General features: G+C 36.8%; 6 protein-coding genes, 1 non-coding gene and 3 pseudogenes across 13 annotated transcripts in view; 5 read left to right on the forward strand and 5 right to left on the reverse strand.

Moving 5' to 3' along the window:
* The first annotated feature begins 4,659 nt into the window (after positions 1-4,659).
* Positions 4,660-7,642, forward strand: LOC126787132 (putative FBD-associated F-box protein At5g56440; annotated as a pseudogene).
* A 343-nt stretch (positions 7,643-7,985) lies between these two features.
* Positions 7,986-11,881, reverse strand: LOC126786330 (syntaxin-61). 4 transcript variants are annotated; one of them, XM_050512119.1, is made up of 8 exons: positions 11,831-11,881; positions 10,642-10,731; positions 10,370-10,483; positions 9,822-9,935; positions 9,377-9,561; positions 8,848-8,938; positions 8,531-8,596; positions 7,986-8,369 (listed from the first exon to the last, which is right to left on the reverse strand). In XM_050512119.1, the coding sequence occupies exons 2-8, from the start codon at positions 10,696-10,698 to the stop codon at positions 8,259-8,261; spliced, it is 738 nt and encodes a 245-aa protein (XP_050368076.1). In that variant the 5' UTR covers positions 10,699-10,731; positions 11,831-11,881; the 3' UTR covers positions 7,986-8,258. The 4 variants fall into 4 exon arrangements, with proteins under 4 accessions (XP_050368076.1, XP_050368077.1, XP_050368078.1 ...); XM_050512120.1 differs by having other exon boundaries at positions 11,843-11,861; XM_050512121.1 differs by having other exon boundaries at positions 10,642-10,726; positions 11,831-11,852.
* Positions 11,882-12,445: 564 nt separating this feature from the next.
* Positions 12,446-13,369, reverse strand: LOC126787133 (aconitate hydratase, cytoplasmic-like; annotated as a pseudogene).
* A 4,583-nt stretch (positions 13,370-17,952) lies between these two features.
* LOC126787134 (pentatricopeptide repeat-containing protein At4g04370-like) lies at positions 17,953-23,443 on the reverse strand (annotated as a pseudogene).
* A 174-nt stretch (positions 23,444-23,617) lies between these two features.
* On the reverse strand, positions 23,618-28,415 carry LOC126786334 (uncharacterized). The gene is made up of 9 exons (XM_050512130.1): positions 28,196-28,415; positions 25,912-25,968; positions 25,591-25,643; positions 25,264-25,315; positions 24,894-24,959; positions 24,752-24,808; positions 24,404-24,446; positions 24,087-24,116; positions 23,618-23,942 (listed from the first exon to the last, which is right to left on the reverse strand). The coding sequence occupies exons 1-9, from the start codon at positions 28,305-28,307 to the stop codon at positions 23,879-23,881; spliced, it is 534 nt and encodes a 177-aa protein (XP_050368087.1). The 5' UTR covers positions 28,308-28,415; the 3' UTR covers positions 23,618-23,878.
* A 9,337-nt stretch (positions 28,416-37,752) lies between these two features.
* LOC126787135 (ATP synthase gamma chain, chloroplastic-like) lies at positions 37,753-38,903 on the forward strand. The gene has a single exon (XM_050513062.1). The coding sequence runs from the start codon at positions 37,753-37,755 to the stop codon at positions 38,731-38,733; it is 981 nt and encodes a 326-aa protein (XP_050369019.1). The 3' UTR covers positions 38,734-38,903.
* Positions 38,904-41,416: 2,513 nt separating this feature from the next.
* On the forward strand, positions 41,417-42,644 carry LOC126786332 (uncharacterized). Of its 4 annotated transcripts, none has more exons than XM_050512127.1 (3): positions 41,417-41,509; positions 41,649-41,709; positions 41,873-42,644. In XM_050512127.1, the coding sequence occupies exon 3, from the start codon at positions 41,893-41,895 to the stop codon at positions 42,481-42,483; it is 591 nt and encodes a 196-aa protein (XP_050368084.1). In that variant the 5' UTR covers positions 41,417-41,509; positions 41,649-41,709; positions 41,873-41,892; the 3' UTR covers positions 42,484-42,644. The 4 variants fall into 4 exon arrangements, with proteins under 4 accessions (XP_050368084.1, XP_050368085.1, XP_050368082.1 ...); XM_050512128.1 differs by having other exon boundaries at positions 41,431-41,509; positions 41,879-42,644; XM_050512125.1 differs by lacking the exon at positions 41,417-41,509 and having other exon boundaries at positions 41,516-41,709.
* Positions 42,645-45,305: 2,661 nt separating this feature from the next.
* Positions 45,306-45,395, reverse strand: TRNAM-CAU (transfer RNA methionine (anticodon CAU)). Its single transcript is given in 2 exon segments — positions 45,306-45,341; positions 45,358-45,395. It is a non-coding gene; the product is annotated as a tRNA-Met (tRNA).
* Positions 45,396-64,665: 19,270 nt separating this feature from the next.
* LOC126786329 (probable beta-1,3-galactosyltransferase 2) lies at positions 64,666-69,410 on the forward strand. The gene is made up of 11 exons (XM_050512118.1): positions 64,666-65,062; positions 65,854-65,947; positions 66,045-66,109; positions 66,188-66,399; positions 66,477-66,540; positions 66,766-66,838; positions 66,962-67,082; positions 67,426-67,513; positions 67,597-67,722; positions 67,810-67,919; positions 68,873-69,410. Exons 1-11 carry the CDS (start codon positions 64,941-64,943, stop codon positions 69,019-69,021), a joined length of 1,224 nt encoding a protein of 407 aa, XP_050368075.1. The 5' UTR covers positions 64,666-64,940; the 3' UTR covers positions 69,022-69,410.
* Positions 69,411-70,372: 962 nt separating this feature from the next.
* The window catches only part of LOC126786333 (CASP-like protein 2D1), a 1,169-nt gene continuing 379 nt past the window's right edge, over positions 70,373-71,162 (forward strand). Inside the window, exons 1-2 of the mRNA XM_050512129.1 lie at positions 70,373-70,548; positions 70,649-70,760. Coding sequence (XP_050368086.1) covers positions 70,373-70,548; positions 70,649-70,760 — 288 coding nt within the window. The remainder of the gene's footprint in view (positions 70,549-70,648; positions 70,761-71,162) is intronic.

Genomic DNA, 71,162 nt, shown 5'->3' on the forward strand with positions numbered 1-71,162 from the left:
GACCTTGATGCATACTCCACATCCAAGAAACACATGCCATTTTTGGCACCTGTATCTATTTCTTGAGGGAATTTTGGAGATGGAAAAGTAACATTCTTCCATTCTCAAGTAAGCAAACATTTTTGAGCCTCAGGCTAAGGCTCCGTCAGATCCGATATGCAAGATTTTGTTGCTACGGACTTTTGATTAATCAATCTATTTTGACTATGTTTTATGCTTACTATTTTTCAAGTGTGACGTTGGCATTGCCATGTTTCTTGTTCGACTTTAGCTTAAGTCGTCTATTGGAATTGGAAGTTTGGTTGTGTTGTATTAAATATTGGCATATTCTATAAAATTTCTCATATTTCTTGTTTACAAGATTGACTTGTGAGAATTTCATTTGCCTTGGCTTAGCATGCATGGTCAACGTTTGCAACTCACGTGGTCTTTAAATTAGCCGCTTTTGGGTTACATGGGACCCCAATAGCACTACATTGTGATTTTGGACTTTGAAATTTGGAAAACGGACCTCGGAACGTCAAAATTGACGTCGTTTTTTTCGGTTACTGTTCCGGCGTTTCCGAAACGTTTTTTGGCGTTTTACCGGTGTATTCGCCGCCTTCCGGCCATTTGCCGGCGTTTCCGGTACCGCCATCCGGTTACGGACGGCGTTCTCTGTCGGACCTGAAGTGACGGCCTCCATACCGGCCAGGTCCGGGCACCGCCGGCCGGATTTCCGGTAATCGGTGCCGCCGGCTTCCGACGAGTTTTTCCGAAATTTTTTTTCGTCATTTCTCGTCATTTTTCCGGCATATCTCAGCAGTTCTTGCTGCCATGTTTTCCTAGTCCAAAATTCACCCGGTTTTGAGTTAATTTGACATGGTTTTCGGGTTAATTTTCTGGTTTTCTCCAAGTCGTTTCATAGCTCAAATGATTTTATTATTATTGGTGACCACCCGCACCAATTGGATGGTTTTTACAACCCAAATTGTTTGGTATTCAACTGCTCCAATACCATGTTTTTCCAACTCTTGAGTTGAAGAATGTAGTTCTATTGCCATGTGATACATTCGATGGGATTGCCATTTGTTTCAATCCCCTCTCTTACAATATCCTACGGCGTATTGTGTAGAGAAGTTCACCGCGTCGTTGACTCTCTTAATCTTCATTTTGAGAATGTCCCGCCGTGAAATCGAGTGTCTTGCTAATTGCGTAACCACCCACACTGTCCTAAGGCGCAGGTAGTTGTTTTACGGATCTCGTGCAGAGATTGTGTTCTATATCTTTGTGCCTTGCTAAGTTTAAAGGCCATACATTCCAATGATGGATTTTCATCTTGATATTTGTGTTAAGAATGGAGAGGAATAAATCTGTCAGATTTCATTGACAGTATCTTTTTCAAGCTTCGACAGTAGCTTTGTTAGCCTGCAGACATTGTTTTGCTTGCCTGCAGCAGTAGCTTTATGTAACTCAAGATTCTTTGAATCTTGGGTTCGGTTTTACTGTCTTTTGGTTTTGACATGATCGTTTTTTGGTCATTTTGAACAAGATATGATGATTCGAGTTCTTTGAAATTCACATTATCATCTATTTTTCATGTTCACGAAGCGATTGGAGGACCACCTCACCCATGCTCCACACGGTGAGGCCGAGCCTGCCTATTTCGGCGGCTCCATGGCATTAAGTTCGTCGGTGGCGGCATCCCCTCCTTGACAGGAGCTTGTGATGCCTCTATTGTAGTTATCTCAATGGGTCTACTTGAAACGATTAAGTATTCTGGTTGGTTATGATTTATGAATCACCAACACTTGTCCGCTATTTCCAATCTACAACCGTTGATCTCTATCCTGCGATATTAGCAGACGGTCACTTTGATGAGACATACTTCCCGTCGTTAGGGGGAGATATGGAATGCTCCCATTCTGGTTTTAACGCCAGGAATTGACGTGGTGTGGCACTATGTCTCATTAAGATCCCGCACTACTCAAAGTGAGTAAATGTGCAACGCATTATCGACCTCCAGAAAGTCAAAAATTCGATGCTCAATGACTTTACCGATATTGCGAAAGTGACGAGATCGCACATAAATGCTGTGATGTGCCGGTAAGGTTGGGACTCTCAGAATATGGGAGAATTTCATATGACCTGGTCCTAGTACCGTTGGCACCATCCCTGACAGTGGGAAGGAAGCCGGCGATGGCACCATCATACGCCGTGGTGTTGTCGGCGCCCGTGGTATTGTACCACAAAACAAGGGCGGCAAACGCAAAGATGGACTAGTAAGGGTCATAGCTTCAGTCTTGGCTCCTGCCTAGATGAAGGGGAGACCATTATTCTCTGGAATCAAAACCAGAAAGAAGTGAGATGCGTAGGCACAAGTATTTTGCCCATCATCAAGAGATATTCTCTAAACATGTGTATCAACTAAGTTTCTGTGGGACGCTACAGACTCCTTTTGTTGATGTTAGAGAAGAATAGAAATCCCACAAATTGATCATATACAGCGCGCGCGCGTGTTTAATGGATTGATCTCCCATGATTGATGATGTATTCGCTTATGCTCTTATTCCATTGTAAAGTATCAACGATGAGCAACTTGACCGAAGTGGAAAGAATCAATACATGCTGAACTAGACTTGTTATGTTGGTCATTGTTCGTAAGTGTAATGAGAAAGCTGAAGTCATGCAATATATGCAGGACTTATGGCGCAAAGATTGTCTCATTATCCTAGTATTGACTACGATGAGTTATATTCTCTCGTTATGGACATAATTGCTTTCCGCTACTTGATCAGTAGTAGTGTCCATGAAAACTGATTTCCAGCATATGATAGTGGTCATAGAATATCTGTAAAGGGATCTTGACGCATATATGAGAGTGCCCGAGGGACTTTAAATGCCTCTAGACCACAGAGAGATTATGTAATCAGATTGCGACGTTCGAGAGAACGTAGTACAATCTGTTGCAAGAACTCATACCCATATGAAGCTAATTCTTGATTCTCTATTCCGTCTAAGTATAGATGATGAAGAGATTCAATGAGCTATACATTCATACATGTTAGTGTTGTTGGGACACTATTGCTTTCATTATGACGTGATTAACTATGCGCCTATGCATTGTCATTGGACTTGCATTGCTTCTTTGACATGGGTTTAGTTCTACACTTAGTGAACCAACACAAATCCTATCCACACCAACGCCGCCAGCAGGTCCAGCAGTATCAACGTACGCCTTTGTGTAGCAGTCGACACTGGTAGCATAGGGATGCGTACGGTTCCGTCTTGGACCAAAATCAGTCATTCATTTATCTATTCCCCCATTCTTTTTGCAAAAGACACATTGAATGTGACAAATCAGAATCTGTCCAGTTTCGTAGGTCAACTTCAACGAGACCTATAAGACAGCTCGCCCGATGAAATATGGTGAAATTGGTACCGTCGGAAAGGCTTATGTGTATCATTTCCAGGGACACCAACCATTTATTCATAGCTATCATATTGAGTGAGTTATGGCCGTTTTAGCAAAGTAGGACAGTTCTGTCCGGAAATTTGCAAGTCAGTCAACTTCGACAGAGCATTGTGAACTGCTCCGATCGGATGAGGTTGTGAACCTTATGTCACTGGAAAGCCACGGGTGTCTATTTTTCAGAACATTTTACGGTTCGTTGATACCTATTTTGACGAAGAAGTTATGGCCGTTTAAGTGAGTGAAGGTCATTCTATCCGAGAATCTGATTTTCATTGCAAACTCTTGTTTTGAGTTGTTATGCAATCTTGTTTCTTAAGATCTAAGTTTGGCTAAGTATAGAATGGATGATCTAAGGATGTGTGGCTACATTAATGGTTAATCATTAGCCCAAGACTACGTTTGAGAAGCATGTAATGAACGTTGTGTACGTTGTTCTTTGTACTCCATGATTATGGCACTAATCAGGGGGAGTTGTTTCGTAGACTTCAGGGGGAGTCTAGCTCACATGATGCTATCAAATGTAGACGGTGCGTGTGCTCTTTTTCCCTTCGATCAAGCTTTTGTTTTTACCCAAGAGGTTTTTATTTTGCCTGACAAGGTTTTTACCGAGGCAACGATGTGTGCACCATGAAACCTAGGCATGCGACACAAGGGAGAGTGTTCCGGGATAATTACTATTATACCCTTGTGTGTGTCTTAGCCTAATAGGTTTCCTGTTAGGAGATAGATTAGCATCTCCTTAATAGATTAGGACTCCGAATCCTACATGATTGTGGTTTTGTAATGCCTATATATAGGCCCCCATATCATTCAATAATACACAATTATTTCATCCTGAAAAAATATTCTAATTTAAGGGTTTGAAATAATAAAAGAATTATTAGAAAACATTCTAAAAAAAGTCACAAATAAATTCTCTAACCCTAGTACAAATAGGTAATCAACCTAAATCCTTTCCTAATACATCCTTCTATAGAAAAGGAAAAACAATACATATGGAATACATTTTAAAATAAATATATTTGAAACTATTTTTCCACAAATACTTTATTCTCCCCATATATAATCCCATATATATTTCCATATATGTTCGATTTGACCAACTCACAAAATCTTGCCACAAGATGTGTTTCCTAGTCCGATTAGGAAATCTCCTCCATGCTCCCCCTTTGTTTGATCTTTATTCCTTTTGTCTTCATCACCTTATGGAGGCCAATAAGTGTACCTTCATAAGTGAACTACCGGATGAAGTTCTTTGCCACATACTTTCCTTTCTCCCCTTAAAACTTGTTGTGAGGACAACAATTCTCTCAAAGAGATGGAACAACAAATGGACTGATGTTCCCAATCTTGACCGCATAGAGGAAGCATTCCACATCGATATGATGATGAGTTTATGAGGTTTGTAAATTGGCTACTTGACGTTTGCGGTTCAATGAACATCCGAAGATTCAGATTCGAATGTTCCCGTTACTGGTATCAGACATGGAAGCATTTGGTGCTGAGCGTAAGGGGCGTGTTGAATATCTCGCTCTCATCCAGCAGTGAATTAGCACTTCCATAGGGCGTAATTTTGTTGAAACTTGACCTAATATCAAGTCATATTCAGAAGAAAATGAAGTTGTGTTACCTGATAGCCTTTTCGTGTGTGAAACACTGTAGGCACTGAAAGGGGCTAAGTTTTGTTATCAGAGATCTTCCAGAGTCAGGGAACTTCTTCCCAAGCCTCATGTTTCGGTTGACTATCTCAGGGCCGGCCCTGAGATTTCCGGGGCTCAAAGCAACGAGAAAACTTAGGGCCCCTTGTCAAAAAAAATTTGAAACAATATATGTGAGATGGTCTGGTAATGAGTGTAAAGCATGTTCCTTTTGGTGTTGTATATTGAATTTGAGATCTGAAACTGTTATGATTGAATTTGTGTCTCTTAAGAAAATGCAATGAATGTTTTTAATTTTGATCGGTGGATTAGAGGCTTGAGTAGAGGAATATATTTTCTCTCCCCTAACAACTAAATAAAACCAAGCTAAAGATGCATATAATAGCACAGCTAGACCAAGTTCTTTTCTCTATCTCTACTGTAATATGCATCTTCATAATTCATATGTGTTCTCTGTATATTTGTACCATATAAGAACAAACATCCTAGGCCATAAAGAGAGTTTCGGGCTTCAGTAACAACTAACAACTAATGTGAACAGTAAGATAGAAAGGTATCAAGTTCTTTCTTTACTCTAAATGTAAGTCTGACTCCTTATTCACTGCTAGGTCTTCAGTTGGTCTCTCTATGATTTCATTACTTTTTAAGCTATTGAAGACTGTTAAGAAATTAGGGTATTGTGACATTACTTTCTCCTTATTTACCTAATTCAATTGAATTTTATTACTATTTCAATCCAAAAAGTAAAGAAGGAACGAAAGGTTAAAACAACAAAACTCATATGACAGCACAGACAAATCATACTTCTAACGAATTAATAGAGGCAAATGAAAGTAAGAGGAAAGATCACCAAAAGGAACAAATAGTGCATTCTCCAAATCCAATCCAAACCAAACGCAGATAACTCCGACCAACTATTAAACCATGAACCATAGCAGCCAACTTCTGCGTTAAAAACAAAGAAACCAGTCAGAACACAAAACAGATTATCAACTGGAAACCCAAAACACAATCGGGGAATAACCCGATATCTGTTACCTTCAAAAGCCGCCCTTCTCGCTGTTTTCGTTTTCGCAAACAGAAAAACTCTTCAGCAGAGCACAGCGAGTAACCGACCCATTACACTGATAGAAAAGTAGGGGTTGGGAAAGGAATCAAAAGCTGGTGAACAGTAACTCAAAAAAAAAATATATGAAATATGATTAATTTTTTGGGGACCCTTGAAATTGAGGGCCCAAAACTGATGCTTTAGTGGCTTTAGCCCAAGGCCGGCCCTGGACTATCTCGACAATGGCTCTATCAAAAAGCTTTTTCGCCATTTTCCATTACTAGAGGATTTGAGTATAAGTGGATTCCTTGGGGAGACAAAAGGTTTGAATGTCAACATCTCTGCACCTACATTGAATACCTTAAGAATATACTTGCAGGTTGACGAGGGTGATCATCAACACTTCTACATTGAAGCTCCAGATCTTGAAAACGTTGACCTCAAATTTACAGACGTTACTTTGGAGACTGCAAACTCTCTATTCAAAGCCGAAGCCAATGTCAGTGGAGGTTATGCAATTTCGCTTCCTGAAGGGATATCCAATGTCAAGTATCTGTGTCTCAGGGATATTAGTCTTGAGGTACGTCCTAGTGTCCCAGACAATGTAGTAAAAAGAATTACATCCAAAGCCAAATAATGTGGAAGAATTGATCCCCTTAACTTGATGTTCAAACAACAATAGTAAGATGTATCCCACCCACTCTGTTACCCCTCTTTTTTTTCTTTTCTTTTATCCGTGCATGCTAGGTACGTAACATAAATTTAGTACTTGCATAGTCAAGGGACTTGTATCGTGTTTTGGTTTAGGTAACTTACTATTGGAAATAGAATGATTACCTTCAAAATGATTCTCTGATGAATCGATCCATCTTTCTTGAAGGGTTGTTCTTTGGCTACCTTTGATAACTTGAAGCATTTGAAGCTGTGTCTTTGTGATTGCAATTATGGGAGATTGCTAAATGATCGAGTCGCTGAAGTGGTTTCCTAATCTGGAGCATCTTGACATCGAATATGTAAGTAATGTTGTTAACTCGTTATACTAGTCCAGGATCAGACAATTGTGAATCTCTTAATGTAACTCTCATTCCAGTTTTACTTTGACACACTTGGCAGTGGTCCGTAAGCTATGAAGAACTTTGTTCACCGGAGATTGTGCCGTTCTGTTTGTTGTCACATCTCAAGACCATCTCTATCAAGGGATTTGAGGGATATCAAGTTGAGTTGGAAGCGGCCGAGTACTTGTCAATGAATGCTCGAGTTCTGGAAAAGATGACAATTGTAAATTATTACCCGCCCAACAGAAAGGAGATGTTATACGAGGAATTCTTGAGTTTTGAAAGAGGTTCAGCGAATTGTCAGGCTGACATTATCGAAAGGAAATATGGCTCTTTCGAAGTTCAATTTCAGGACATGGGAGCAGTCTCTGGCTGTTTTGCTACTACAATGTTGCAACTTGCAACTCGGGAACGAGTTTTGCTGTAATGATGAAACCATGCTAAATTTCAGCTTTTCTGTTTGTTTTTGTTTCATCTCCTGTGTTTGACAAACTCTAGCAATCCATGAACTGAGCTAAGCAACGAAGGTATATTTTGCAAAATAAGAGCAAAAATTACTGGTTGATTTCGTTCTTTAATCCTTGTACCAAATTTTGTTCAAGTCAGGAAATGTGAGAGTATTTGGGGATTCAATTGGGTTGGAGATTTACCCTGCCTATGAGCCTAGGCGCCTAGCTATGAAAAATGCTCCAACGTTTATCTCTGAAGCCCCAAAGTTTATACTGCCAACGTTTGTTTGCACTTTTAATTAGAGGTACTTGACATGCAAATAATAAATGAAGCCCCATTTGAAAAATATAAACTTCCGTACTCGTTTATCTCTGAAGCCCCATTTGATCAACATCAAATCCCGCCTAAGAAACTTTCTAAAAACCTTAACAAGAGAAAAGGACAGATTAATTGATTCACAATTTCCATAAATGCTTTTATGAACAAACCTTGACATTGTCATGATATATCTGTACTCAACGAGTTCCATATTTCTGTCCAAAAGGCACATCTTCCCCTTGTATGATCATGGCAGACCTCTTTCGCATTTCGGACTAGGTGAGGAAGACCAAAACAAAGAGAATGATGAACAAAACTACCAAAAAGAGTATCATCATCATCTGGCCTTTTATACCAGCCTTCTTCATCACTGTTGCCACCTTTTTCTGCAAAATGGAAAGAAATATTCTGAGAAGAGTAATCCTTATATTAATTAGCAAGCTGACAGCAAAAACAATGAAAAACTGGAAGACTTGAATTTCAACATTTCAACAAATCGTACAATAGAACACGTCTACGCAGTTGGAAAATAATCTTTTAACCTCACCTGAACAAAATCAAGCCGGTTTGATGTACTGTCCATTTCCATACCCAACTCCTCTACAATCTTGTCCTGAAATATTATAACATTTTATACTGTTACCAAGATGAAAGAATAACAGATACCTTTGTGCAGAAACAGATAATTTAACAGAAATACAGTTCAAGAGATATACATTTATGTATTTGAACTTTGGCCTTGTTCCATTTCTTTGGTTAGTATAATCTCTTACTAACCAAAGGAACTCTACCTTTCTCATCTCTTATTCATATTTCAATTCTACTACTGACATAACCAAGAACAATGGCTTACAAAATTCATACCTGTGCCAGGAGCTCTTCATGTATGGTGAGTCCAACACCTCCAATTCTCTCCACACTAGCACTGAGTTCGTCCAACTCCTCATCCTGTTGCCTACAAACACAAATTAACAGGAAAGAAATTAAAACAAACGGAATTCTAGAGCTAATATGCTGACGAAAAAATTACTGAATAAATTAATAATATATAACCCCTTAATAAGAATGTATAATGCATGACCATACGATTAATAAATCAAGAGAGAGGGGCAATTCAGTTAATAAATTAGTAGCTACAGGTCATATAGCTCAACAGAGAGTGCATAGCTCCACATTGAAAGATCACAAAATGAATTTTGTGTTTTTCTATCAATACAAGTGTTTCCTTTTTCCAACAAAGGCAATCACAGTACATATAGAACTCCCAAAGATTGTAACTCAGCAGAAATCCCAAAGATTTGATGAGGATTGATAAATACTTAGTCTTATCTATGTGACAATTGGATTTGGACGTGGGTGTATTCAGACAGATCAAAAGAAATAAAAATCTTACTTTATGAGAAGCAACTGTCTATCTGATTCTGATGTTATGAAATCATCGTTATGGTGGGCAGCATATTGGTTGGATCTTTCTGTCTCCTGAGAATCTGCCAGCCTCATTAGTTCTCGCCTCATTCCAGCTGCACTAGTTCCAGTAGACTCCTTTCCAGCTTTCACTGCTCTTTTTACTGAACTTACCTACAGAGCAATCAGACTAATTGAGGAGGTGCACAAAAGACATCCAATGCCAAAAGAAAATGTGCTTTATAATATACATATATAGGTAATTATACAACATCACTGAAGAGGCTTGTTCTGTAAGAAATATCCAAAAGCCATAACCACTCAGCAGAGCAACTCCACAGAGAAAAAATATAATTACAAGTACAACATTTGGAATCTAAGCCGTCATTAAAAGTTTTAAAAGAGCACAATTTCAACACACGATGCAAATATACCTGTGCACGAGCATTGCTTGTCCATCTCCTTCGTTTTTCAAGTTCAGCTTCGTCAATACCAAAACGTTTAGTATCTACAGCTGCTACAGATATTGCTTTGTCCAACTCTTCTACCTTCCTATCAAGAAAGCATGCTTTCAGTTGTAGCAAACATAAGCTCAATTTTAAGAGCATAAGCTAGATGCAAACCTGTAATCAAGTTCTAATATATAAGGACAGCAATATTCAAGTAAATGGGAATACTGTTAGCCGGGATTGACAAAGCTATGAATAGATATCAATATTAATGAAAGGGGGCATTGTTGAGCAACTGATATTTAATAAGATTTTTTCTTATAATTTTACACAAAGAAGACGAAATCCTTTTCCTAGTTTGCTTTGAAATGGGGAAACAATGTTGTAAGCATAATTTTTGATGGACCTAAGCAGGGATGTTTTACTCAAAATCCAGCCTGATACACCCTCTCTTGCATTACTGATCCATCACTATACTAGCAGGACACCGGTAAATAGATAAAAAATGAATAAAGAATTATAATACTGCGCACCTGCCACTCAATTTGTGGAAGCATAGCAAGCAGCTCCTTCGTGAGTTGTATTTGATTTTCACCATTAGATGAAATACGTTCCCATTGGTGAAAAGAATACTGCAACTGGTCGATCTATGGAATAAAATATAATAATTAAGAGCAGTCTTTTCTATTCCAGACATTATGTCATACAAAAAAAAATCCAACACTACTAACTTGTCAACAAATGACTAAACGGTGCAGATTTTTAAAAACTTGGGGGCAAATGTGGACAAAATTTGAAAACTTACAGATTTTTGAATCTCCTCTTTCACAACATAGAAGGGATCTTCATTCGAGGGCATCATCCTGTAACTTATGAGTTATGACAATAGTCTATCCTGCAAGCATCCAAAGAAGATATTTCCATTAGCATCTACAAATGCAAGGTCAGAAAGAGAATGCACACACATATAATAAACAAAACTGAACCATCGACAGGCTCAATGGCTCACTAAGAACATCATCTGAGACTTTTTCTAATCTAGTGTGAGAGTGAAAAGTATTTTGATGTGTCTTAACTTAACACTTACGAAAATCATAAAATGAATTCCAAATAATGAATGAATGACACCCATTCAAGTGCAAGAACATATAAACACTATTCTCTAGGGACAAAGAGGAGTGTTTATCAAGTCAAACGAGAAGGAAAAAAACAATTAGTAATGTCACGAGAAGTGTCATTTAGTACCCAACAATCACACTAATATGATCAAAAGAAATATATTTAAAAACTAGTGCTTAATGTAATTTAATCCAATACCAGCCCGATTCACACCAGGCACATAATACATCCATCTACGATTATCACAAGAAAATCTCACGAATTTACAGAAGAACATATATGCAAGGTATCACAAACTAACTGCACAATACTACAGGTTAACTTCATCACCTAACGAAAACACTGCATTCTGCAGTAGAAGTTTAAACTACCGGAATAGTCTCGACGAATTTATGAACAATAAAAGAAGCACAAAATGGGCAATGAATTCTCATGATAAATGAATGACTTAGCATTTCATCAATAAGCCATGTATCTCTATCTCTACAAACAATTAGATCACCTAGCTAAAATAAATCAAAAACCAAATCGAGTTCCGGCGCAGTAACGATTTCAACTGAATGCAAACTTATTTAGCTTGACTAGACTAATTACTACTCCAATTACCAGCTTAATCTCACTAGCTTGATTACATTGAGAACTCAACAGATGATAAAATTAAGTGGATCCGTAACTAACCACATCGAAATTCCGATTGGATTTAACCAAATAAGCAGATTTATTTACACGCTAATCACCGTATTAATCAAATCGGAATTTTAGTCTCTCATACCGAATTTGTGTTTGTTGGGAGGAATTGCGATACAGCGAATTCAAATTTGAACGAGAAATGAAAGAGTTAAAAGGAAAGCGAGAAGAATGAGATTGGGAGAGACCTGAGAGGGAACCTGATCTTGGAGATCCTCGTCTGCTCTGAACAAACTGGCAACTAATTGGAAACGAGAAGCGTGAGACTAAGTTGAGAGAGCCATGTGGGCTTTTGATATCACTGGCCCAACCCAGGCCCAGATTCTTTTTTCTCCTCTCGTTCCGGTTATATAACACTCTTGCCGAGTTGATTACTTGATTAGTTGCGCTAGATATAATAAATCCTACGGTAATTATTAACATACATCATGGGTAACTAACTGGTAGCAAATCCACCAAACCATTTCCTTTTCCAATTCCACAAAATATTATCATTTGCTACAAGTTATTCTACATTAACATTAAGCTATACTTGATTACATGTCGAAGTCTTCCATGCCTGAGATGTAAGATATGATATTTCAAGATACATGAAATACATTATATTTTATAATATATACATACAATTATAGATAGTACACAATCCCATATTGTAACTGAAAAACAAAGAGATCTACAGAGAGCTGGACACAAATCCAGTTAAACAAGGCGAAGAACGTCCAAGGTAATATCAATTAGGCTGGCCGCTGAAGATAGGCTTGCTCCCAAGATATGAAAGACTAGTGATCCATCAGAGCTCAAACCTACTGTTTAGCAAGGTTTCGTATTACATATGGAAGAATGCCACCATGGTCAAAGTATGTCAACTCCACCTGCAGATCCAGTGACATCCAGTTTAAATGTTGTACATTTGATATAAACAATAATAATCACTTTCTTCTAGTACTGTATCAGGTTATGTCAGTAAGTTAGAAGCTCTGAGTAGGTGAATGAACATTATCTAAATACATGAACTAATTAGGCAAGATGATACGAAACGGAGTGTGCATGTGAAGGACTTGCCGGTGTCAGTTGTGACGTTAACATCCCGGCCAGGCCTTATCTCACTGACCTTACTGGGATGGTCTATCGTGTAGCGCTCGTGACCAGTCAATCCGAGTGTTTCAGCATCCTCCGGGGTTGAAACATAAAGGAATGATTCCCATCCCTACCAGGTTGCTACGATGAATTCTTTCACAGCTTTTGGTTATAACTGTTCTCACTCCCTGATGCAGAACAAGGCTTTATAAGGGACAGGATATTGACAGAGATGGTCTATCTAAGCAATTAATCATGAAAAAAAAAGTTACCAGTAGCATTCGACCCTTGGCAGCCCAGTCCCAAGCGCTGCCACAACCATAGTCTGCTCCAGCTAGGACAACAGTATCCTGATCAGCAGCCTTGTACCTCTGTACATGAATGACCCTCGTGAATAAGCAATAAACAACCGAAGAGAATGCTGCACGAAACACTGGATGTGAACTCACCATTGCTGCTTCATAGACATGAAGTTTCTCACCATTGTTTTCGGACCTACTTCACCATTCAACAGTGTATTAAAAATTCGGATATTTGGCAAAGGTGCCTCATACCATTACTTCATCATTTCCCCGACGGCATCCATAAGAATTGAAATCTCTGTGATCCACCCCAATCTCACAAATTATTTCCCTTTGTAATGGTCTCATATGTGCTCTTAAACATACCAGGTAAGACAAGAGATTGAAATACCTACAAATCCACATTACAATAAACATTTGAAGGCATCCTTTTCATTGGACAATTAGCACAAAAGTATATATTGGTATGTGAAATATCTCATTTTCATAGAAGTGCGCCTGTCTTTAATTATACCTCTAGCTACCGAAGTATATATCTTTGAAAGAGGAATGGAGTCGTAGATCTTCTCGTAACTGATATCATACCTGTGCAATTTCTTCGTTACTAGGCCAGATATCCTTTTAAGTACACATTTTTTCCATCCTTCCCTGTTCCTATTGCCTCTTTTTCAAAATCAATGTCAACCGGTAGGATCCAAAACTTTTTGGATTCTACAGGTTGACATTTTTGTTGGGCGGTATTGGATGCATTTTTGTGCTTACATGAGTTAAAACACAAAATTGATCTAGAGTCCTAGTTTGAGTATGAATCCTTGTAGGACTAGGAAACCTAGTTGGATTAGGAGTCTTCATCTTTCTACGTTTTGGTCGCATTGACGATATTTTGAGAGTCCTTCTTGTATTAGGAATCATTTTTAGACTAGAAAACGTTCATTTGGGAAAATCTTACTTGAACTTAAACTTTTATTCCGTAACTTTCATAATCTTACTCTCCTATTTTAGTAACTTATTTGATATTTTTATATGAATTATCTTATCTTTTATTATTTTCAGATTGTACAATGAAGGAAAAAATAGAGAAAAAGTCAAGAAAATGAGGAAAATAAAGAAAGAATGAGACACCTACAAAGGAGAAAAAGAAGGAATTTATCAAAAGAGATTGCACTCACCAATGACAAAAATAAGTGAAAGAAAAAGAGAGAATGAAAAATGAAGAGAATAAAAATAGATAATGAAAATAAGAAAGAATGAGACACCTACAAAGGAGAAAAAAAAAGGAATTTATCAAAGGAGATTGCACTCACCAATGACAAAAATAAGTGAAAAAAATTGAGGAGAAAAAGTCCAAGCTATAATATTCAAAGAGCCAAAACTCTTCTATAAATAACACATCATTCACAAAGAAAAATCATCAATTCTCCTTTGCATTGAAGAGCCAAACCTTTGCCAAAATACTACCTCAAACATCATTCACCAAAGCAGCAAGCCATTCTCCCCCATATACAACTTCCATCTCCACCGAAATCACCATTGAAGACACACATCCAAGGTTCCTACAACGTGTGATTCTCGCAACTCTTCTTCATGAGTTTGTTCGTTTTTGATTTTCTACAATACTTTGTCTATGAAGATTGTAGTATGATGTTTCTGTGAGATTATTGTTTTGTATTAAGAATCAAAATTTTCAGATTGTTTTATTAGATTATGCCCTAAGTCAATCTAAATGTTAATTGAAATCTTGCATGATTAGATGATCCCCTAAGACTCTAATTGTATTGGTGTCTAAAAAGTATGTAATTGGTCAAATTAGAATGCATGATATGTTCGAACTTGTAATTATGTGGTGTAATGGTAAATTTGGTTTAAGTTTGTTAAAGAGAAGTCGATCATGTAGATAGTAATTTAGGTTTTATTTTAGTAGTTAATATTCAATCTCAAACCCCCCCAATTATTTGTTAACATTAAAAGTTTAAAGTTTCCTTCAATTCCCCGGACTGAACGATCCCTGCTTATTTTATATTAACGATGATGTTTTACAGGATTTATTATAAACGTTTTAATTAACGACATATCAATTTCTTGTTTTAATTAACGACCTATCAATAAGATCAGTGAGATAGACCTATCAATTGAATGAGATAAATGTTTTACAGGATTTATTATAAACGTTTTAATTAACAACCTATAACTAAAAAAAAAGAATCGAGTCGTAGATCTTCTCCTTGTGCAATTTCTTCGTTACTAGGCCAGATGTCCTTTAAGTACACATTTTTTCCATCCTTCCCTGTTCCTATTGCCTCTTTATCAAAATCAATGTCAACAATGCATTTCTTCTCCCAGGGGCAGTACGTGGGGATGAGTAGAGCAGTGCCCGCTGGGAAACCTTTCATACATTATTAGATGACAGGAAAACAAATTGAGGCTCGGCCCCTGCAGGTTTTACACACCAAGTCAACATCAACTCCAAACCATTTATCTCATTCAAATCAGAAATATCTATATTATTTCTCATGGTTGTGGTTGTTAAGGTCAGTGAGATAGACCTTCCAGGTCAGTGAGATAAGGCCTGGCCGGGATGTTAAGGTATCTATATCACTTTCCTATGTAAAAGTAAGGTCAGTGTGATAAGGCCTACACGATAGACCTTCCTACACGACAGACCTTCCTACACGACTGACCTTCCGATGTGAGTTGTGACCTTAACATCCCGGCCAGGCCTTATCTACATTGAGGCTGTAGATACCTTAAAATATCTATATCACTTTCCTATGTAAAAGTATCTATATTACCACAAAATGCATACCATGCAGGCATGCGCATATGCAATAACCAAGGGAGGCGAAGCAAGATAGTTAGCTCTTGTTAGTGGGTGAATACGACCTTCAAAGTTCCGGTTCCCAGAAAGAACAGCTGCAGCAATGATGTCTACACAAGGGCAACCAATAAAAGATAAATTTCGAAAGCACTATGGTGAGTAGTTCGGGAATGTTTTAGAGGTTCAGACTGGTTGTATATTACATATTCCATCATTTGCAATGTCTTCGGATCGATCTAATAATTGTTATTATATTTTTCTCTACAAATTGTGATAGATTCTGAAGGTGATTCAGGGAGATAAGACGAACGGAGGCGGAAAGAAAGAACAAGAACTACTGTAGCTCAAAGCCTCAAAGTTGAGGGATAGATAAAGCATTTCTATCCCTGGCAAAAGAGCTTAATTTCTTTACGTTACGAAACTTCTATTACATTTATAAAATTATAGTAAATCATTAGAGCACATGCTAAGTTGTTTAGAATATTTGGAGGGTCAGGAGTTATACATTGGATTACAATGCAATGAATGCATTGCTAAATCATTCTCTTTTTTCTCTCAACTCTTTCCCTTCCTGCTATGGTTTTGACATAATGCGTATTTCAACAGGAAATCAACCATGTATAAATTCAACTGATGTTCGCATTTCTTTAAAACCATCACCATGATCTAATTCTTAGCGGTCACTAACTGGTAGCTCATCGGGATTACGATCTGGATATATAAGATAGCCCACTAGAGATTTAAAAATATACAACAGATTTTGATACTGAATGTGGTCGTGCTGCTGATCAACTTCTACAAAGTTGACGAGTCGTCACTTGTCAGAGAGACATAATGTGGTGTGTTCAACCTGTGATTTTAATGGCATTCTTCCTGTGGCATTTAGGCATGTTGAATTAGTACAGTAGCCAGGTCTCCAAGTGGAATACTTAACTTTAAGCTTGCTGCATGTTTTTTTTTTTGAGAATGGTAAACTTGCTGCATCTATACACTATAAAACGGTAAAGTTATGGTCATCTTCTCCTCTTGGCCATTTGTTGTACAAATTACATGTACATTGAGTAGCATCACTTTTGGAAGGATTGAAGATGGTGTACTGGTTTATCTATATGTACATATATAATGGATTGAAGATCACTTTTGGTGTATTTACATGTACATATATGATGGTTTCAAATCTTTAAATAAGTTGATTTTCAAACTTTCGTTGTAGAATGCTACCTAACTGAATAACTTGCAACTTGTGCCTGAACTTTCACACACTAGCATAATTTATTGGCCAGTTTTGCTCAAATTTGACGAGGTTGTGAGTTTTATCATCTATAGTTATCAAAATTTTTGTTTCCAAAATTTCTTTGTCCGTTGGGTTAATGAGGCACTTTTAATTAATTTAATGACTATTTTCTAGGGGTGGGCACGGCACGGGACGGGATGGGACAGGACGGGGCTCATCCCACGTCCTGTCCCACTATTTTGAATCGGGACGGGACAAGAGTTTTTAAGAATGCATCCCATTCGGGATTAATCCTGGTTGAGACGGGACGGGATCGGGATGAGACGGGACAAATCCCACCTTCCTATTAAGTTAAATAAAAGCCTATATTTTTAGTTTTTCATAACAAAGTAACATTTAATAATGAAATTTTAACAAAAAATGCATATTATGTTCAAAATATTATAATTTACCATTATTATTTGAGTTGATATAATTTTGGAGTTATTAATAACATAAATTAGTTTCATTTTGATACAAATATATAAGAATTTTTAAGTTTTCATTAAAGGTGGGACGAGACGGGATGAAGCGGGATATAAATTATTCGTCCTACGTCCCATCCCACTATTATGAAGCGGGACGGGATCGGGACGGGACGAACGTTTTTAGACCTCCGTCCCGTCCCGTCCCTTTGAATTTCGGGACGGGATCGGGATTTCCGTTTTTTATGCCCACCCCTACTATTTTCTGATTTCAATTTATTATTATTATTATTATTATTTCTTCAAGTAGAGCAAACTTTAAGAAATTTACAGAAAATGGTCATTTCTAAGTATTAACTGTTGAGTCCCAAGTACTTATTCACCACCATCCCAACTGCGGAGGCTTGATTTCCTCATTTCATTGCTCAAAATTTTCAATAGTGACAGTATATATATCATCAATTTGAGGATTTGAATTGTGATCTGTATAGAATGTAGTGATAGTCCTTTTAATTCGATAAAACTCCTACCAGGGATTTTTTTTTTTAAAGCCAAGTGGCTTCATTTGGTTACATGCTTCACCAACGCCATCCCATCTGTTCATTGAAGCAAAGGTATGTGCCAATTGCACGTAATTTCCAGCTTCCACAGGTCTCAGCCTCAAAATTTCTCCTTCAATAACGACCCCGAGAACCACATTGCCCTTGGTTCGACATGCATCAAGAAGTATGCCCAATACATCAACTGCCGGCTCGGCAAACACCTTTCCAGCTCGACTGAGGAGATCGACAATGCAAGCTCGATGCTCAAGGCTTGGTGCAATACCAAACTGGTAAATGCTCAAACCCTTGTCGACAAGACCATTATGACTACAAGCTGAACGAATCGAGAGGAAAATGACATGATTTAGTTTGATTCCAGTTTGCAGCTCTGCATACAATTCCAATGCCGTATCTGCTTTTCCATGACAACCAAACCAGAGATAATAGTGCTCCACGACACCAAATCCGGGTTAGACATCTCAAAAAAGCAGTTGTGAGATTTATTCATGTCACCACATTTTGAGTACATGTCAACTAGAGCCGTGTCTACCAAGATGCACGGTCTGAGGCAACTTCTAATAGCAATGCCGTGGATCCACTTTCCTTGATTGAGAGCCCCATTACAATTAAGCACAAGCTTGGAGAAGGGAGACCACAGTTAATGAATCAGGTTTCTGAAGACCTGTCCTCATCTCGGAGAAAAGAGCAACAGTGTAATAACCCGAATTTTTAGAAACTAAATGTCGAGTATTTTCAAAGTGTTAAACTTGTGAAATTAATTCAAGACGACAATTGGAGGTTTGCGACATTTCGAAACGAAAACGGAAACGTTCTCGGATCGTTTAATTAGAAAACGTAACGTTACCGCAACGTATAGATCGACTTTTATTCCATCGCTCGGTTGCAAAAACTTCCTTCACGAAAGTCGTAGAGCTCATCGATACTAATTCGTGGACACGTCATGCGTTTGAATCGGAAGTCGGACGCGAAAGTTATTAACGTCGAAAGTTCGTTTCCGATTTTGGAAATAGTATAAAAGGAATGAGAGGAGATTAAAATCAGAAAATCAGATTTTTTCTAAAAATCAGCTCGGGGTACTGTTCACCCGACCTAAAAACCTTCTCCGGCCGATTTCTCCACCATCCGACATCGCCTCGTGTCGTGCCACCTATCAAACTGACGGGCTCGACGAGCTCCATCTTTTGGGCTACGCCTTGCACTCCGGCGACAACCACACGCGGTGTAGCAACCGCCGGAAGTTACTGTTGTGGCGGCGCCGCCTCCTCCGGCCACCATGGCTCGAGATTCTTGGGGGGTTTTGCTTGTCTCAGTCCCAGCAACATTCCCACAAAAGGAATCGAGCCAAATCGAAGTGTAAGTACCCGAATCAAAATTTCAATTTCTAGGGTTTGTGAATAGTGCCGATTTCATGTTCTTCATTGTTTGGACTGTTTAGACTCGGATTTAGATCTTGGTGTCAACTAGGAAGTTGTTGGAAATGTTGTTTAGGTTGTGGTGGTGAAATTTGGTGATGATTGGTGGCGGTCGGTGAACAGTAACGCCGAATGAATAGTAACTGTGAATAGTAACTCCGCATGAATAGTGATCTGTAACATTAACTGTGAATAGTGATCTGTAACAGCAAATGTGAACAGTGTCATGGTAAAACAGTAGCTTTGAACAGTGTTTTGGTAAAACAGTAACTGTGAACAGTGGTTTAGTAAAACAGTGATTAGTAAACATGAACAGTGTTCCTTGAACAATATTTTATGAACAACATTTAGCTGTGCTGAACTCGTCACCTGATATTTTAAGTATCATTTTCTAAGCATTTATCGTGCTATTAGGTGACTGACGAAACGAGTGAGGAAATTACTTTCAGGGTCGTGGAAGTTGCACGCAGGAAAGAAGGTGAGTAAAATCTCACTTATTTACGAATCTACCCTTGCGGTGATTCCAAGATTTTTGCAAGAGTTTTTAATATTGAATTACGACACGTATACAATATAGTGGATTACGTATATATCGTATAAATGGTAATAAGTACATATATATATAGTTTGCTATATTATATATTGTTATGAATTCATTGGAATTGGTCATTTCGAATGACGAGAATTAAATGTTGAGCATGTGATGTGATTTTTGTACAATATGAGGTGTGATTATTGTACGTGGTTTTAACATGAGTTTGTTAAAATGTTTTGTCTTCGGACGAGTTTTTGTCTTCGGACGTGTTTATGAAATATGACATGTATACGATATAATGGATTATATATATATTATATAAATGGTAAATATGTACATATATATATAGTTTGCTATATAATATACTGTTATGATTTTATCGTGATTTATGTCATTTCGATGACGAGATTTAAATATCGAGCATGTGATTTTGATTTGTACAATATGATGTGAGATTATTGTACGTGATTTTAACATTGAGTTTGTTAAAATATTGATTTGTCTTCGGACATGATTTTTGGTACAATATGATGTGAGATTATTGTACGTGATTTTAACATTGAGATTGTTAAAATGTTGATTTGTCTTCGGACATGATTTTTGGTACAATATGATGTGAGATTATTGTACATGATTTTTAACATTGAGATTGTTAAAATGTTGATTTGTCTTCGGACGTGATTGGTACAATATGATGTGAGATTATTGTACGTGTTTGGCAAGTCGGAACCTAGCCTTTGGCCGGGCGAAAGTTACGATACAGTTAGAGCTCTAGTCTGTCTGCCTTAGTACTGCATGTGAGGTAACGGGTGGTTATCTGCTCATGGGTACTCAGATTGTTTTGGATGTTGGGTAGCGGGTGGCTATCCAACGTCGGCGGTGTATTACGAGAGGGGTAACAGAGGTGTACCAGCGTTCTTGGTACCCGTAATATAAATGCATTTGGGTAACCAGAATGGTTACTTAATTTCTCATGAGCGTTTTATTTCATATTTCTTTGGGACAACCAGATGGGCCGTCCATTGACTCATGAGTGCATTTATATTTGTTTGATTTGTGGATTTTCGTATATATATTAATATGCGAGTTATATTTTCATTTTACTCATACGAGCTGTAAAGCTTACCGGGTTTGTGTTTACAATCCCGGTGCATCAATTCGATGGTGTAGTAGATAACTCCGCAGGTGTGGATTAGCGGGAATTGACGGACCGCTCAGAGGACTTGAAGTTATTCATCTCCAGCTTGTGTGAGGATTTTGTGTGACTATCTTGTGAGTTTGTTGTGAGGATTACGCAATTCCATTTGTTATAATATTGAATTATAATTTGGGTTGTAATAATCGGTTTAACTGAGTTGTATTTTGAACTCAGAGATGATCCGCTGTGGCATTTTAAATGATTTCGATTCGTTGAAATTATTTGGTGTTTAACGACTTTGAAATTTTGAATTTTTAAGCTTGAAATTTTAGGGTCGTTACAAACAGTTTCGCATAGCTGACCATTTTGAGCATATCCAGCAACTATAGCATTCCAAGAAACCATCTATCTTTTGCTCCTACTTTGGAAAATACTACGACTTTGATCCAAAGATCGCAATTTGGATGTTCTAAATTCCAACATCTGACAAAAAACCATTAGAGCCCTGTCTACAGAATCATTTTGTGCAAGCCCTGAGATCATAGCCGTCCACAGAACCACATCCTTTTGAATTGTCCTTGCAAATATCCTGAACGCAACATATTCCTGCACTTCCAGAGTTCAAGTACATAACAATAAGTGATGTTTCAGCATGGGAATCCAATTTAAATCCTGTTCTTAAAATCTGTCCATGCACAGACTTCCCCAATCTGACATCACTCTGTGTCGCAGCCACAGACACCGTAGAGTTATACTCGACCCTCCTTACTAGTGTAATATATGAAGCTATCAGAAGAGGTCCGATCTTTGGCAATTTCTCATGGCAAATTGGTATATATTTTATGCCTAGCTACTGGCCGAATATTACCTCACTAATGCGAAAATGAATTCAGAATGTGCTTATTGGGCGACTCTGGTCCTTGGCATTTACAGATTTATATATAGCCGCTTTGAGCTTGTTCCACATTTTCAGCAGGTCTCCATTTAAAATTTTGTTTTCTTAGGTCGACAGCAGAAGTTTCTTGAATTTCATCTTCATCTTTGATACCAAGGTGGCAAGGTTGGGTTCAATCTACAATTGCAACTACCAACAACAATAACATATCGTATCTCCGATCCTAGAAATGAAGGCCTCAAGTTTGGTGACAAAATATTCATCAAATAGCTCTCTCAAAAATGTCATGAAAAAGATAAGCCACTTCTTGCATGCATGCGTTCTCATTTTATGAATACAGAACGAAGAAATGTGTTTATCATCAACTTATCATCTCATTTAGCTAGATATATGATTGAAATTCACCTACTTCTGATTCTTCTGATTCTTTGTAAAGGATGGATACAAATACAGGAACAAACATATAGAAATTTCAATTTAAATCTGTGATAAGATTTTGGAGGAAATTTAAATTATATTTAACAGCTCTAGTTATAGAGCCTACCCACTTATGTGTGATGCATTATCCATGCAGATTCCCAGCGAAACATACAATTAGGGTGTTGTAACCAGTAGCAACACCAAAATTTGTGTATGAATCCTCTAGCTATTGGAACCAGCTATGGTTTGGAATTAAATAATTGGGTCCTAGATAGTATTTGGTTGATCTGGTAGGAAGCTAGACGTTGAAGGATTGATTCTCTAGATGATGATGGGAGTGTACCTCCCATGCTTAGCAAATGTTCATTAGTTTCGTCTTATCAAATAACCATTTCCTCTTCGATTCGTTGTAAAACTAATGAATATAACTGCATCAATTCAAAACCCAGTGATTGACAAGTAACTGATGCATAAATATTTTCTTTTTGTTTGAGCATACACGGGTTAAGTCTCTTTTCTGAACAATTACAACAAAACTGCATCAATTCAAAACAAGTGATTGACAGATAACCGATGCATAATTTCTTTTTGTTTGACCATAGACGAGTTAAGTTTCTTTTCTGAACAATCTTACGATCATTTTTGTCATATATATAACCCACTATCATATCATCTATGTCTTCGCTGTGTGCCGTCAGTTCTGTATTACTCTCCAACATTGACACATTTTTTTTTGGTTTCCCAGGAAATGTCTCACCCTTTGTGAGATGACTATATATTCGAGCAGCGTCGGACCGCCGGGTTATAGCGGGAAACTCTCCCAACACTGATTCCTCCGGACCGCCGGGTTATAGCGGGAAACTCTCCCAGCACTGATTCCTCCATTCACAATGCTCAAACTCGAGACCTTGCTTAATGGGAACAAGCTCCTTTCCACTTGAACCATGGTAACATTGACACACATTGTCAAAACCTTAGATTGACAAAAATGCGAGAAAAGTTTATCTACACAGTTTATCCATACCGTCTAAAACTAGGATATGACACTAAGAACAACAATGTAAAACTAAACAATGTTCACAGTTTCTCGCATGTCAGTCATCATGATGACTTGGAAATATAATGGTGTAATATAACTACTACTACAAAAAAAACTCGATCAATACATGGTGCCGTCAGGCATGTATTTTGCTTGGCTTGGTAGTGAAACAGAAACAAAATGAAGGTATTATAGTGCGCCACAACTCTGTTGCAAGTGTCATTAACAACTCGCCCTCTGTTGTCTGCTTTGGCAGAAAAAAATTTCAGTGCTATATGCTCGGACAGGAGGGTTAAGAAATAAAATCACCCTTTAATATGTGTGCGCATTAACAATTTGACTTCATGTTGGTGGCTGCCATGTCCCAGGCTTGAATGTTTGACCAGATCCTGTTGGCTCTGTAAAACTGCAAAGTTCAAGAAAGCAGAATCATTAACATAATATTATCAAGACACAATCTTAGAGAATTCTGGGTTGCTTTCTTATAAGATTTCAGGGCAAGAGGAATTTTCAGATGTGTATTTTATTCAAGATTTTGAGAAGAACATACTGTTGTTCTGCCTCTTTCTCTTTGGAGGTCCTACAGACACAATAATACAGAAAAGAGACAATTAGAACTCTCTATCCAGAGCTGGTAAGTATTTAACCAAATGATACGAGAGTGAAATAACAAACTGGTGTGACTATAAGATTAAGAAGAACCTTGGTCAAACATATATATGAAAAACAGAATGTACTCCCTATATATCTACCAGTCCTGGCAGTCCATGCGAAAAAACTTGCATACTATACTCTCTAACAGCATAAGCACATTATTTTTAATTCTTATAATTCACAATGTATCTATATAAATCTTAGCAGACCTACCTCACTCCATCCATCTCATTGGTTTCTTCCTTGTGTTTGTCACCTTTAAAGATAGACAACAAATATGCAAGTTAAGAACTAAAATAACTTGGCAAAATCTATGACAAGATCTATGAAAGAACAATAGATTATACGTTCAAGAGGATAATGCGGAAGTTCTGCAATCTGAACAATGAGCTCAAAAGTAAAATTCTGTTTCTAATTATGCATAACTTACACCAACACAACAGTCATTAACATGTGACATGAAAACTAACAGTCATCACATTATTAACGATACAATATAACAAAGAGCCTCAAAACAAAAACCTCATCCTGACCATGATTTGTCTCGAGGAAACTACATACCTTCTGAGGATCCAGGAAATTGGCGAATGAAACTTTTCAAGTCTGGACCTCCTTTACCTATACACATGGAGGATAAGTTAACATTAATTTTTGCAAGTGCATGATATTAAATAGACCATAAACATTCTTGTACAAAACTTACCGGAGTTCACGACTTTGCGTGTGGTGCCTTCTCTTGCTTTTCTTTCCTCTTCTTCTTTCTTCAGAACTTTTGCAAAATTAGAAAAGCAAGTGTTTAAGAACTTTTTCTTAAAGACACACCCGAGTCAGCTCATATATATATAATTATATATCTTCTGTTATTTCTATCTTTAAGATTTATGACAGACATCCTATGGTTGTATACAATTTCTAACTATTCCATGCTCATATTGTATTCACAAATTTTGTATCAATTTTCAACAATAATTTTGTATCAATTCAGTACAGCTACAACTCTATTGTTCAAGAGAGGCATAAAGTAGTAGCAGAAACAAACAAAATAGTATAATATTGATAATGAAGATACATACGAGCAACATTTTGCCGGACACGTTCACGCTTTGCTTCCAATTCTATCATTTCCTGAAAGAAAAGAAAAATTTGTCAAATGACTTTTCTTACGCAAGAATTACATACCAAAATGAGGAATATAAAAAAGGGCGCCAAGTATTACTAAAAGTTTAAGAAGACGAGCCCATAGTAATTTGATAAATTAATGGTAATAGAAAAATAGTCCCATTTTTACATAAAAAATCTAAATAAAGTCTTTATTTTTTCTTTTCAAATCAAGAGTGATGAGAAGAGGAATCAGCAAAGCAAAAAATAAAAGAGAAACAGCTGTATAGATCTAGATGTACCTCTGCCGTCGGAGCCTTTTTACGCTGCCCATTGAGCCAACATATCCATTCAACTAAAATCATCAAAATAGCAGTCAACAAGGGAGTACAGAAAACAGTAAAGCCACAGTAAGAACTTATGCATGCTTGTCAAAATAAGTGTGCAACTCATATGTCTATATAGACAAAAATAAATAGGAGCCGATCAACATGCCATATTTCAACAGCCAAAAGAGAGTACTTGCTGATTCAGCAATAAAAATTAATTAATAAAAAAAATTAAACCAACTGAATCAATCATGCAAGATTGACAGAAAGTTGTATTCGGAAAAAACCTATTACCTGGAACAGAGGTTGGGTCCTCCTCCCCCTTGAATACCACCCATCTTTTCTCTTTTACTAATGCATCAAGAAGAGGAGAAGAAAAAAAGACAGCAGAAGCAAAATTAGATGACCTCTCAATATAGTGGCCACATTAAAATCATTGCACACAAATTCAAATACAGATTTCTTATACGATAGTCGATAGATAGTATATGCGATTACAACACTGGAGACCTAACTCAACAGATAATCATTATCATGGGAGAGCCAAGGTCCCTAATAAAGTTACAGTATTTGCATGGAGATGCTCATAATATTCTATCAACCCGTACTGCCTTAGTCACTAAGGGATATGCAGGTAAATTGAGCTGTTGTGTGTGCACTCACATCCTGAAACTTTGGAGGATGTCATGACTCATGAGATTGTCAGGTTGCTAAAGATATTTTCAGCTTTCCTTCCTTCTCATTTTCAAGGTCTGATCTTACTTGGAAAGATTGGTGCTTGATAGGGCTGTGAATTTGTCTCAACCACTTTTGACAAAATGCTTGTTCTTACGCGTAGCATTTGGACCAACGCAACAGCCTTTGGTGTAACAAGTCCCAACCACGTCGAAGTATTGTGGCTTTGTCTATGGGTAGGTTTGACGAGCCTAGCAAAAAGATAAGACCGGATGTCAATACTGTCAAATGAATGCTGACAGAGCTTTCTCACCGCAGCATCCAATTGGAGGTACAGGTGGTGTCTTACAATCATCAAAATATTCCTTTATTGCTACTCTCTCTCTCTCTTCTGGACAGAACTTTGTTACATCAGCTTTCCATGTTGCTTAATGGCAGTTCTGGCCATTTCTTCTGTCAGCTCATACCTCTCTCCTTTAAATGCGCTCGTGGTGGCCATTCAAGACTTAGTAGCTTCTTTTCCTAGTGTTAAAGTTTGTTGTGTTCATAGGCAAGCTAATTATGTTGCTCACAGATTAGTGGCTCTAAGTTTTGAGAAATTAAAAGCACAAGTCATAGAAGAAGAAACTTAAAGCACTCTTTCCGTGAAAGATCCAGGGCAAGCTGGATAAAAGCTCTGCCATCTGAGGATCATCTGTTGCTATACTCTACAAAACCGAGGTAGATTTTATTTCAGTCAAAACCATCTAGAGAGTCTAAAAGTGGGAGAATTTCAAGGGAAAGGTCTTGCTACTGACATAGAAGAAGAATATTGGCTCAATGCATTGTGTGTACCCCCAAAATAGAAGGTGGTTTGGGACTTGGAAGATTTGAATAAGGCCCAAATTTGAAGTAACATTAGAAAGTCGGAAATAGTTTTCTGGGTTAGTTCATGTGCTGCAAGCAACAAGACTTGAAATGGTGATCAGGATGAAAGATGATAATTCATTGAAACATCCTACCATAAATGAAAGGAAAACTTATATTTAGCTTGAGGGCTAGACAACAGGCATTAAATGGGAACTTTCTTTAATTCTTTTGGTAGAAGAATTCAGTTATCACTAAACTAGCTCTATAAATGCTAAACTTGGTTCAGTAAATGCAGTAATGTAATTGTTCCTGGAATCCGGCGGTATCTGAACCTTCAAGTGACTATTCAAGTTCACCGTGCTCTAATTCATCTCAATCATTCTGTTTAATCCACGTTTCCTAGATTGCTTCTAAAATGAAAGCTAATAGAGCTACTAAAACTAGGGGTTGCATCATAGGAATGTTGTCTGCAGGACATTGTGGGGAACTCTTAAATTTACTCCAAAAGACCAACACAGGTTAGTTAAAGTGGTGAGGCCAATAGATTTCTCCCACACGGTCCAGGGTTTGAAACTTTGAACCCCCTCATGCTACCGATTTCTGCCTCCTAAAGATTATTTAGTTCCACACGAGGCATAGTTTCAAGACAGGTTCGGGCGGGGTCTGCAGAGCTAAAACAAATCTGGGAATACTTCCTGTATGAAGGCGGTATGAACAGGTGAATCACTGGATTTTCAACTGCTATCACTAAATTAGGTTAGAATCTACCATTGATAAACAATTAAAGATCACTAGCACACACTATGTCTTGCAATGATAAATATCCTTCTGATACTAGAAATTTTGTTTTGCAGTGGCACTACGTTCGTTTATACCTTTTTTTTTAAGGTGCTTACTCTTTTCCCTAAAGATCTCATACATGTTATTTGAACCCCATGAAACAAATCAGAAGAGCAATGCACTATAATAAAAAAAACCCAACTAAAATACACACGAGTGACCATAATGACAATCTGAACAGAACCCAGGAATCAAGTTGCAACAAAAAACTTACAGATGCCATCAAGTTCATCGTTTCTGGTGAAGTAACGGTTGCCGGCTTTGTCCTTTCCGACCATACTCCCACTCCTGAACATCCCAGCAATCCTCCCCAGCCACTTCGACATTTCTATCCCCCCAAAAAAAACCCAAATCAAAATTTCAAATGGCCTTCCACTCTTAAGTCCACCAGCATCTTCTAATTGCACCCTGCACCTCCACAATACTAAATACACTCCCAGGGCTTCTTCCAAAGCTTCAATGCTGCAAATGAGACTATTTCAGAATTTCTTCTTACATACAACAAACAAACGACCCGTCGTTTTTCGTAGGATAAAACCTATAAAAACGACACAACTCTATTACAAAAGTACACAGATAAGTAGGGGTGGACACGTGACGGGACGGGATGGGACGGGGCTCATCCCACGTCTCGTCCCACTCTTTTGAATCAGGACGGGATCGAGATGAGATGAGGGTTTTTAAAAATGCATCTCACTCGGGATTAATCCCGGTTGGGACGGGACGAGATCGGGACGGGACAAATCTCACATTTCTATTAAGTTAAATAAAAACCTATATTTTTACTTTTTCATAACAAAGTAACATTTAATAATGAAATTTTAACAAAAAAAATGCATATTATGTTCAAAATATTATAATTTATCATTATTATTTGAGTTAATATAATTTTGGAGTTATTAAAAACATAAATTAGTTTCATTTTGATACAAATATATAAGAATTTTTAAGTTTTCATTAAAGGTAGGACGGGACGGGACGAAGCGGGATATAAATTATTCGTCTCACGTCTCATCTCACTATTATAAAACGGGACGGGATCGGGACGGGACGAACGTTTTTAAACCTCCGTCTCATCCCGTCCCTATGAATTTCGGGACGGGATCGGGATTTCTGTTTTTTATGCCTACACCTACGGGTAAGTACTTCAAGAGTACCCAGTTCTTACCTGATATCTAAACTTATAAAGTTGACAATATAATACCCGAACTCTTATTTTGATAACAATAAGGGTCTCCGTTTATTTTTCAGAATATTTTGTTAGATACCCAACATAAAAAAAATAAAAAATAAAGAGGCTAGTTTAATCTTCTTTGGTTTATCTTTTTAGAGTTTTATTTTGTTCAAAATTTTGACTGAACATGGTGGACATATTAAATTTATTTATTCAACATATTATAAATATTTAAATCTATCCTCGATACTCAAATGTAAACGGTTAATTTTTATCATAATAGCAAACTTTATAACTACCAAATTAGATATTTTAACATAAGCTAGACTTTCTTATAAAAATTTACAAAATGTCAAATTAAGAGAAAAAAGACTCATAAAAATTAGGAATAATCTCCCTAGAAATATCCAAGATTATTGGGATATTATCTACGATATCCAATAACAGATCTATCACATAAGAAAATAAACTGCAATACTTCAAGAAACATTTGAATAAGATCAAAAGCCACTAGATATTTTGAGCATTGGTTAGATCCCTCAAAAAATCAGTATCATAGCCTAGTCATCGGTTAGTGCTCAAAATTTTAAACCCAAAATCCAAAACCAAATCCCCAAGATGGGAATAAAAATTGAACAAATAATAGAAAAACTGGATTTTCTAGTACAACAAATTGATGCAATGCATCAAGAATCTATAACCGAAGGCTTTAGATATCTAGAACGACTTCTAGATATAGTCTACAAGTTGAATAAATTGGAAAGTAAAATACTACTATATCAGATCCCTCCCAGAAAGATAAGAACTATTGGCAAAGGTCAATAGTAAATAGAGCTCAATTTACAGCAAGAAAAAATCTTAAATCATGTTCAAAAGATAGTCGTTGAACATAAAAGATTGAAAAATGAAAGTCAATCTAAGACCAAAACTACAAAACCTCGAGGATTCAAGCCTTTAGAAGTTCTGCAAGGAAACTCCTCACCAAGAACTTTCTTATTCGAATTAACACTGAGTCCAAAGGTTTGGATCTCTAGCTCCTCGAAAACTCAGAGATATAAGAGACATGAAGATGCTGAGCATATTTAGAAAGAAAAAAGTAGTACAATTACTATACTCTGAAGAATTCGAATATAATGAAATAGAAAGTAATGTCAGAAATTCTACAATTCCAAAGTTTGAATTCAATCAAATCTATAAAAGAGGAAATTTTGAACTGTTGGATAGCCATCATTTTAAAATTTTAGAGTTTACCACTCCAGCAACCACGGGAGAACAAATCTCCTCCTGGTAACACTTAAAAAGGTAGCCAGAGCAAGAAAAAGAAACTACAAGTTTATGCACATTGGAACAGTCCAAGTAGGCATAAAACTTCTTACAGGAGAATGATTAAATTGTTCAGTCATATGTGTTCTACAAGATAATAGGCTAACTAACTTCCAAAAAAGTTTGTTAGGAACCCTCCAAGCATCGTTATCCAATCAAATTGCATACTTCAATTGCTTTCCAAACTTTTCAACAAGTCTAAATGTAATACCCCAAAATTTCGAGTTAAATTCGTATAATTTCTTATAAATTATTAAGCTTGGTAATTCGAGTAAAAATCGGATTTCTACGCCTTCTCGTCGATGTCTTTACGAAATGAAACTGATTTCAAAAATTTAAGGTTAAAAAACGTGATGTTTTCAGTGGCTCGAGAGTCAACTTTTATTCCGTCGCTCATCTCCAAAAACGTCCTTCATAAAAGTCGTAGAACTCGTCGTTACGAGTTCGTAGACACGTGGCACGCCTTATTCAGACATCGTGTTTGAAAGTTGTTGGCAACGGAAGTTAAGTTTCTGATTTCAGAAAGGTATAAAAGGAATTTTTGGGAAACCCTAGCTTTCCCAAAACAGAACCCCCCCCCCCCCCCCCCCCCACCCCCACGCAGCTTCTCTCTCTTTTCCCTGACCCTCCTTCGCTTATTTCTCCATCGCAGATCTCCCACATCCGGCCACCGTGGCCTTCATCGCCGGTCTCAAGACAACTGCACGGTCAGCTGCTCCAGCCCGTTGATAGAGCCTTAATTAAAACGTCTATAATAAACCCTGTAAAATATCATCGTTAGTATACAATAAGCAAGGATCGTTCTTTCCGGGGAATTGAAAGGAACTTTAAACTTTTAGTGTCAACAAATAATGGGGGGTTTGAGATTGATTATTAACTACTAAAATAAAACCTAAATTACTATTTACATGATCGACTTCTCTTTAATAAACTTAAACCAAATTTACCATTACACCACATAATTACAAGGTCGAACCTATCATGCATTCTAATTTGACCAATTACATACTTTTTAGACACCAATACAATTAGAGTCTTAGGAGATCATCTAATCATGCAAGATTTCAATTAACATTTAGATCGACTTAGGGCCTAATCTAAATTTGCGTGCAATCGAATTCAATAACACTTAGAGTAGAAATCAAACAAGATTACATTTAAGCACCAAATCTTTGTTGGAGACATGTTTCATGTGTGGCGTCACCCATCATGGTTTAACATACAAATTTCCAGAATTTTTACCACTTTTAATCAACACAAACCGAACCTACTTAGGGCATGATTCGATTTGTGTCAATATGGTTGATGAATCTAGCACTCAAACACAATCTTAGGGACTGCATCCAACCACTAAATTCATATGCACATATCTGAAAATTATCTAAAAGTATGAGAAAGATGATTATAACACAACAATAGAACTACAAACTTCAATAATTATAAGAACATAAATTCGGTATAGTCTAAAAAATATATCAAATACAATATGAAAATTTTAAAACAAATACAAAACCAATATTTCCACATAAACAACAACTTACAATCTTCATAGACAAAGAATTGTAGATTAACACAAATAGACGAAGCCATGGAGATGAGTTGCGAGAATCACACGTTGTAGGAACTTTAAAGGTACGGCTGTAATAAGTGAAACTCAGTGGAGATGATGATGGTTTTGGGGTGTATGGCTTGGCTAATTTGTGAGGGAAGTTTATGGTGATATTTTGGTAGAGTTTTGGCTCTTGAATACTAATGAGAAGTCATTTTATTTTAGAGGTGAAGCCGTGTATATATAGAGGAAATATGGAGAGTTTGAACTTGCATCTTTCCTCATATTATAATGCCATGCTTTAATCCCTTAAATCATGGCATGTTTAATTCCCTAAAACATGCCATGTTTTATCCCCTAAAAAATGCTATGTTTTATTCCCTAAAACATGTCATGTTTTATGCATTTAATGATCATCTTCTATTTAATTGTTGCATGACTTGGCTCCATCTCTTTTTCGTTAATTATCTATTCAATCCAATCTGAAAATAAGAAAATAAAATCATAAGTAAGAGATAATTAGTTTCAAAATCTAACAAGGATTCCTAGTCAAACTAGGACTCAAGACCAATTATGTATTTTTAACTCATGTAAGCACAAAAATGCATCTAATACCACTCAAGACTCTTAGTACCACTCAATGACTCAATAGTACAATAATAAAGGCTAAGAAAAGTACAAATTGAGGTAAAAACATGTTAAGAACGTCGCACAAAGTGCTTCTATCAACTACCTGACATTAGGTTTTTGCTAGTCCCTTAGCAAAACAAAACTAAATAAGGCATTATTGCCCCTAAATGATTGCCTCAGAATCTCAAAACACATAGCTTTCAAGTTTAACCATTTGAATGTAAGTACATAAATTCCAAGTTTCATAAACATGCTTCATAGTATAAATAAGTCAGATACTAGACAATAAACATTTAACATGTTTGATCAATCCAATCATCCTCACAATGCATATTCTCTTCTTTTCACTCAGATTCATTTTTTTATATTAATTTTTCGGATTTTTTTATATCATGACACAAACAATAAATAAAAGTAAAAATAAACAATCAATGATCTTGCAACCCTACCCCATACTTAGAAAATTACATTGTCCTCAATGTAAGCTCAATAGTAAGAATGTAATTTACAAGCATAGAATAAGATGACATATCAACACATATACAATTCAACCATAAGAGTGAAGCGATTAGAAAATTCAAACTCCCATAGACGACTCCTCCACATATATGGTTGAAATGGGTTGCTTCCCATGCAGCGCTTAAGTTTTATAGTCTCTCAGCCTAGGCTCTCTCATGTTCATTCTCCTTTAGGTGCATCTCTCACAATTGTCTCCTCATGCATGTGCTCCTCAAAATGCTCATAGTAGGGCTTAAGTCGATGCACATTCACGTTGAATGTCTTCCCTGTTTTATCATTTTGAATCTCAATTGAACCATGAGCAAACACGTTAGTAACAATAAATAGGCCAACCTAACGCGAATAAAGTGTCCCTAGAAACAACATAAGCCTCGAATGGAATAACAGAACTTTCTGGCCCACTTGGAACTTCTTTTCTCTAATCATTTTTTAATTATTTTTTTATATTTTCTTTTATTCTTAATTATATTTTTTTAATGTTACGAAATCTACAAGTGTAAAGTATTACTAAGTTTAATTGATTTTATTCACACACAATCCTAACATTTAAGATACGTGAAGCAGATGAGCTAACTGTGCAATGGACTGAAACAGCCCCAGATAAGGGTCTTGCTTTATTCGATATACCTTAAAAGTTAGAATATTATTTTCTTTTGAAACTATATACATCTATTTATACAAAGTTATTTTCTAAGTTATAAAGCGAGGTGGACGTGCGGCCTAAGTACGTCGTTTAGACACAAACTCATTCATTTGTTTCAGAAGGCTGGATAGCTAGATTCAGAGATAGTCGCAAGGCATGATTCATTTGTTGGACACCACGGAGGCTACACCTCGAGAGGATGTTTCCACTATCGACTTCATCACCGAGATGTATGTTAGTCTATGGGCCTCTGAGATCCAATTTTCTAAACCTTGAACCAGAGTACTGAAAATAGTATGCCCCTTACTCAGCTCAGAATAAATGTGTGTGTTAGACTGCTCGCAAAGTGTTAATAAAAGCCGCCCTCAACCCCAAGTGACCTTAGTAAGGTACAAATGGAGGGTTAAAGCTAATATTAACAAAATAGATTTTACCTATTCCGTTCACTTTATAACTTACAATCAACTAAACATGAATAAACATTTTAGCTTCCTTAAAATTTTATCTAAGTGTAACAAGTATCTTATATGCATACTACAACAAAATTAAAACATTTATCACAAAAATATATAATATATATTTTAATTTTTTTACAAAGTTATTGTGCACATTTTTTTACTGTAAAAACGTTAATTAAAATGATATAGCGTTAATTAAAACGTCTATAATAAATCATGTAAAACATCATCGTTAGTATACAATAAGCATGGATCGTTCTTTCCGAGGAATTGAACGGAACTCTAAACTTTTAGTGTTAACAAATAATGGGGGGTTTGAGATTGATTATTAACTACTAAAATAAAACCTAAATTACTATTTACAGGATCGACTTCTCTTTAATAAACTTAAACCAAATTTACCATTACATCACATTATTATAAGTTCGAACCTATCATGCATTCTACTTTGACCAATTACATACTTTTTAGACACCAATACAATTAGAGCCTTAGGGGATCATCTAATCATGCAAGATTTCAATTAACATTTAAATTGACTTAGGGCCTAATCTAAATTTGCAGGCAATCGAATTCAATAACACTTAGAGTAGAAATCAAACAAGATTACATTTAAGCACCAAATCTTTATTGGAGACATGTTTCATGTGTGGCGTCACCCACCATGGTTTCACATGCAAATTTCCAGAATTTTTACCACTTTTAATCAACACAAACCGAACTTACTTAGGGCATGATTCGATTTGTGTCAATATGGTTAATGAATCTAGCACTCAAACACAATTTTAGGGACTGCATCCAACCACTAAATTCATATGCACATATCTGAAAATTATCTAAGAGTATGAGAAAGATGATTAGAACACAACAATAGAAATACAAACTTCAATAATTATAAGAACATAAATTCGGTATAGTCTAAAAAATATATCAAATACAATATGAAAATTTTAAAACAAATACAAAACCAATATTTCCACATAAACAACAACTTACAATCTTCATAGACAAAGAATTGTAGATTAACACAAATAGACGAAGCCATGAAGATGAGTTGCGAGAATCACACGTTGTAGGAACCTTAAAGGTACGGTTGCAATAAGTGAAACTCAGTGGAGATGATGATGGTTTTGGGGTGGATGGCTTGGCTAATTTGTGAGGAAAGTTTTATGGTGGTATTTTGGTAGAGTCTTGGCTCTTGAATAATGAGAAGTCATTTTATTTTAGAGGTGAAGCCATGTATATATAGAGGAAAGATGGAGAGTTTGAACTTGCATCTTTCCTCATACTATAATGCCATGCTTTAATCCCTTAAATCATGGCATGTTTAATTCCCTAAAACATGTCATGTTTTATGCCTTTAATGATCATCTTCTATTTAATTGTTGCATGACTTGGCTCCATCTATTTTTCTTTAATTATCTCTTCAATCTAATCTGAAAATAAGAAAATAAAATCATAAGTAAGAGATAATTAGTTTCAAAACATAACAAGGATTCCTAGTCAAACTAGGACTCTAGGCCAATTATTTGTTTTTAACTCATGTAAGCACAAAAATACATCTAATACCGCTCAAGACTCTTACTACCACTCAATGACTCAATAGTACAACAATAAGGGTTAAGAAAAGCATAAATTGAGGTAAAAACATGTTAAGAATGTCGCACAAAGTGCTCCTATCACCAGTGGACGTGGCACGCTGCCAATCGCCGCCTAGAAGCCATATTAGCGATTTGAAATTTATGCATATTTCGCTGCCGTCCAAATTCCATCTCCGGTGACGCAAGAGCTCGAGACCAACTTCTTTCCGCTGTTTCCCACCTCTGATCCCGTTTGCAAGTGATTGGAAGCTCGAATCGACCCACCATTTCGCGTTCCACAATTTCACCCACCGTCAACATCTTTGACGTCTCCGGCGACTTCTTGGCGGTTCTAGGTTCTGATGCAAGTATGAAAACATCTATCTCCTTGTGATCTACATTTTTGGTGTTGATTGTTTTGTGATTTGACGAAGTTTGGATGGAGGAGTTGGTGGTGCGCGTGCCGCCACCTAGGGCGGTGCGTGGGAGGAAGTGGGGCGGCGGAGAGATGGCATTAGGCCGTAGGAGGAAATAGGTGGGAAGAGGGGTAGAATTGGTGGCCGGAAGCAAGCTCACGTGCGGCGGGTTGTGCTGGTGCGTGAGCACCATGCGCGGTTGGCGGACGGTGGCGCGTGAACCCCACGCGCAGTCGTCTAGAACGGGGCGTGAATAGTGCTAATTGAACACTGTTTGTTGAACAGTGTTTTAAAAACAGTAATTAATATTCACCTGTTGTGCTATGGGTTGATTTCTAAGGACATTGTTAAGCCTCTAGGTGACCGACGAAACGAGTGAGGGAATATCTGTTGGTCTCGTAAAGTTGTAGGCATGAAATAAGGTAAGTAAATCTCACTATGACAAGTCTACCTTTAACGGTGACTCATAATTATGATTTCTTTAAAAGAGTGAACTGTGACATCTATATAATATAGTGGGTTGTGTATGTGTACAAAATGGTAAATAAGATACATATATATGGGTTGTATTATATAATGTTACGGTTTTTATTTAAATTATGAAACTTTATTGTTTTTGATTAATTGTGGGCTTGTGGCGGATGGGACCGGAAGAGAGATAATGTTCTTTCTTGTATAATGGATTATTGGAGTGACATTATATATTTTTGTGCAAGAGTCGCTTGGTTGTAGTACATAAACATGCGTGGATTGTTATATTGTACGTAGTTTTAACATTGAGTCTTGTTAAAATGTTTTCTGGTCTTCGGAAGTTGTTGGCATGAAATCAGAACCAAGCCTTGGCCGGGTGTCGGTTACGATCAGTTAGAGCTCTAGTCCGTATGTCCTTGTATTGCACAAGGGGTAACATATGGGTTGCCTGGGTCTCATGAGTACACATGTTTAAAATAAAGTGGGTAACCAGATGGGCTGCCCAGTGTCTCATGAGTACAGATATCTTAAAATGTTATCTGTTACATTTCCTTTGTATGTGATGTATGTTATAATGTTCGTTTACTCATACGGACTGAAAATTTTACCGGGTTTGTGTTTACAATCTCGTTGCACCAAATCGATAGTATAGGAGATAATCCTGCAGGTGGGGATTTGCAGGTTCAGAGAGCTTACTCGGAAGATTACTGAGGGTTTCCTTCTTCTGTTTGTGGTTAGGATTGAGTGAATATTACATTTCCAATTATTATAATACTTGAGGTATAAACTGATTATGTATTATATAAGTCAACTGAGTCGTACTGTGAACTCAGTTTCGATACACTGTTGCTATAAGATTATTTGAATATATTTGGAATTATTTTAGAATTTTCATAGCTTCGAATTCGAATTTTTATCATTCAAAATTTCAGGGTTGTGACACTAAGTAATGTTGCTCACTGTTTACGACTGAGAGTTAAAACAAATGGCATATCTATGAAAGAATGAATGAACGAGCTTACAGTAGTTTATAGAATTTACTATAAACTAGTGAGTACAACAGTAGAATCAAAGACCAAACTTTCAAATATTCATGGTCTTATTACTAGTTTCCTCACAAATTCGAGAAACCATTCAGAGACCCTTGTGGAGGTTCTGTACGACATCAATGAACATCTTCAAGGTGAAAACATTGATGTGCCTTTGACTATTGTGAGAGCTGTGAAGAGAGTAGCCATTGTTGTTGTTAGCAGTGATAGAGGTCTGTGTGGTGGTTTCAACAATGCATTGATTAAGAGAGCTCAGACTCGAGTTGGGGAGCTGAAGAAGCTTGGATTGAAGGTGGTGTTGATTAGTGTGGGGAAGAAGGGTGGTGCTTATTTTATGCGTAGGCCAGAGATTAAGGTGGATAGGTTCATGGAAGGAGGAGCATTTCCGACTGCGAAAGAGGCTCAGGTGATTGCTGATGATGTGTTTTCGCTTTTTGTTAGTGAGGAGGTTGATAAAGTTGAGCTTGTGTATACTAAATTCGTGTCGTTGGTGAAGTCGGAGCCTGTGGTTCAGACATTGCTGCCATTGTCGCCTAAGGGTGAGGTTGTTGATGTTAATGGGAATTGTGTTGATGCATTGGGGGATGAGATGTTTAGACTGACTAGTAAGGAAGGGAAGTTGGATTTGGAGAGGGGGAGTGTGATGAAGAAGAAAGAGGGGAAAGAAATGTCGCCGCTTATGGAGTTTGAGCAGGACCCTGTTCAGATTATTGATGCCATGATGCCTCTCTATTTGAACAGTCAGATTCTGAGGGCATTACAGGAGTCAATGGCTAGTGAGCTTGCAGCGAGAATGAATGCTATGAGTAATGCCACAGATAATGCTGATGAGTTGAAGAAGACGCTTTCAAGATCTTATAATCGAGCTAGACAGGCAAAGATTACTGGGGAGTTGTTGGAGATTGTTGCTGGAGCTGAGGCACTAAGAGAGTCTGAGTAATCTCTATATCTTTATCTTCTTAGATTATGTTCTTTCTGTGCCATATTATTCATGGTAAACATTTTGTTACTCTCTCATATGTCAACATGCTAGCTGTAGAGTTGGTCAAATGTAATGGTTTTCTGAGTTCCCATGGGGAGAACCATATGATGAAATTGAATGAAAGTAGAATGCAGTGAAGCAATATCTGTATGCTTCTTTTGATCAAATTGTTGATTATATTGATTATTAGGTATTGCTAGGGTGTAGTACAGATTGTGTTACTGAATTCAAACTATTCTTAAACCAAACTCAAAATTATTATGAATAATAGATGGTTCTTTCTGGTATTTGTAACTTAGAGTCATAGTTGAAGTGACTTGAAATCTGTATGGATAAATGTCTCAAATGAATCACATCTATTTCATTGCACAAACTTATTATTACTTTGAAAGATTCTCTCTTAGGTATATCACTTGGATATAAAGCTAGTGCTCACTTCCTTGTGCCAGAACTTTAGCATTATAATGTGGTACTAAATTTTGAATTGTGTCCATGGATTAGCAATATGGTGTTGTAGGCTATATCAACGGGCACAGGTGTGTACGAGTTTATTCTGTGATTAGAAAATCATGGTAGAGTAACTCAATCAGGAAGTATAATATAATGTTCGGCTTTCTTGATGGGGAACTTATCAGAAAGTTATGATTGGAAACTAGAACTCAATTGCTTAGGAGCCTATTTAGCCCATCTGCTCTCCTGAAAAATGCAGAAACAGAAACGTGTGGCTCCTCACTGTTGACGGTGACAACAGAGCATTATTTTGAAGCCAAAATCTCTCTTTGGTAGTAATATAACTCTTAGGCTGCTGGAATATACGGTATTGTGAAGTTCTCCGTTCTCCTCCACCTCTTATACGACCTTAAATGATTCGCTGGAATAGAGATACAACATTCAAGTCATTTATGAGTCAGAATAATGCAATAAAAAGTGTCTTTTCTTTTTCCTGGTGAAATGTTGAGTTTGAATAGTCTACTGCACATTATACTGCTTTGCTGTTTGAAAAATCCAAAAATTACAGCAGTATTCCAGAGACCCACTGTTCACATCTAACTGCACAAGAAAATGCCTAGAATGAGGTTTGATCAAGTTAATGTCAGCTTTACACTTTGATACCCAACTGCGTAACTTTATGGCCACAGCTCTAGTGCACTATGCTACAAAGTAGAGTTTCAGTAACTTTAGACCTGGCCCGTCTGATTACTAAACAATTATGGATACTTTCGTATGATTTTCATTGCATTTGAACTGATCTTAGAAGGTTATATTAGTGAAAGCCATTCAGAAAGCTAAATGGCCTTTTGTTATGCCAATTGTGAATGATCTGTTTTCTTCCTTTGCGATGTCATTTTTGGAGCCAAATGCGTTGAATGGCTGCTTCATTAGTGCATGTGGGTCAAATTGATGTACAACAGTACCTTCCAAAAAAAAGGTTTTCGCTTTCATTGTACAAATTTGTCTTCATCCATTTGGTTGATTTCTTCTTCTTCATTACATGCATCATTTCTATTTGTATTCTCCAAAATGTCTTAAACGGCTGGAAATTTTCCACAATGTTACTGAAATTCTTCCTTTGGATCTCCCTCTCTTTTTCAGAATAGCTTTTGAATGTTTATAATATGATTTGCATGCTTTCCCTATATCTTTTGCATCTGTTGCAGATCTTGTCATTTTTTTATGTGCTCTTTTGTTACACCTTTCTCTGTTTCATGTTTGTGCCTGAAGTGTGTGCCATAAAAATCAAGATGGGTGGCTGCTGCTATTGCTTATACCACCATCACAAGCTAAGTTACTATTTAGACTGAAGTTTTATGTCTTTCTTTAGTATGCATGTAGCCCGGAAATATTTGCGGTTAGATACATAGGATGGAAGATTTATTATATTTGGTGATTCCGATGTTGTCAATGCTCCATAAATTTCTGTCTTTGCCTCAGCTGCCTGAATCACAACTGTTGACTCTCTATCATTGAGAATGAATTTAAATTGAACAAATTAGAAATATGTTTTTATTGCTTTCTAAGTTTAACATGTGCATATCTGCATTAATGAGGTTTGTAGAAACTCAGAAAAATGGGAATACCAAAACTGAGAAGTAGCAGAAGGCATAGATACTTTACTATTGTATTAGAATCTTTTTTGTACTATAGTATTATACCCCCACCACACGTTTGCAAGAAATTATAAACTGAGTTGATGACTTGGTTGTACCATTCTCAAATCCAAGTGGGATTAAAAGAAAGCATCCACTAGGTAGAACTAATCAATTCAGATTCCTCATTCCTTAACTGTCATTTGCTGTGTGCATCTTTTTACTTCTTTTCAAGTGAGTCTTTCTCTAACAGAAAAACTCTCATCTCTAAATAGGAAATGTAGCATCAGCTTGGAATATCCACTCTGGCAAGATAAGCTTAAAAAGAAATTTGCTGGGCCATTTTTCCTTTTTAGTATTTCTTTATTTGATGTGTATGCTTACTTAAAATTTACACAGAAAGTTAATACATGAAAAGTATCTCTCTTTCATCTTTCTTCTTTGTTTTCACGTTTACCATTCTCCAAAAGTCTGACTTTCTTGGGAACCGGAAGTAATTTACATGCAAATCAATCAATTTGGAGATCAACAAAAGGCAGGTCTGTCTTTTTCAGGTCACTTACCAGTTACCACTGCTCTCTAGTTCTATGGCTGCTTGGGTTCTCCATAAAATATTCCCAAGGTAGAACTCATTCAATCATCTTCAGGTAAGACCTAGTATAGACTAGACATAGGATTCTTGTCAATACCATTTTGTCTTCCATTTTCAAAGTTCGGGAGGAGGAAAAGAAAAGATGCCCATCTGGATACACTCTCTTTAACTGAATCTCCATCACCATGTTGCAGATATCCCTTTGGAATCTTGGAGAAGTTGTGGTGCTTGGTGGTACTTCTCAATCAGAGAAAGGTAGATCCTTTTTTCCCTCATCAGAGACACCTTTTTAAGGGCTTTGCTTTTGAATCCTTGATAATCTTAAGAATATCCTTCCTATCTCACTTCAACCTGTGTTCATATTTTGGTATAACAATTTCTTTTGTCTAGATATATCTCAAACAATTTTGTTATCTAGTGATAGGTAGGCAACCAGCAATGGAGGATAGGTATCTATCAAGGCAGGGAAGTGGGGTTTGGAGGTCTTTAAGAGATGGAGATTTTGAAGAAGAAGATGTTTGGGATGTTATAAGAGATCGAAAAAATTCAAACACCATGACTGGTAGATCCAAGGAATCCTCAGTTTCTGCTCTGAGACGCCTCCCAACTGGTTCAAGGATGATACCAAGAGCTAGCAGACACAATTATGGTAGTGGAAGCAGCTATAGGAGTAGCAACAACACTCATGAAGCCAAAATTGTGCAACAATCTGCACCCGTTCACATTCCCAACTGGTCAGAAGCATACGGCCAGAAATCAAAGAAGGGTTCCCAAAATAGTTCATGGCATAACGAGCGTGATGATGCTGATGATGATGAAGCCGGGGATTGCGACGATGAGAATGAAGAGGAGGAAGACGAATACGATGTAAAGGAACCCCCACACGAGTTTCTTGCCAGGAGGCTTGCAAGGAGTCAGATTTCTTCTTTTTCAGTGTTTGAAGGTGCTGGGAGGACCCTAAAAGGGAGGGACCTCAGCAAAGTTAGGAATGCTGTTTTGACAAAAACTGGTTTCCTTGAATCATTGTGATTGTAGGTCTCAACTCTCATGAAATCATGGAAGTGTTGCTATTGTCATGTTAGTTCTGTGTAGGGGTCTTTGTGATTGTTGCTCAGTCAGAAAATGTCTTGTACTGAATGTCCAAGGTGTAAGAAATCAAAATTTAGTGTGCAGAATTGCCATGAAGTTCATCTCTTGTTTCCATTATTTGTATTCTAACTGCACATTCCATAAGTTTGACTGTTCTAATCATAAAAATAATGAAGGGTTACTGCCACCAAGATCATTAGCATAATGTTACTGATTTTTTCTGTGTTCCAGTCAATCAGGAATATGCAGTCATTTGCTGCAGATTAACATAGCAGTGTCAATACAAGACTGATGAATAGCATTATTGCCTTCATGCAGAAGCACTTGAGGACATCAAATTATTATCATCCATGAATTTGGACCACAGATCTGAACCAAGCATGAGTGTGATGTATATTGATACTGCTATCTAGTGACATTATGGCGATGCTCACCGTACCTTATGGATGCGACAAAATTGACTCATCTTATTTGATTAGTGACAAGGGTTGGCCAAAAAATAACATCTAGTTAATCAAGGTTAGGTCATAGTTGGCCCTGACATATTAGAAAATTCCATAGACATTGGCCAGCAAACACATCATTTCTTTTATCTTGCATTACATTAGAATTCGTGTTTTTACAACTCGAAACAATCAACACTATTACAATGGTGATAAATCAAAATGTAATAGTAATCAACAATCTAGAAGAAAGTAATTCAGTGTTTCGATGAATTAACTATCGGTTGTGGCATATTCTACTTGGTAGTGGTGATAATCACAAAATTCTAGTTAGTAACTACACTAGCCATGCCATGATCATGTCATCATTCCTTGCTTATATGTTTCGACATGTAACTTTAGATAGTGATACTTCATAGTTCATACTAATAGGAACTAGTTTATAACTGTATGAAGTTTGTCGCAATCGGTAAACATTTTGGTTCATTCAGTAATTTCTATAAAGACAATAACCTTTACAATGCAACATCAACAATGGTAAAAGAAAGCTTTCACCTTTGAATGCCCCCAATAATTGTCACTGCTATCATCTGGCTCCTAAATGATCGAGTTAGATCATACAGAAGAAGGGCCTCACCAAACGGATGAATTGGGGAATTGACAGAGACATCTTACCAACTTGATGTTATTAATTTATCTCGATCAGTATCCATTTCTTTTTTTTTTCTTTTAAACTTGATCTGTTTGCTTTTGATCTGGTGCAATCTCTTTCAATTCATGGTGCAAATCCTAAAACTATGATAATGTATATAAATCTGTTGAGGGGATTTGCTAGAAACCAAGCTTCCTTGAGGTTTCTTATCAGTTTCTTTCCTGCTAATCCGGCCTGCCTAAAACTGTTTAATCAGTAACCACTTTTGACGAAGTTTTTGTCTTATTATCCTAATAAGATCTATTAACCCCAACCCTCATAATTAAGCTTACGTCCAATGGTCAATAATTTGGTTCTTTCTCTATTTTCTTGAATATATTGTTTTTCTTTACCAGCTAGTTAGTATTCAGTAATTCAGATCAGGCTATTTTCTTCGTTTTCAGAATTTCCAGAAATTGGCTTCTCATTGCTGGTGCCTGGTGTTTGTCTTTTGCAAGTTCCGATAGCCAAATTTGTTTGAACCCCAAGCTCTTAAGAGACTTGTATCACTAGAACAAAAGGATCGGAGTACGTATGTGTGCATTACTCAATACTCACTGAAGGACAAAACTCTATGCGTAGCTTAGTGCTCTTCCCTTTTCATTTTATCTACAGTTTTTACTGGCTCACATATTCTAAATTATTCCAAATTTGAAGACATTTCCTTCGCTGCCGATGTTGACATGGTGATTCCGTCTTCGGTGATCTTGCTCCGACTTCTCTGAACTTATGTGTAACAGGCTTCATTCCAATACACTTCCGGTACGGTGTTCAGTCTCAACAAATTTAATTGGTTTGGTCGTTCTAGAGTTTCCGATCATCTTTAGTTTTGAAGAGTTTCGGAGTGCTCATTTAGTTTTAATACTGACATATTCCGAAGATCATCATGCACTCCTAATTTTTGGTTGTTCAAAACTTCAAATCAATTTTTAATCAAGCATGGGATGGGGGTCTTCTGCTGGAAAAGGCCCCTGTGGGGAAGCATGGCAAGGGGTTCAGTGGAACGGTAGTGCAATACATCAATGTATGCCAATCTAATTGAGCAACTGAATCGAAGAACCATATGTATCATCATCATCATCATCATATATATATATATTAGTGATTCTCCCATAATTAAATACTCTGCCGTCCAGACCCCAAAGTGGTGATAATCAAATGGACAAAACCAATTTCAATTCCAAGAATGAATAGAGTCATGCATGCATGGTCTTCCCTTCACCCATTTTTGAGTTTGTAAAGATGGACGGGCAGTCCAAGTGTCCACCGCATATTCAATAATTCAGTATTGCACTTGATTATGGCTTTTAAGCTATGCATGTGAAACTGGTTATTTACCCATTAAGGAAGAATTTCATTATCAATTTGGGTAAAACGAACAATAATGCTCACATAGGCTTTCTCTTGGAGGATTGAGGGTTAAAATTACAACAGCTTCATTGCTTAGTAACACGATGTGGATAAATATAACCAAACGATAACTTAAAAATCGAGGTCAGTACGTGGTGAACCGTGAACCATCTAATTATGGATAAAACTGATATTGCTAAATGTCAAAAACAAATACTGCACGATCAAACTGGTTACAAATTAACTACCTATAGCTGGGTCGGGTGGAAAAAAAAACATGGGGTGAAAGAGGCTCGAACTCTCGACCTCAGGATTACTCACTGTTTAAGCTATGAGACCTACGCGCTAGCCAACTGCGCCACCACCCCTTTGATGGCAAACAGTTAAAATAATAATTATTATTTGTTCATTACAGCACGAAGGTTGGTCAAAGTTTGCATACAGCCTGCCAAGCCTAGTACAACACTTTGACATAGTTTAGAGAGAATATCATAGAGATGAAAGCTTACTAATATCGTGGTAAGAGGTAACACTCTGACACAAAAAAAAAATTGATAAAATTGGTGAAAACTTGAAGAAAAACATGGAAATTATTAATAAAATTTTCAGAGATGATTTAAATAATTATTATCTATTATATTTCATACGTTAAACTTGTACAAACACTACTCTATAGAGAGTACTAGAAATTTTATATGAAATAGTTGAAAATTCTTTAAAATATTACTTTAAATATCTCTTGTTTTTATGCATATAATATATTGAACACAAAATTACATGTTTTTTTTTAAAGATCTATGAGGTACAAAATATTTACTGTCTTCGTCGTCTCCTTGAGTAGAGCCTCGAGTATATTGTGCAACGATTGAACAATGCATCCAAAATGGATGTATTCATAGTAATTTTATTTTTATAAAATAGTTAAAATAGACTTATAGGTGAATAATTAAATGTAGGGAAAAAAATATAGTAAACTTAGTTGAGATTAGTAATATATAAATTTTTAGTTTTCCGGATTTATATGAAAGTATATATTTTATAAAGATCCATTAGTGAACACAAAGTAAGCTTAGTCGAGTTGGCTAAGTCTTTGAGTTTCATTTGGATGGAACTGGGTTCGAGTCCCCTCAGTGCAAGTTTTTGCTTCAAAATTAATATGAAGGTGAGACATGTGCGCACCACGTGGCAATATATCATGCTGGTAAGATCGGTGTGGCTTTGAAAGTTTCTAACTTTGTTGGTTCTGATACTTGGATTATTAATTCTGGTGTCTCTGATCATATGACTTATGATAAATCTTATTTTAATACTGAGTAGTCTTCTCTGTCATTGTCTTATGTCACTAATGCTAATGGTGAGACTTTTTTAGTGTTGGAGAGAGAGAGAGGTCAATTCGTGTCACACCTACTTTAGAACTTCATAATGTTTTATATGTACTTGATTTATCACATCACTTGTTATCTGTTCCCCAGTTGAACACTGAGTCTCGATGCTCTATAACTTTTTTTCCCATGTATGTGATTTTTCAAGATCTTCTCACCAGGCATATATTCAATTGGGGGATTTGAGGAACATATTATTTCATCTGGATCAGACACATGCTAGACAAAAACTAGGATCACAACCACACACCGCTCTGATAGCAAGTTCTAATCAGCTAAGTGAAATTTGGTTATGGCATTGTCGATTGAGGCATTCATTTTTTCATGTTATGAAAAAGAGCATGCCTTATCTATTTATTGACGTGGATGAGTCATTTTTGCGTTGTGAAACATGTGTCTTGATAAGAGTCATCGTTCTACCTATTATCCGAGTTGTTCTAAAAGTCATATTCATTTTGATGTTTTGGGAACCTTCCAAAGAGCCTACAACCACGGGTATGAGGTATTATGTGTCATTTATTGATTATTGCACTAGGGTGTCATGGGTTGTTCTCTTCCAAACCAAAGATGAGGTTTTTTCTTACTTTTCAAGATTTTCATACATGTCCAAACACAATATAATAGCACCATTAGAGTTTTTTGTTCAGATAATGAGGGGGGAGTATGTCAACCATGTCTTTCAATAGTCTTGTAAAAGTCATGGGATTGTTCACCAAACCACATGTCCACGAACACTAGAGCAAAATGGGGTGTCCAAAATGAAAAATTGTCATCTCCTTGATATGGCTCGTTCCATTCTCTTTAGTCCTCATATGCCTAAGTATCTATTAGGGGTGTTAATCGGTTTGAATGGTTCGGTTTATAGGTGATACCGAACACCAAACCATTCTATTTATTCGGTTTAATTCGGTTTGGTTTTTCACTTTTTTTTTTTAAAACCAATTGTGTTCGGTTTGGTTCGGTTTGGTTTTTCTCTGGTTTATATCGGTTTTTCTTTCGGTTATTTTGTAAAGAAAATCGGAGTTTCTTTCCTTGTCTACCTACTTGATTCTTAACGAAATAAAAAGAACATGTGGACAATTTGCAAAATTCTATTTACAAGATATAGTTGCTTCACAAATGCATACAATTGCAAAAAGTCTAAACAAGTTATACCACATTAGTAGGCATGTTGTGGTTCCAATGTCTAAAATTCAAAATATTAAATTTTGACCGTCAGATGTGATCAGCATATTTAAATAAGGATATGGTAAAAAATTCATCTAATGTTGATAATATTTGGGTCTCGATCGATGTGGTCAACATTAACTTAATTTCATCTAATTAAGTGAATTTGTTCTTACCCCCTCCTTCTTGACTAGTTTTGGTGGATTTTTTCATGCACACACTCTCACATATATGTGATGTAGTAGCTAGTGTAAAATTTTCAAAAATTTTACGTTCCATGGATAAGGCTACCCATAGGTGATAATAAGCGTAAAAAGGGTTGACCGCCTCGATCGGGACACAAACGTTATCGAAAATATGTGATTTTTTGACCATAACCATATTTCACTGTACGTAACGCATCATGCGGAAAAATTTGCAAAATTCTATTTATAAGATATAGTTGCTTCACAACTGCATACATTTGCAATAAGACCACTAAACAAGTTATACCACATTAGTAGACATGTTGTGGTTCCAATATCTAAAATTCAAATTATGAAATTTCGACCGTCGGATGTGATCAGCATATATAAATACAGATATGGTAAAAAATTCACCGAATTTTGATAAATGTTGGGTCTCGATCGATGTGGTCAACATTAACTTAATTTCATCTAATTAAGTGAATTTGTTCTTACCCCCTCCTTCTTGACTAGTTTTGGTGGATTTTTTCATGCACACACTCTCACATATATGTGATGTAGCAGCTCGTGTAAAATTTTCAAAAATTTTACGTTCCAGGGATAAGGCTACCCATAGGGGATAATAAGCGTAAAAAGGGTTGACCGCCTCGATCGGGACACAAACGTTATCGAAAATATGTGATTTTTTTACTATAACCATATTTCACTATACGTAACGCATCATGCGGACAAATTTGTAAAATTCTATTTATAAGATATAGTTGCTTCACAACTGCATACATTTGCAAAAAGACCACTAAACAAGTTATACCACATTAGTAGACATGTTGTGGTTCCAATATCTAAAATTCAAATTATGAAATTTCTACCGTCGGATGTGATCAGCATATATAAATACAGATATGGTAAAAAATTCATCGAATTTTGATAAAGTTTGGGTCTCGATCGATAACATATTTAATTATGTATATTAAAAATATCTATAAATAATATAATTTCTTTATAATATATACATATTCGGTTTTTCGGTTCGGTTTCGGTTTCCAAATGTCCCAAACCAAAACCACACCAAATCTTTCGGTTTGGTGCGGTTTTTTGCGGTTTGGTGCGGTTTTTTTGTTTTCGGTTTTTTTTCGGTTATGGTTCGGTTATAGTTCGGTTTTTTTCGGTTTTCGGTTTTCAATTAACACCCCTAGTATCTATAGGGTAATGTTGTAGAAGTTTTAGCTTATCTTATCAATCGTCTTTAATCTAGTGTCCTTCAAGGGAACATTCAAGTTTAGATTCTTGCTTCTCATGCTAGGCTGCATAAAATTGGATGCGGCTACGTAGAAGCGAAGCGTTTTTTTTTTAAATTTAAGGAAGTGAATGCGTTTTGGAAGCGTTGGAATAATTAATATATATTATATACTATTTTTATCTTTTATTTTTTAATTATTTTATCAAGTATTGAAATAACTGGATAACTATTAATAACTTCTTTTTTAAACCATAATTATCTTTCGTTATAGCAACATTAAAGCTTCCTTTTAAATTTCAAACAAAAGAAGGTCCAACATAGTGTGAAGGTGTTGGGCATGTGGGCATGTGCAAGTCAAAGAGACATCACTGGATGAAATTGATATAAAAAAAAGTTCATCTTCTCTCTGTCTCTCTCTCTCATCTCGATTTTTCTTTATATCTCTCCCCAACTTTCCCTCTTCTCCCTTTGTCTCTCCTCTAGATTTTCTTTATATCTCTCCCCCAGCTCTCCCTCTTCTCTCTGACACATATTAGATCGATTGATGTTATTCATCTATAACCACTTGAAGAAATTGAAAGAAGATGAGACGACAAGAAGAGACTCAATACATTGATTGATGAAATAGATATAGGGAAGGAATCGCGCTTCCAATTTGGAAGCCAACACTTCCGCCGCGCTCCCAAACCCTCTTTTTCCAGAATCACGCTTCCCCACGCTTCTGAGTCCGCTCCCGCTCCCGCTTCCGAAGCGGGAATTGGTCGTCAAGACAAGCTTCCGTGCTACATAGATCTCATGTCCCCATTCTCTCTTTCCATAAGATACTTGCCCGTGTTTTTGTTCTTGTTCCTAAAAGTCAGAGAAAGTCTAAGTTGGATCCTCGGGCAATCAAGCAGTCAGAAGGGATACAAATGTTATCATCCACATACTAGAAAGTACTATGTCACTATAGATGTTTTTTTCTTTGAGGACATGAGTTATTTTACCTCTTATGATACAACCCTTCAAGGGGAGAATTCATTTTTTAAAGAGTTGTATCATGCCAAGGATGAGGAATCAGAAAGAGTCATTATTGGAGAGACTTTGACTTCAGTAGCAGAAACTCATTCCGAGGTGGAAACATCAGATAATCAGGTACCACTAGTGGCAAAAGCTCCACTAGAGGTTGGAGTATTAGACACCCAAGTTCCAGAAGGAGAACCAATAGCTGAGAGCACAACTGCCCTTCCCGCCATCACTCATACCCCCGAGCAAAAACGTCTTGGTGCAAAAGATCACTTATCTGAGGTATCTCCATTCACTGGTACTAGTAGTGAGTATGATAGTGGGCAATATGTGTTGTCAAACAGGTCTACTAGAGGTCATCTCCCAAAAGATATGAACCTAGTTTACAAGCCAAACTAAAATATCTAGTAGGAAACTATATGTCCACTAAGAGATTATCAAAGTCATATGAATATTTTGTGAATCAAAATATCTGATGTATCAGTACCTAATAAAGTGCAGGATGCATTAAGAGATCCAAAGTGGAGGAAAGAAATGAAGGAAGAGATGGAGGCATTGTATAAAAATGATACTTGTGAACTTGTGACTCCACCACATGGGAAGAAGGTTGTAGGGTGTCGTTGGGTGTTAAGTGTGAAGCATAATGTGGATAGATCAATAAGCTGGTATAAAGCATGCCTTTTTGTGAAATGGTTTACTCAGACATATGGTATTGATTATGATGAGACTTTTACTCATGTTGCAAAGATGAACACTATCTGATTTCTCCTTTCATTTGCTGCTAGTTTGTATTGGCCACTCCGACAATTTGATGTCAATAATGCATTTCTTCATAGAGAGTTAGCTGACGAGGTGTATATAAAGTCTTCCTCCAGGATAGGTAACTACCTCTTCTAGTGATTTTGTGGGCAAATTGAGAAAGTCTCTATACGATCTCAAACAGTCATCTCGTGCTTGGTTTGTAAGGTTCTCACAGTTCATGCGGAAGATTGGTTACCGAGTAATTTAGATCATACTATGTATCTCAAGCACCAGTAATGGAAGGTAGTAGCTTTGATTATATATGTTGATGATATGGTGATTACTTGCAATGATACTATAAAGATGGATTGGTTGTAGAGACAGATGTCTTGTGAGTTTGAGATGAATGACTTGAGTGATCTTAAGTATTTCTTAAGGATTGAGGTAGAAAATGGGAGAGACGGGATCTACTTGTGCCAAATGAAGTACATACTTGATTTACTGATAGAGACATATATGTTAGATTGCACACCCATTGACACCTCTATTGAGCAAAACCATCGACTAGCAAAGTATCTAGACTAAACACCAACTGATCGATCTTGCTATCAGAGGTTAGTTAAGCGCTTGATTTATTTGATTCATACTAGACCAGATATTGCTTATACAGTGAGTGTAGTGAGCCATTCATAATCCAAGCGAGAGCCACATGGATGTTGTTGTGAGAATTTTAAGGTACTTGAAGTCAACTCCAGAGATAGGAGTAATGTTCTCTAAACACAACAACATTCTTGAGGTTAGTGGCTTTACAGATGCAGACTGGGCTGGAAATATTACAGATAGGAGGTCGACATCAGGTTACTTTATCTTTGTGGGAGGTAATTTGGTCACATGGAATAGTAAGAAGCATAAAGTTGTGGACCAATCGAGTGTTGAGGCTGAGTATAGAGGTATGGCTAATGGAATATGTGAATTGTTGTGGTTCAGAAATCTGATACGTGATTTGGGTGTAAAGTTAAAAAATGTTATGCAATTGTATTGTGACAATAAATCAGCAATTGATATATCACAAAATTCAGTACAACATGATCGTACTAAACACGTTGAGGTGGATCGTCACTTCATAAAAGAGAAGCTAGATGCAAAGATGATTAGCTTCCATTTTGTCTCTACTGAAGAGCAACTTGTAGATATACTCACTAAATGAGTTTCTAAGAAGACGTTTCATGACTTACTAAACAAATTGGATGTGTATGCGCCAACTTGAGGGGGAGTGCCAACGTGAGTCATAGAATGTAATTTAGGGATGTAAATCATGTAGTTTGTACTGACCTATTATGTATATGGTTAGGGCTAGGACCGGTACGGTTCAGTTTGAGATTCGGCCGATACCGATACCGGTACTGATAATTTATTCGATTTCGGTTCGGGATCGTAAATTTAAAGCTTGATACCGAACCGAACCCGTACATATCGATTCGGGATCGGTTCGGTTCGGTAAAAATGTACACTTTTGTATGTATTTCTATCTATTTATAACTATTAGCTAATGAAAATTAATAATCTAAGTCTTTAAAAGTACAATATAGACATAAAAAAACATCATAAATGTATAGATTTAATATATTTTATACATTCGGTACTAATTATACATATACCGAACCGAACCGTTTATAAAATTTCGGTATCAAGTTCGGTACGGGATGAAGAATTTTACCGATTCGTCCCGATCGTCGGTATTCGGTACGGGACGGTCGGTTTCGGTACCAACTCCCACCCCTATATATGGTAGTACGTAGGATTGTAGTGCAATGTATTCCCTATATGTAACTTATAGTGTGAGATGAATAGATATTAGAAAATTTATTCTCTAAATCGTGTCATATTTGACTATGTCAACCATCACCACCCACCCCAACCACAACACCGCCACCGAATTCGAAGCAATGTGACTGTGTTTATGGTTCTTGAATTTCTAGGTTGTGTTGTAGTTCTTTCTTCTACAATTGTATAATAGGAAATACACATAAATTATGGGAAAGCTTGATAGTTGTTTCTAGGATTTTATTCCTCATACACCTCAGGACATCGTCCTCATCATCAGAATTTGCAGACTTGAAGAACGGATGACATGAAACTCATTGGGCTCAATTCTCTCTACACACCCATCAATCAGACCAATTAAGTGTCACATCCCACCAAACTTAGCAAAATGTTACCTTGAGCATTCTAGACGGATCCGGAATATGGCGGAACTCTTTGGAAGATCATGGAAGATCCTAGAAGGCATTGGAAGTCTCAAGAAGCCTTGAGACATTTCTGGATTTCTCTAGAACTATGGAGAGACTAGGAGAACTAGACCACTCCGGAATTCTCTAGAATACTTAAAGAGTATCTTAGACATGTGTAGACTTGTATAGAGTTCTCTAGAACTCTCCACATTGTACATAGTCCTAGAATTCTCTAGAACTAGTGAAGTAGGATGAAGAGGCCTAAATAGCAAGGCACCCCTCTCATCTCATCTATCAAGTAAGTAAGCAAGCAAGCAAGAAGCATACTTGTAAGCTTTATTTATTTGTTCAATATAAGTTCTCTTCCGAGATATTCTCTTTGCCTTTCGATTGTTCTAGCAGGGCGTTTGCGAGAGTAAGGCTGACTTAGCATAAGGGAGTTGCTAAGGCCGTACAAGTTGCATAACAAAAGAGTAAGCTCGTGACATAAGGCTGTATAAACTTTGGCGACCACAAGCCCAATCGATTCCGACTAGTTCTCCGGCAGGAAATGGCATGACGGTGGGAGTCCGATCAATTAAGCTTCGCGGGTGGGGTGGTCTGCTTGGTGTTTGTTTTTTGTAACCATAATAATCATGATATATCATATGCCAACTAGCAAAACACAGGGATGGGGTTGATTTAAAATAACCCTGGCTTGACCAAGCTTGGCATATTGAAGAAATAAGACTGGGCATACGCGATCCAGCGTAACAAACACAACGATAGTGAACACCAAGAAAATCATGATAAAGATTTTTGACAAGATCTGGTCTCGTGAATTTGTTTTGTATCATATGCAATTATGCATGCAACAAAACGAAAGTCGAGCTAGACGTACATTATGTACAAGACTAGTGACAATTCGCAATACTGTTTGCTGGTACAATATTAACACCCCCAGGCCACGACAGATCTGTTTAATTTGTGACTGCAAACTTTTGTCATGAACAATAATTGACTACATGGTACGTACGTCCTTGTGAAACGTCCAGAGTTATACTACATTTGCATCGATTAATCTTGACTTGAGAAGCAGGGACCAAAATTGTTATTAATATTGGCTTAGGTTTTGTGGAATCTAATCAATCAATGAATAAATCTTATCCCACGCCACACCAGTCTCGACTAGAATTTGTCATCATATATACCAAATTAATTAACGTACAATTAACAGCATCGCTCGTTGATAGGAAGAGGAGCGACGAGATCAAAAGCCAACTATTTATCGACGTACCGGTTACGTATATACTCTTGTTAAAAAGATACAAATACCATGAGACTTGCCAACTTATACGTACTAATGGTGACTAATAGTAATATATTATATATATAGAATTGCTATGCGTTATATATATATTTTTGTTAGAATTGCTATGCGTTATATAACTACGTAGAAAGAAGAGGCCGGTAGTCGGTGATCACTCCGGCCAGCTCTATGTAGTAGCTTCAACAGTCAAACGCTACAATGTATCTTCTTCCTACGAGACAAACCTATGTATACCACGTTCCTATGATCGTATATATGAACCGTATCCCATTAAAAAATCAAAGTGTGAGTAACTTTATAAGTGAAGCACTCCATATATACTAGTACTCCTTGGCCAAGCTGCCACCTACATCTAAGTATATATGGATTAATTCTTTGCTAGTGATTCAGTTGAAATCATGAAGAGTGATAACTTTTTTCGCCGCCCTAAATAGTGAACAGTAATAATGCACAGTACAAGTAAATAGTAATAATACTTTTTTCGATAATTTAGGTATAGCTGTTTAGCTACTCATAATTAAAATACAAACTTACTTGAAAAACGTACTTCACACTAGATTTATACATCAGAATGATATTTCACACAATTATTAAGTACACTCACACTCACACTTAAGCTATCTATACACTCTTATTCTCATAACCTTTAGTAGAATGACACTCTTTCTTTCTGAAACTATGCCACAATTCTTATTTTTCTCCCTCTCAACTTCTGCCTTCCCAAAGAAGTTCTTATTGTTTATATAGAGCTCAGACTCTAAGCATCACACCGAACTCACTTTCAAAAATGGACGACAAAGAATCTTCGCCTTTTATAAAGTGTCGCTAGCTCACATTCCTTGTTGGATGCGTCAGAAGCTCTTACTTTTCCATCATGTTTGTGACATTGTAATATTCTTCATATGCACAATCATAATCTGCCAAAGAATCTTGGCCTTCATGGTCACTTTCTTGTTATGTGTCTTCTTTTTCATCTAGATCTTAGTCATAGGAAAAATGATAAGGAATCATGTATTCTTTCTCTTTCTCTACTCTTTTTAGCCATGTAGTTGTTTCTGGAGTTCCATCTATTTCATTTCTCATGATGGCAGAGAAGAAATCACAGGCATCTGGTGGAGGATGATTGTAGCATGTGATTATGATTTTTTCCACTGGCCAAAAGACTAGACTCATAATTCCTTCGAACCATGTTTTTGATGCACATAATGGCCATGGCTTTCATTCACGGAATGCTATTGTTGGGATTACCATTTTTTCCTGAATCATTTGAACTATTAATCGGACCTTGAATAATTCTGAAATAGTGATATGGAGAAATGTAACTTCTGCGTCCATCCACCACTTCCCATTCCAGAGAGGTAGAAATGAATTTCAGTCTCAAGATGCATCCATCTGGACAAATGTCCTTTACTGCCTAAGTTATGATTTCTTTGTTTGACTTAGTCCAAAGATTGTTCACAAATCCATTCTCAATGGGCTATAGCTTCTGCTTCTGATGGTGTTTGGCTTGAACATCTACAAGATATCTCCCATAATATGGGCCAGAAACTATTGCCAAGGTTAAGGGAATCATTTTATCATCTCCGATTTTATAGTGAAATTCCCACCAAGCTAATTCCTTTAGGGCTAAAATAGGAACTCGAGCGTTTTCAGAACTTTCCACATACTTGATAATTGCACCTCCTTCCTTCGAATTTTCTTTTTCCTTTTCTTTTTCTTTTGTATGGATTCCATACAATTTTTTTGTGAAGTCATTGAGAATTTTCAACAGATGTTCTTCGTCTTCCTCATAGAAAGCTTGTAGAACGTTATCCATAACGATCTTATGTTTAAAGGCCAATAGCCTCTCCGTTTTGAAAACTGATTCTTTGAATATCTTCAAAGGATAGTCATGAACATTTTTATTTCCAGTGACTTCAACCATTTTTCCCTAAAAGGGGCTATTCTGCTTTTTGGCAAAGCAGAAGCCTTTAACGGACTTGATAAGCCTTTACCGTCTGCCGTTTGAGACAGGCTAGCCGGTCGTTTATCCTGAGACCGATCAGTTAAGGTTGTATCCTTGGGACACAACAAATATTCTTTTCCGAGTTTTTCTTTTTCATCAAATTCTCTAGTACCTTTCTCGGACTTTTGATCCCAAACCCTGGTTGAATCCTATCTTCAGTTTTGGCCGGGGCCGATGCAGCTACTTCATAAGACACAATGAATTGGTAACCTGGTCCGTCATGTAGAGGTCCAACAGTCTTATCTCCTTTTTTGTATATGTTCCAAAGACTGTGGTTCCGATTTCTTTCTCCTAGGATTTTGCCTTTCATCTTCATCTCTATCTTCTCTTTTAAATGTTGTCATTTCTCAAATAAGAGCGTTTGGCAACAAGTTCTCGTTACCTGCAATCATTTCCACATCATATTCATATTGGGATAAAAACATTTGCCACCTTAATACTCTTCTTTTATCTGTTGCATCAGTTAATTTATAGTTTTTAAATTTTTTAACTCTTTTATTGTCAGTTCTAACTACAAATTTGATTCCTAGGAATGCTTCAGCGCCTTTGATGCTCTTGATCAGAGCTAACATCTCTTTATCCCAAGTGTAATAGTTTAATTCCGCCGTATTAAACTTTCCTGATAGGAATTTGTAGATCTTTTCCTTATTGGTATCCGGGGTCATGGCCGGAACTACTTCTGCCGAGTAATAATCATTTGCATCTGTCTGCCAAATGATTAACTCTCATTCTTCTGCCAGTTGTGATGGGGTAGACTTTGGGTTAACTCCTTCATCTTTTTGACAGTATTACTGTCATCTTCCGTAAAGCATCATTTTTTCTTGGAACTGGTTTTTGATGAGAGTAAAGCAGTAAGACCACTTACTTGAGGGATAAAGTCTCTGGAAAAGTTGACAACTCTTAAAAAATCTTTGCAATGATTTTGCATCAGGGATTTGATCCGAGAATTGGCTGATCTTCTTAACAATGTGTTCTTGCAGACGAATCTCTCCATCTTTAATATTAATACCCAAAAAGTCAATATCTCCTTTGACCAAATGTATCTTCTTTTGTCCCAAAATGATTCTTTTCTATACAATAAGCTTACATACCTACTCTAGGTGCTTTACATGTTCATTCATAGTTCTTGAGAAGACTAAGATGTCATCTATATAAACTATGCAGAAATCTGAATAACTGTCCATCTTCCTTTGGAAAATAGAGGGAGCTTGCTTGAGACCGAACGCCAAAATCAGCCATTCGTAATGCCCTTGCGGTGTTCCAAAAGCCGTCAAGACTATGGAATCTGGATGCATTTTTACTTGCCAAAATCCTGATTTAACATCAAACTTGGAGAAAATTTTAGCTCATTTGAGACGATTTATAAGGACCCTCACTTGAGCTATCTGATAACCGTCTTTAACGGTCTTTTTTTAACATCTCTGTAATCAATGACCATCCTAGCTTTTCCTCTAACCTGTTCCGCATGGTTTCTTACTAGGAAAGCTGGAGCATGATGCAGATTGTTTGAAGGTCTGATTAACCTTTTCTCAAGTAGTTCCTAAATCTGACTTTCCATCTCTTTCATATCTTCTTCCCTATAATGAGGAATGGCTCTAACATGGCTGATGGCGTTGGCATCATGCATTTTAAGCTGGTAATATACCGGATATTTGTCCCAGTATAGTTGAGGATCTTCACTGATTACTGGTTTTAACAAATTCACTTTTTCAGCAATAGTTGACACATTCTTTTGCCCAACTCTATTAGCATACACTTTTAGGTTATGCTCTCTGATATATTATCTTCTCCATTTGAGTTTTCTAGTTCTAGTGAATCTGAACCAGATCCATTTTCAAGAAAATTGAACGCTTCTCGTGGCTTAGAGTCTTCTGATTCCATGTTTGACACTATCTCACTTTGATTTTTTTAAATGATCCTTTAGCAAAAAAATGGGTTCCAAAACAAACTTATAATCACCACTCTTCGCTGACGACCTTTGATATTGATCTATAAATCCTTTTCCGGTGACACTGGCTGTTTCTGCAAGGCGAGATTCAGTTTTGTGGATTTTGAACTACAGTTTACTAGAGAAGGAAATCATTTCTGATCAACACATCAGCTCACTGGCTTTCACATTGCCAGATTATCTTGCATGTAAAGTTTCCTCCACCTAGGGAAATGTTAACATTTCGCGCTATAGTATTCATGATGATCTCATGTTCTCCCATAGAGACTCTAGTAACTTCTCTTGGAGCTTTTTCCCAATATTCGTCTGGGATGACATATCGCTTGGCAATTGTATATCCTGAGCCACTGTCGACGAAAACATGCAGGTGGTATTTCTTATAGTTGGGAAACTTTAATCCTATGGTGATGTAGTTGCTGAATCTGCGAGTCTGAACTTGCTTGACATGTTCTTCTTTTTTTTTCTTCAGTTAGTAACTCCAAGAAAGGGTTAATCCTTTCAATGATAAGTTCTCTGGTGAGATGATGGTTTTTGCTAGAATGCTATTCTATTCCTTCACTGGTATTAACAGACTCTGTTAATTCTCTCTTCTGACTTAATGAAGTTACTAGCTTTACCATTTTCAGGGCTTCTTCGAGATTTGCCTTTTTTAATTCCTCCTTTTGTTCTATTGAATCATAGAACTCTGCATATTCTTGTTCTATAAGAATATGAGCTTATTTTTCTCTTGTTCTTCTCTTTAATTATGCTACGAAACATTTTTGATAATAAGTTTCTCATGTGCTTTCACAATATATTGGAATCAATTCATTTTCTGGGAACTTACATAAATCACAAGTGAATTTTCCTGGATTGGGATAGAAACCACTGATAATATTAGGGGTATCTCGTTTCCAACTGAGAAATTGCAACACAAACATAGGACGATATCTTTCATTGCTATCTTCTTCTTCTTCTTCTTCTGTACTTTCTGAAGGGACTTATTCGAAATCATATTCTGACAGGTACTCAAGAGAATAGACAGAATCATTCTCTTCATCAGAATATGCTATTTAGAACTCTTTCAAGTTTGCATACTGAATCACTTCTTCATATTCTTCAATTAGGGCTCTTGATGATCTTTTATCCTTTTTTGGACACTAATTCGCATAATGTCCTTTTGCTTTGTACAACCAACCATCGATATTTCTTAACATCTCTTATAGAACCAGGATTTGTTTTCGTTTTCTTGAATTTTTTTTTTCTAGAATCAAATTTTCCTTTTTCACCTTCAGGTCTTCTTTTGAAGCTTTTCCGGAAATTGTACTTCTTTTTTTAGGAAAATTGTTTCTTTCCAACTGTGTTGTTAGAGAACTTCTTCTTGTATTTTCTTTCCGTGTGACATCCACACTGCGTAGGAGTCTCCAATATTTTGGGACACATGTTTTCAACTCCTCTGAGTTGTTTCTTTGCAGTTTTAGATTTCATGTTCTCTACGCATTGCCTTCTCAGGAGATCCCTAACTCTCTCTGCAATCCCTCCTACTGTAAAAAAATGTTAAGGGATTTTCTTCTAGAGACTGTGCTACTGCATCGTTCCATGGTTCTGGTAGTTTCCTATAATAGGTTCTTACCAGATCTTCATTATATATGCCTCTGATGGTACAATAGTAATTCAGGAACTCATTGGTGTGCTCCTCAAAGTATCTCATGTTGCAGATACTTAACTTTTGAATGTTTTCCTTGACCCTTTCTTTTGCCTGCTAACTATGTCTCGTTATATCTCCGCAAAATTGTGTATATATTGGACATGAAAAATCTAGTAGATTGTTGGTTTGAGCCAATTTGGTCGCCCAATCAGGCCACTAGGTGCTCCTCTTGAAGGATTGATACCACTTCTGGACTATTTCGGTCAGTGTTGACTCGTAATAGGCATGAGCTTGAGAGTACTCATATTTGACAATACCAAGGTTTGGGTTAATCTCAAGCTAGCCACCCAATTATCTATGACTTTTCTTTTGTCTCAAACCTGGTCTAGATCAAGATATACTCCTATTTCAGATACTGACTGTCCCCACTTTAGTTCAGTAGGAATGAACTTTTGAGAACTCTTTTCTCTATGTTTTCCTGTAGGGGCTAATCCTTTGGGAAGTTTAATTTTATTTTCTCTAATGATCTTAGTAGGGTAGTTCATGATATTCTGAACTACTGTACTTCCTTGAGGGGGATTTGCAGTATTCATATTTTATGTATCCATGTTAGAGGATTCACCCGATTCTGGTTTAGCCTATTGATATGGAAGAATCATCCTTCTTGGTTCTTCTTATCTCGACCTGTGAGATTTTTTGCATGATTTCTCCTAACTCTTCTGCTGACTCACACTTTTCTACCTTTGCATATAGATTATTGAGTTTTTCAGCCCCATGCATCTTCATTGGTCTCTTTGTATCTTCTTCCTTGAATGATTCTTCAAGGAACGTAGATGACTTGGTTCCTGAAGTGCTTCCTTCTTCATAACTGGAAAACGAATGTTTATATAATTGCAGGCGTATCTTTCCTTCCATGTCTTCATAGAGTGATACTTTGGTATTCTCAATTTGCTTAACTGGAGGAGTCAGATTCTATTTTCATGGAAAATGTCACCTCATTCCATTTTTAATATGTTTCTGCTCGATATGATTTCTTGGATTGGTGAGGATGGATGTAGTGATTTCGAGACTGTTAAGGAATTTAGTGTTTAGGGCAACATTCGAGCTCATGAGCTTATAATAGATTCAGTAATCTATGGCAAGCTTCATCATCCCTTTTTCATAGAAATCTCATCTGTCTTAATTCTCAACTTGAGATAGTGTGGTGCATCTCTGAGGTGGATAGTGAAGTTTGGAAAAACATTGAAGTAGGCAACTTGATTACATAGAGAGGCTTCCACCGTTCCTAACAGGTTTTTCTTGAAGTCTGATATCCTGTCATCTTGAAAGACACATAAGACAGAGCAATCTATTTCGTCTCTGGCTAGAAGTTTTATTCCCACTTGAACCGCTCCAATGTGCATGTATGAATAACTTCTTCGAATTGTTTCACTTACTTCCTTCTGAGTTATCAACCTAATGTCAGTTTCTTCGCTTGTTGCCGGAATAGTTAGTTCTCTAGCTAGAAGTTTTATTCCCACTTGAACCGCTCCAATGTGCATGTATGAATAACTTCTTCGAATTGTTTCACTTACTTCCTTCTGAGTTATCAACCTAATGTCAATTTCTTCGCCTGTTGCCGGAATAGTTAGTTTAAGAATCTTGAACCTGTGAGAATCAAGAAGGAAATATCATCTCTTATAAATTTCATTAAGTTTGAATTTAGGAACTGTAACCTCTCGTATACTTGATTTTATCTCATTGTACTCAAATTCTTGAGCACTGATAAGTTGTACATGAATTGTGCTCATTTTGATGAATACTTTGCTCAACATTTTCATGTTCCGTCTCTCAATGAAATTGGAGGACTTCCATGTAAGAAGCTTAGGTTCACTAAACTTAAGCTTACTTTCTTCTCTTGGGTATGAAAGTAAGATCACCTTGCTAGCTACATTTTGAGCTAGTTGTTCTTCATCGATTTTCTCTGTTCCAACTTCAGTTTTCATTTTTTCTATGTTTTTTTTTTGCAAATGGGAGAGTTTAAGATTCAACTCTTTGAATTATTCTTCCAGCTCGATCCTATCTCTTGAAGATATGTAATATTATAATTTTGCTGATAAATTATTGCTTTCAGGTTTTCAGCAAGGGCTTCTGAAATAGGAAGATATAAGCTTTTTGCTTCTCTTTCTCTTTCCTTGACTTTTACCTTCAACCTTTTGGTTCATCCTATTCGGACGATAAGGGTTTCTAAATGCTCTTTCGGAATTTCTTGAGTTTTTCTTAGTTCAAACGCTTGCTCTTTGATTTTATTAGCAAAAGTTTCTGTTCGAACTAATTTTTTTTCTATGTCTAGCAGATATTGCTTTTCTTTGAGGTAGTTAAGCTTTAGTTCAGGCCTTCCAATCCTTGTGATTACTTCTTCAAGTTGATTGATCTTCAGATGAAATCTCTCAAGTTGTACAAACAGCTTTTCTACAACATTGTTGCTGGATAAATGGTTTATGAATTCTATCAAACTTGGCCGGGTTGGGTCAAGTTCTTCAACTCCTATCTCTCGTTGAAGATGAGAGAATTCATTGTAGAGCGTATTCAGTACTCTACAGGCGTACTCTATCGACTATTACTATTGATCCTCTTCGATATGTCTTGAATGAAAACACTTTTGCCACTTATCAGAATCTTTTGTAATACAAAAGGCCTGATAATTTTTTGGTTTGGATTCTCTCTTGTTAGTTGAGAGAAGCGAGCTTTGTGGCATAATGCTTTCAGCCTACCTGCTTTTGAGCTAAGCAGGCTCTGATACTAGCTAGGGCGGATCTAACCGATGCTCAGAAAATCAAGGGACTTTTGATCTTCTTCGAAGACTTCTCGAAGAGCTTCAATTTTTTCTTCATTTTCGTAGATTCTAGGTTGAACTTGATATATAATATCCCAATAATTTTTTGTATTTCTGGGAATGTTATTCCTATATTTTATTAAATTTTTATATTGTTCTTTTTCTTCTTGAAGTTCTTTATGAGAAATTTTAGCAAACGCTAATAATTTAAGTCTAGAGGCTATTGCAATTGCTATAATGATAAAAATAACTGTTTACCTTCGAGTATATGATGAATTTATATATTTGTAGTACGTAAATAAATAAACTCATAAATCAAAGCCCACCATGCTCTGATAATTTTTTTTTAACTTAAACAGTACCTAAAATAAAAACATATATGAATAGTATCCACTGCATATGATACAGCGCTGCACAGTAACTGAATCCTAATAACCACCACATCGATCAAAACCCTTATGATGCCTAAATCAATAGACATAATTATAGACTCTTGACTCTAGTCAAGAGTTGTAGTGTTGTAGTACTTAAGATTTGCATATCGGGATATGGCATGGGACCTTTTAAAAGAGAAGTTGCATTGATAGGTTTTGTAAGGTAAAAAAAAATTTATATACGTTGGATGTTTTTTATTAGTGCGATGAATTTCTTCGTATGTATATATTTTAAAATTTTATGCCTACTTAAACGTAGTGTCTCAAATGTACGTAGTGTACCTTATTTTTGTCTAAACTTTTATTTTTGTTTTATGTACACCCGTTTTTAATGAAAATTTATTTTAACAAAAAAAAATTATTGTCTCCAAACTCAACTAATTGTAGTGTTCAATTACCATAATATCGGATTTTGGTATTCTTATATACAACTCTCATTTCCAGGCCATTACCAAGCCCTGAGTGAAGCCAATAAGGCAACACTCAGGCACCAACAGCCTTAGGGGCACCAACTACATGGCATCCAATCATATCTTCACTTCTTTTAGAAAATTTCTCATGCATGGTTGCATATTATGGTGTATATATGTGTCATATTAATGTGAAACTATATATACTAATGTATTACCTTATTTAGCACACTATACACAATCTATATTAATGCAGCATAACTTTAAAACAATAGTTACGTGTTATATTTATATCATCTTAGACATAATAGAAATTAAGATACACTCTCTCTCTCTCTCTCTCTCTCTCTCTCTCTCATGGGATTAACTAAGTAACAAGTTATATGTGGCACAATATATATACTCGTCGGGCACTATTTTACTTACCTTACTTACAGGTACCCTAGTTGTAGACTTTCAAGAACCTCATGGATCATCTATAATTAGGAACAGTTATTATTAATCATGTACTCCGTGGGTTATATTTTCAGGGTTCTCTTGAGTATGTGTGGACTGTACGTGTGGCCACTTAATAGCCTAATAGGTGCAATATCAATGATATGTAGTGAAACACCACTCATGTGCAACTTAGTGATTATCAAGCACCTCATGAAAAAAGTTTTAACTCAGGTAAATCATTTACATCTCATAATTGATAAGTACAATTGCATCAGCTAGTTAATGATCAAGTGAACACTAGTGTATGACAACATGTATCATTATTACATCGAGCCAAAAACAGGAGAAAAGTAAAAATTTAGGATGGTGTCCATTTTTCCGCTCATAGCTAAGCCTCTTCGCTTCATAGACCTTCCATTTTGGGCCAGGTTACTGTGGTAATTATAAAGAACAAATATTTCAGGTGGATGTGGATCTCCTCAGTGGCAACAACTGTTGAAGCCTTTTTCTAACATGAGGACTGAGAAGGGTACAATTCATGTGGCAGTTGACATGTCGGCATCAGAATTCGATCAAGTGGATCAACCAAACACACACAGGCACACAGCTTCAGACATAAAAATTGAAATTAAAGGCAACTCGAGGTCAGTTAGGTAATTTTAAGCACTCTTCAATACCTTGTCACCATGGGGGCATGGTTGTTGGGTCTTTCTCACCTCCCACCTCTTCCTCTCCAACTTCAAGTTACAAGTACAAAACGAACACAGATAGAGACCCCAAAAAACCCAACAGACCAAACTTCTATGATCTCATCTGCTGCATAACTTGAAGTGGCCAGAGCTTCATTTGGGTGTTGTTTATTCTTTGTGGAAGTGGGGGTTTTCAGTTTTGGATCTGGGTTCGGGTCAACGAGTGTGTTGACTTGGGATTAGTGATGTGTCTTGCTCTGAATTGATGCTTGGATTGGAGTGAAGAGATGAGCACAATGTCTTGGAAGCTGAGAGGAGTAGAGCCAGCTTCAAGAAGCGCAGTGTCAAGAAGATGGACCATTCTGTTTTGCATTGCTTGTTTCTGTGGAGGGATGCTCTTCTCTGATAGGTAATGTTACCCAGATAAAGCTTCAATATTTAATTTGATTTTTCGTTTAAAAATTTGATCTTTGAAATGGCGGGCTTGTATGGTGTAGTGTGTTAGTTTGTTCTCAGATTGATTAGAGCTAAGCAATGGGAAAGTTGGGATGCTTTTTGGGTATCTTTCATATGATTTTTTATTTCAAAGTTGGAAAATTTGGTATCCTTCAAGAATTTTGATGGGGTGATCATGGAGATTTTGAATTTTTGAAGGTCTTCTGTGTTTTATATTCAATAGAATTTTTGTTCTGTTGTTAATAGTTCTGTCAGCATCTTAAACTTGTGTTTAATGATGATGCATTGATGCTGGTTGTAAATTTAATACGAGTATTTTGCTAATTAGAAAAGGAATGTGTGTCATTGAGTTTTTTTTTTTCTGTAGAAGTGGCAGGTGTACCTTCTACTTTACAATTATGAGAGTGAGATAGATCTGGATTTCATGTGACTGCTTTAACCATGGAAATTTTAAGCCTTCATGTATAATACTATATTAATCCCAGACATCATTTTTATGGCCTTGTACATCAGGTTATGATTACATTTCCCAGGAGTCACATGAATCATGACTTTGTTTTCCTTTTTCCATTGATATCTCTTTTTGTTTATCTGCCAATACATTTGCATGCTATTCTTTTGCAAAATCACATACATACCCATAAAATTCATGTTGTTACTTGGAAGTTTATGAATGTAGTGTGTTCTGTGCTATATTGAGTTCATGTCATGTGTGATACTAATTGAATAAATTTTTTCTGACAGAATGTGGTCAGTGCCAGAAATTAAAGGTATATCAAGGACAACAATGGTTGACGGTGACAATCTGAAGTTAGTATCTGGCTGTGATCCATCGCTTGTGAGTACATTACTTCTTGTTTGTTTATTATCTTTCGTGAACCCTGTCGTGTTGTTTGCCAAAAATATTGACGCGCTAGTTTTATTTCTTTGTGTAGAAAGATATAGAACAGGAATCAACAGATGTTTATGGGGAAGTTTCAAGAACTCATAATGCCATACAGTATGCCACTTCCTGACCTTATCTTATTCTTGCTTATGTTTTCACAATGCCATATCTTATGAATCTTACAAAATGCAGAACATTGGATAAAACAATTTCTAATTTGGAGATGGAATTGGCGGCTGCGAAGGCTGCTCAGGAATCAATACTTAACGGGTCACCGATTGCAGGAAATTTAAAAATCTCTGAGTCGACCAAGAAAAGAAAATATTTAATGGTTGTAGGAATCAATACTGCTTTTAGCAGTAGAAAGCGTAGAGATTCAGTTCGTGCTACTTGGATGCCTCAAGGTTATTTTAATTGATGAACTAATTTGTTGGGTACTTTTAAGATTTGGAAGTTCCTGACATTTTCCTTATACAAATAGGTGATAAAAGAAAGAAACTTGAGGAAGAGAAGGGAATTGTAGTTCGGTTTGTAATAGGTCACAGGTGAGTATTTTAGTTCAGGGTTTGTTTGTTGCACACATCCATTTAATATATCATCTAAAGACTGAGCGAAGGTGTTGATCTTTAAAAAGGTTATGACCTCTAGTTCTTAATAGTGATTTTTGTCACATGAACTTTAAACCTTTTGATCTTCTTTAAGGGAAAAATAAAATAAATTTTAAGGAGCAAAAACTGATTTATCGTTTTTGTTGCTCGTTCCATTTCTAGTGCCACATCAGGTGGTATCCTTGATAGAGCTGTTGAGGCGGAGGACAGAAGACATGGTGACATTATGCGGCTGGTAAAGCTTCTATCTTTTCATATAGTTCATTGATTATTTTTTCCTGACAGAAGAACAATATAAAGAATGAAAGGACATTAATTATACTAATTGTGATCAGGGTTCTAAATTTTGTGCATGCAGGATCATGTTGAGGGTTACCTTGAGTTATCAGCAAAGACCAAGACATTCTTTGCTACTGCTGTTGCTTCGTGGGATGCAGAATTCTATGTCAAAGTTGATGATGATGTGCATGTAAATATAGGTAAAATCTAACTTTCGTAGGTATAGAAACATAAGACAGCTGTCATTCAAAGAAAAAATTGAGTACTAAAATATTCATTGAAACTAAAATTTGTGTGTAACTGGCACCATGAAGTTACCTATCAATTTATCCTTTACATACCCTCTGTGAATTTTCATACTGAGTAATGAATGAGTTGAATCATCAACTATGTTGAATGACTGCTGAATAATAATACCTATTTGTGGAATCGGTGATGCTCACATCGTGACAGGCATTCTTATCTTGCTGCAGCCAAGTCTGTAACTGTGTTTGTTATCTTTCTACTTGTTCCTTAATTTCATCTGTTCACATCATATCTCAGGAACACTTGGAGCAACTTTAGCTAGGCATCGATTAAAGCCCAGGGTGTACATTGGATGCATGAAATCTGGTCCCGTCCTTGCTCAAAAGTGAGTTTGACTCTCTTAAAGTATATTTCTTCTTGCTCAACATTTTTGGTATTCTGCTCCTTAAATCAGTTTCGCATCAATAGGGGAGTGAGGTATCATGAGCCTGAGTACTGGAAGTTTGGTGAGGAAGGGAACAAGTATTTTCGTCATGCCACCGGCCAACTCTATGCTATCTCAAGAGACCTGGCTACTTACATATCCATCAACCAGTAAGTTTCAATTTTTCTATATAATGGCTGCTTTCTGCTTAAAGTAGATCTAGCTTTACTGAAATTTCTCTTATGCTAATCATCCAGGCATGTTCTACACAAGTATGTCAATGAGGATGTTTCTCTGGGTTCATGGCTTCTTGGATTGGATGTGGAGCATATTGATGACCGGAGATTATGTTGTGGAACACCACCTGGTAACCCCATATGCATCATCTGTTCTTTTCTTTATGTCATATTCTTCGGATTACATTGACTCATATATCACACAAGGTAAATTGGTTGATTCCTAGAGGTAACTCTTCATAGTTAGTGAGATAATGGCAGTGCACTGTCTCACCACGTGCCACTCGTCTGGCAATGGAGATAGTTTAGTGTTTGTAATCCGTTGGGTCACAAGGTTAAATAGTGTATAGCACCATAGCCCATAGGGAAACCATGTCTCATCATTTTACATTGATAGCATCCCAGTTCATTGAGATGCCAAATCAACTATAATGTCCGGGAGTTTTAGATAAGTGGGGAAGAGAAAGGCTCCTATTATGGTGCTGTTCTTGAAAAAAAAATGGAAATTTAGTAGTGACGAGGGTTGCCAAATCTAGGAAGAGTAGTATTAAATTAATTGTGATTTTTGGTGGTTAGGCTTAAAGTGGACGCTAATGGTGTTTAGTGAACGACTATCTATCCACTGCATGCCTGTCTTTGAGCTAATGCCCTGTGATATAACTTTCTTATGTGTGCTAGTAACTTTGATTTCTAGGATTCTTTTTGGATTGATTAAGGTGAGATGAATCCTCCAGCATGTTGAGCACTGTTGCTATAAAATCACTTCTTCCTTGACATAAATGGCATGTCAATTATCATACTTAAGGTTTGAGTCGCTAAAATTAGTTGAAAAACGTGTGAAAAAAAAACAGGAGAAAAGCAGCACCGATTTTGTGGTGCTGTGCACTTTCCATGTTATTTGTAGGGTGGATGAGTTGTGCCTTGGCTTGCTTTCGTGCATGTATAAGAAGTTTTTCGTGCCTAGAATTGCAAATAGGACAACATTGGAAGAAGAAAACAAATGGTGTTTCAAAGTTCAAAGTAGGAATTAATAGCATGCCAGAATGTAGAATCATAAGTTTAATGATGTTATCTGTTACCACAGATTGTGAATGGAAGGCTCAGGCAGGCAATATCTGTGTTGCTTCATTCGATTGGAGTTGTAGCGGGATTTGCAGGTCAGTCGAGAGGATCAAAGAGGTCCATCGACGCTGTGGAGAAGGCGAGAATGCTTTGTGGAGTGCAGTTTTCTAACTGATCCAAGTTGCAGACTTTTCTTCCCAACTCAGGAGGAAAAGAGTAGATGGTTGTTTTGATCTTGTACTGTAAAGTTCCTCACACAGGAATATCTGTAAAATGAGATGCATAGTGAGCCGGGATTCTACTCCATTTTAGATGAGGAGAGAGACCCTAAGTTTAAAGAGGCAAGAAGAGTTGTAGCAGTAATATAGTTATCATTCTTTTGTAGTGTTTCCGGGGCCATTTGTAATTAGTCTTCCATGGCTAATGAAGCTCCCTAATAAGTGCCAGTCTTGGTGTTACCTTTTCTTAATAAATTAGTGCTTGTTAGTTGTACTCAATGGTTTTAGTTTCTTTTTACGTTTAGATTGTAAAGAAATGATACATTAGGATGTCTTATACTACTTTCTGGAATTCTGGGAATCTCTTTGCTTAACGATGAAGCTTCGCTAACAAGAGCATGTGTGACGTTTCGAATAAATTAATTTATGGAATGATGAACTGGACCGATATGTCATCCAATTGGGGGATCATATGATTAAGTGTAGCTTTGTTTGGTGTTTATATATGCTGCCTCATACACTAATGCAGGTACGCTGCGCGCAGCTACGTATCTCGCCAAACTGTAATGACTGAGTAGGTGAACCAAGAACTTATAATGCGATAGTGATTCATCCAAGAGATATATAAAAAATAAGCATAAAAGGTTGGGTTAAGAACATACTGATCATAAAAATAGTGGATCGTGGCTTCATTTTGCTACTTCAAGCTCAAGCTTGGGAATTGAAAGCTCTAGATTTATTCAGGTTTAGAGAAATCGAATATTTCTTTATTATAGCTCCCATAGAGGGATTGAACTTCCAAACCGTAATCCAGATGATGAAAGGAGCATTTTCAAGTACTATAAAAAATTGCAACTCCAGTACATGACGAATACATCGGTGTGCCTTCTGCAATCTCTACTGTGGGATTTTAGCTTGCAAACTATGTCACTATGAGGTCATGTAGACCTAAGTCCTTTTTCCATCTTGGATTAAAATCATGAACGTGTTCAGACTAGAAGGTGGCATGGAATTCTAGCAAGTCATGGCAATTGTTCTGGATCATGATAATAGCTTGTGATGATTATTCCTGCAGTGCTGGAAAAAAAGCCAATTCCACTATCTTTCCCTCTCCCCACAAACAAGTATCCACGTAATCACAATTCTATACAGCTCCCATCAGTTGTATTATCCACCAGGTTACCATTTCAGTCTCACCAACATTGATACCATCTCTCTCAGAGACTCGGATCATTATATATGAATACCACAGTTCTGTGTTAAATTGAAACTGAGAGTTGTTCTTACATTACTAGCTTGCAGAAATGCGAGGCAACTCAGATGATAATGGTCCAAATGTCCCTCTTCTGAAGCTCCTAGATTGCTCCCTTAGGATTTCTGTGTTTTTTCTTAGCATTGCAACCATATGGTTGACTGTGACCAACCACCAAGACAACACTAGCTATGGGAAGCTGCACTTCAACAATTTCTCAGGCCTCAAGTTAGAGCTACATTCATTTCCATAGTCAATGTCCTAATTGAATTTAATTTAATGACTCCAGAATGTTTCTTTTTGGGGTGTGACTATCTTAATATTTTAGGTACATGGTTTGCATCAGCACCATTTCTGCTGTATATGCTTTTGTTGCTGCTATCTCCTCATGGATCAGATGCTTGGTCTCTAAAGCTTGGCTGTTCTTTGTCTCTGACCAGGTTTATTATTCAGTTTTTCCGGTTCTTTCATCTGGCCGCCTTCAATTTTCTTTTCTTATTCATCATTCTCCATGTAGACATATAAATACATAGATGTGTTTAGATGAAATAAGTTTGGAGAACGAAAAATAGCTATAGACATCATGAAGAACTAGCTCTCATCAGCTCAGTATTTGCCAAAACTAAGCTTTGCATAAAAATATTGATATATTTCAACATTTAAATTCATGTCGATGTTGTAACCGAGCTTGGCATGGAGGTTTTGTGCTGCTGACATACAGGATTGAAGCATTACACCATGACCATAACCTGTGAAATCAACTTTTGTTTCCCAAAATATCTGCTTGTCTATGAAATGCTTAACAATGTTCCAAGTTTTTAACCACTAAGAACATGCTCCCA

The sequence above is a fragment of the Argentina anserina genome, chromosome 3, assembly GCF_933775445.1.
Source record: "Argentina anserina chromosome 3, drPotAnse1.1, whole genome shotgun sequence".
NCBI lineage: Eukaryota > Viridiplantae > Streptophyta > Magnoliopsida > Rosales > Rosaceae > Argentina > Argentina anserina.

What these genes read in the sequence shown, in the direction of transcription:
- LOC126786330 (XM_050512119.1), bottom strand. Translation starts at nt 10,698, where the DNA reads ATGATGCCCTCGAATGAAGATCCCTTCTATGTTGTGAAAGAGGAGATT. An exon ending in TTCCACAAATTGAGTGGCAG is followed by an intron (nt 9,936 to 10,369) that starts GTGCGCAGTATT and finishes CTTGATAGGAAG; the next exon opens with GTAGAAGAGTTGGACAAAGC. An exon ending in CAAGCAATGCTCGTGCACAG is followed by an intron (nt 9,562 to 9,821) that starts GTATATTTGCAT and finishes ATTGCTCTGTAG; the next exon opens with GTAAGTTCAGTAAAAAGAGC.
- LOC126786334 (XM_050512130.1), bottom strand. Translation starts at nt 28,307, where the DNA reads ATGTCGAAGTGGCTGGGGAGGATTGCTGGGATGTTCAGGAGTGGGAGT. An exon ending in ACGCAAAGTCGTGAACTCCG is followed by an intron (nt 24,809 to 24,893) that starts GTAAGTTTTGTA and finishes CCATGTGTATAG; the next exon opens with GTAAAGGAGGTCCAGACTTG. An exon ending in GAGAAAGAGGCAGAACAACA is followed by an intron (nt 23,943 to 24,086) that starts GTATGTTCTTCT and finishes TGAACTTTGCAG; the next exon opens with TTTTACAGAGCCAACAGGAT.
- LOC126787135 (XM_050513062.1), top strand. Translation starts at nt 37,753, where the DNA reads ATGAACGAGCTTACAGTAGTTTATAGAATTTACTATAAACTAGTGAGT.
- LOC126786332 (XM_050512125.1), top strand. Translation starts at nt 41,640, where the DNA reads ATGTTGCAGATATCCCTTTGGAATCTTGGAGAAGTTGTGGTGCTTGGT. An exon ending in TACTTCTCAATCAGAGAAAG is followed by an intron (nt 41,710 to 41,872) that starts GTAGATCCTTTT and finishes TTTGTTATCTAG; the next exon opens with TGATAGGTAGGCAACCAGCA.
- LOC126786329 (XM_050512118.1), top strand. Translation starts at nt 64,941, where the DNA reads ATGAGCACAATGTCTTGGAAGCTGAGAGGAGTAGAGCCAGCTTCAAGA. An exon ending in GGGATGCTCTTCTCTGATAG is followed by an intron (nt 65,063 to 65,853) that starts GTAATGTTACCC and finishes TTTTTCTGACAG; the next exon opens with AATGTGGTCAGTGCCAGAAA. An exon ending in GGTCCCGTCCTTGCTCAAAA is followed by an intron (nt 67,514 to 67,596) that starts GTGAGTTTGACT and finishes TCGCATCAATAG; the next exon opens with GGGAGTGAGGTATCATGAGC.